This window comes from Schistocerca americana, chromosome 5 (genome assembly GCF_021461395.2).
Source record: "Schistocerca americana isolate TAMUIC-IGC-003095 chromosome 5, iqSchAmer2.1, whole genome shotgun sequence".
In the NCBI taxonomy this organism is placed as follows: Eukaryota; Metazoa; Arthropoda; class Insecta; order Orthoptera; family Acrididae; genus Schistocerca; species Schistocerca americana.
In genome coordinates this window covers 241,192,458-241,264,546 of record NC_060123.1, presented here as the reverse complement: position 1 = coordinate 241,264,546, position 72,089 = coordinate 241,192,458, and positions in this window count along the sequence as shown.

Here is a 72,089-nt window from a genome sequence, read left to right as displayed (position 1 = left end):
TTGACCACGCGCTTTATTTGTCTGCTTCGTACATATTTTCACTTCCTGTTACACAAAGAGAAAACAACAACAACAGTACACGTAATTGTTGCAGTTCCTGCATCAGTCTTTGAATGAACAACCTGACCACTGCAAACAGTCATATCGATCACCCAATAGGCCATTACTTTTGAGTCGAGTTATGTCCTACTCTGTATAATGTACACTGATGAGCTAAAACATTACGATGACTGTAAGAACGCAGAGTCTCGTGGCGTTAGCATTCCATAACAAATTCTCAGGTTTGCAACCGCGACAAGTGATTAAAATTACACAATCTTTTGCTCAAGGACACCTTGGCCATAGTCAAGTGTTGTGACTGCAAGTGGGCTGCTGGTGCGGCGTTATATGCACCAGCTGCCAGCTGTGACGTCACTAGTGGTCGCAGCTTCGCCATATTTGGGCATACGTTGACTCGGTGTTGACCAAGACGGATGGCGTTGCATTGGGAAGCCTGTTACCTCCAGATGTTGCAAATCACTTCATGAAGAATTCTGGGGATATTGCCTTAGACACGGTGTCGGTACGTTAACGAAACGTTAGGCATTTGGCTCCACGGACCCGAGAAACTTGACGAGTTCTTGGAACACCTGAGTGGAGTTAACAGTAACATCCAGTTCACGATGCAGGTAGAAAGAGACAATATATTGCTCTTCCTCGACGTTTCGTCCACCTCAAACGGAATGGATATCTTGATCACAGCACCTATAGAAAACCTACTCCAACCGAACTGCACTTGCACATCAACCATCACTCAGCACAGAAGCGCACGTGTTACAAACATCGGTGCATCATGCAAGAATGATAACAGACGCTGGAAACGAGCTGAGCCATCTACGCAAGGTCTTCAGAGGCAACGGCTATTGATTCCATCAAATAAATGATTTCAAGCAGGAATCAGAATAAGACCACCAACGAGAGCAGTGGCTCCGTGTCGGGCGAGATAAGCCGGCTGCTGAAAAGAGACAGAATCGAATCAATCTTCAGCCTTCCGACAAAAATCCTTCAATTACTAAGACCAGTTAAGGCCGTGGAAGGACTCAGAACATCTGTTGTACACCAGATACCTTACAGTGTGGCCAGACTTGCGTCGTACAAACATTACACACTGTGGAACAACGCAGAAGCATGAGAGTTTGTATTGTCCACGCTATCCCCAGAAATCCGCTTCAGCTCAGCGTGCTTTTAGAAAACGGTCACGGGGTAAAATCTGACGAAACCTCTGTCTTAGCTTGCACTAACGACTTCTGGACTGTGTAATTAAAGAAGCCATTGAAATAAAGACCACCGATAACACACTAAATAGAAACATTGGTCTGCAGCTCAGTGCGGAATGGTATCCAGCGATCGCGAGGTTCAAAAAATGTGTGTGAAATCTGATGGGACTTAACTGCTAAGGTCATCAGTCCCTAAGCTTACATACTACTTAAACTAAATTATCCTAAGGACAGACACACACACCCATGCCCGAGGGAGGACTCGAACCTCCGCCGGGACCAGCCGCACAGTCCATGACTGCAGCGCCCAAGACCGCTCGGCTAATCCCGCGCGGCATCGCGCGATTAAAATGGGCACATCGAACACCGAGTCAACGTATACCAACATATGACGTTGTCACGAGCTCCATCACTTCAAAGCCGCCAGCTAGTATGTATAAAGGAGTATCAGCAGCCCACTGACGGTCACACGGCTTGTCAGTGACTAAGGAATGCTTGGCCGAAAGCCTGTGTAATTTTAATCACTTGACGCGGCTGGAAACTAGAGAACTTTGTATCCATTATGACGAATGTCCACCGCGTGACTACATACCGCCTAGTGGCGTTGCGAGCTCTTGACGTGGTAAAGATAGTGTGTAAGTGGAGCGTGCACAAATGGTGGATCATTTCACCAGACTGTGCGCCTTTTCTAGGACAAGGCGCAAGAATCGGCAAACCCGCTCAGCAGTCAACTGGGGCAGCAGGACACTCTTGCTGCGAGCGTGATTTTGAAAATAAAAACCTGATACAGCAAGCCAGAGGTCAAATCACCAAACAAGGAACAAATCGCTATACTTAGACGCAAGGATTGCAGGAAAAACACCACATTGCTTGGCCTGCACATCTTCACTCTATGTGAGGCTGTCATTTAGAATGCGACTTCGAGTGGGGACTCATTCTAACGACGATGCGGGCCACAAATGAGAAAATCCACTGACGAAAGATATTCTGACAAGGGGCTAATTGTAACAGCTTGGTGGCTGGGGAGAAGCATATCGGAAACGGCGAAGCTGGTCGACCTTCCACGCGGTACTGTCGTGAGCAAAATGGTTGAAAGACGGTGAAACCTTTAGTTGGTGACAATGTGTTGGACGTCCAAGCCTCATCGCAGAACGTGGAGGCCGGATGCTTGCCCGCTCTGTAAATCAGGATGGGGCTATGTGTGGTAGATCTGATGGCGGCGTATAATGCTGGCGCAGAAACAATGTTTCGGAGCATACCGTTCAGCGAAAATGGTTATACATGGGTCTCTGCAGCAGACGACTGCTGCCTGTCCCCAAGTTGACCCAACTACGAGTTCATCGTTAATTGCGATACCAGTGGGCACAGAAGCAACGAGTTTGGACCACGGATCAATAGTAACACGCCGTCTGATCGCATGAATTACGTTCCTTGTTACGCAAGATCGATGGTTGTGTCTGAATATGCCGTCATCCACGTGAGCGCCTGCTAGAAACGCACTGAGGCACAGACACATGGGGTAAGGGTAGTAATATGCTATATGGGGACACTCACCTGGGCTTCCATGGAACCTTTGGTAGTAACGGAAGGGAGCATGACAGCTGTGGATTATTTGGACATTATTGCAGATCCCCTGCATCCCTTGGTCACGCATCAAAGTAGTCAGGCATTGCCCGAGCCACAGCAGTATCAATATGAGCCAGCCATTAGGCATAAGGATTTCGACACGGTTTGCAGGTTACCAAAAGTGGAACATCAACACCTCTGTGTGTAAGTGCGAGCGAGCTCAGAAGAAAAGTGTAAGACAAGTTCAGATCAACTTTCCTCTGTTACTCTAGTAACTTACGTAAGAAGCACTAGGCAGGGCGCAACAATGTCTAGCAGGCGTGTGACGAAGCAGTTTGGACATAGAAACAAATTAATTAAGCCAATACAGCAAAGCTGAAGGGCACTGACAACTTGTAATGAGCGAGTCCAATTCGGTCGCTACCAATGAAACCGCACATCAAAGCCACTTCTCGAAGCCATATGTTCTCCTCCCAGCTGGCCTAGAGTCAGTTGATCAACAGAATTGATGGGGGTTTCGTCATTTGCACTCAATTCCCTGATTAGTATACTGTAAGGTCTTGTGTAAGATTTTTCCAGTATTGGTCATACTCTTGCTGCTTGATGTGGTGACCAACAATCTGTTGCCATGGATGACTGTAAACGAGCATCCCCTACTGGAGTCGCCAACAACAGATAGTCGACGAGTCTACCAACACCGTTCCAGTTCAGGGTACCAACTGGTCTGAAACTTCAGCATCATTCAAGTCACAGTCTACCAAACTGCTGGCCCATTATCACTGTTCAATATCACATCATTACAACAGACGTTGTGGTCCATCTTGTATGTCAACATACTCAGTCACCAGAAAGCGACAGACTGCTCTGAAGACGGCGTGTGAGACACGCACACACGTGTGCCTTGTTCACAGCCTCATCTGTAGCAGACCAACCGACGGGAAGCTCCTTCTGAAGCAAAGGGTGAGCAACCCGCCACACTCCGAGTCACAACCCTACGCTTAGAGCTGGTGCAGCGATCATCGGTAGCCCTGAATCTGCCTCTGGATTCAGCAGATTCCACTCCGGCTTATGAAGCCACCAGCCGTCGTTGAAGACACTGCGACAAGACGTATCATCCGGAATAAAAAAAGTAATATGTAACCTTGTTTTATTGCGACTAACCATGCCAAATAGTTTCCTCAGCCTCCATCCTGACCAAACAGTAGGGAATTTCCGCCCAAAGGTAGGCAACCCCTACACGTTCATGCTCGATGCCCTACGTATCAGCGATGGGCTCTTCCAAGAGAAAGCCAAATCATGACACAGTGGTTAGCATCTTGGATTCATAATCGTGAGAATGACGTTACAAATCCATGTCCAGCCATCCTGATTTAGATTTTCCGTGATTTTCCTAAATCACTCAAGCAAATGCTGGAATGGTTCCTTTTAAAGGCACGACCATTTCCTTCCCCATTCTTGAATCATTCTGAGCTTGTGCTCTAACGACCTCGACGCCGACGGGACGCTACACTATAATCTTTCTTTTTCACAGTGGTTTAAGGAGCATGCTAGTGAATTCATGATGCCATATATTAAATTTCATATCTAAACTTCACCAGATGCCTACAACCAACAGATTGTGTTTTTCGCTTTACAGCACGGAACCTACTTGTCTCTTAATGAAATATTTTATCCAATCGCTTCTATCTCCCTTTCCCTCCCCTGTCTCTCCACTATAGAGTGTGTGTGTGTGTGTGTGTGTGTGTGTGTGTGTGTGTGTGTGTGTGTGTGTGTGTGTGTTGTGCGTGTGCTTGTGTTTTCTCCTTCCATCACCGTACTCTGTTGAAGCTTTTTCTCCATCACTGTCATAAGGTATATTTTTACGCTAAATCACATATGAGGACACAACCACCATGCACAGCCGACCAGCAAGACTGAGCGAACGAGGTCCTTTAAACAGGGCATTCAGTGTAGAAAGCTGATGTTGACGACAAATCCACTACTGGCCATTAAAATTGCTACACAAAGAAGAAATACAGATGATAAACGGGTATTCATTGGACAAATATATTATACTAGAACCGACATGTGGTTGCATTTTCAAGCAATTTGGGTGCATAGATCCTGAGAAATCAGTACCCAGAACAACCACCTCTGGCCGTAATAACGGCCTTGATACGCCTGGACATTGAGTCAAACAGAGCTTGGATGGCGTGCCCATGCAGCTTCAACACGATACCATAGTTCATCAAGAGTAGTGACTGGCTTATTGTGACGAGCCAGTTGTTCGGCCACCATTGACCAGACGTTTTCAGTTGGTGAGAGATCTGGAGAAAGTGCTGGCCAGGGCAGCAGTCGAACATTTTCTGTATCCAGAAAGGCCCATACAGGACCTGCAACATGCGGTCGTGCATTATCCTGCTGAAATGTAGGGTTTCGCAGGGATCGAATGAAGGGTAGAGCCACGGGTCGTAACACATCTGAAATGTATCGTCCACTGTTCAAAGTGCCGTCAATGCGAACAATAGGTGACCGAGACGTGTAACCAATGGCATCCCGTACCATCACGCCGGGTGATACGCCAGTATGGCGATGACGAATACACGCTTCCAATGTGCCTTCATCGCGATGTCACCAAACACGGATGCGAGAATCATTATGCTGTAAACAGAACCTGGAAACATCCGAAAAAAATGACGTTTTGCCATTCGTGCACCCAGGTTCGTCGTTGAGTACACCATCGCAGCCGCTCCTGTCTGTAATAATAATGAGCGTATGGCATCGGTGGCCGGCAGACCCCTCCCGGGGCTCTGAGCACTTTGGGACTTAACTTCTGAGGTCATCAGTTCCCTAGAACTTAGAACTACTTACACCTAACTAACCTAAGGACATCACACACATCCATGCCCGAGGCAGGATTCGAACCTGCGACTGTAGCGGTCTCGTGGTTCCGGACTGTAGCGTCTAGAACCGCTTGGCCACTCCGTCTGGCCCCGGGGCGGTTCGGCCGCCGCTAAACAAATTCTTTAACGCCACTACTGCGACTTGCGAGTGAATGAGGATGAAAGACACACAACATCCAGTCAACCCGAGGCAGAGAAAATCCCTGACCCTGCCGGGGACACCGTGCGCGGGAAGCGAGAACGCTACCGCAAGACCACGAGCTGTGATGCAGCGACAAGGGTAACCGCAGCCATGGTCTCCGAGCTGATAGCCCATGCTGCTGCAAACGTCGTCGAACTGTTCGTGCAGATGGTTGTTGCCTTGCAAACGTCCACATCTGTTGACTCAGGGATCGAGGCGTGGCTGCACGATCCGTTACAGCCATGCAGATAAGATGCATGTCATCTCGACTGCTAGTGATACGAGGCCGTTGGGATCCAGCACGGCGTGTCGTATTACCCTCCTGAACCAACCGATTCCATATTCGTCTAACAGTCATTGGATCTCGACCAACGCGAGCAGCAATGTCGCGATACGACAAATCGCAATCGCGGTAGGCTACAATCTGACCTTTATCAAAGTCGGACACGTAATGGTACGCATTTCTCCTTCTTACACGAGGCATCACAACATCGTTTCACCAGGAAACGAGCCGGCCGGGGTGGCCGAGCGGTTCTAGGCGCTACAGTCTGGAACCGCGCGACCGCTATGGTCGCAGGTTCGAATCCTGCCTCGGTCATGGATGTGTGTGGTGTCCTTAGGTTAGTTTGGTTTAAGTAGTTCTAAGTTCTAGGGGAGTGATGACCTCAGAAGTTAAGTCCCATAGTGCTCAGAGCCATATGTGTGAACCAGGCAACGCCGGTCAAATGCTGTTTGTGTATGAGAAATCGGTTGGAAACTTTTCTCATGTCAGCACGTTGTAGGTGTCGCCACCGGCGCCAACCTTGAGTGAATGCTCTGAAAAGCTAATCATTTTCATATCACAGCATCTTATTACTGCCGGTTAAATTTCGTGTCTGTAGCACGTTATCTTCGTGTTCTAGCAATTTTAATGGCCAGTAGTGTATTTACTTAGTCCATATTTGGGGACCATTGGAAATATCAATAAAACAATGAAATTCTTTCTCGCGAACTATAAGCTTTTGTAACAGATCTTTGGCGTGATGACTTAGTGTAAATTTGCATAACCGATGACCATTTTTTTTTGCTCAATAGCTGGGGAATTACTGATTCAGCGAGATCAGAGATATCTTCAACCACATTTGCGAGGAAACTGATGGCATTATGACTACATTACATATCGCTATTGTTGATTCACTCTTCATAAACGTTCAGGGTTCAAAAAACCAATGAACAGATGAATCAAACAATATAAAATCATTTTGCCTGCAGAGTAACTGGATGCAGCAAAATAATTTCGCGTCGGACGAGGTTTCTGATAGAGCCTTGCATGCAAGACCAACAGGAAAACCACAGCTCGACGGGCAGTTCTTTTGTGGATCGTTCCTTCACCTTTTACGGAACAATGTAAACAATAGATAGTGAAAGAAACTGCAGAACCAACAAGGTTATTCCGAGTTCTAAACATATTTTCAAATCACTAATGATGTTTTTTGGAAATAAAAACCAAAAGCTAATGGCGTGAAGTGCACGTCACGGATGTAATTTGCCCATCAGGCGAGGATAACTACAGAAAAGCATAACAAAAGAGGAGGCACTGAGGGAAACAAGCAGTAACTGATATCGAGGCAGAGAGAAAATATACCGGAAATCATCTGCGGACTCTACATCTACATGGTCACTTTGCAACTCACAATTAACTGCCTGACAGTGTGGTTATTGGACTACTTCCAAGCGAACAGCAAGCGGCAAAAACTAACACTCAATTTTTTCCGTGCGAGCTCTGTTTTCTCTTATTTTATTATAACGATAATTCCTGCCTACGTAGGTGGACGCCAACAAAATATTTTCACACTGGAAGGAGGAAGCCGGTGATTGAAATTTCATGAGAAGACCCTGTTGAAATAAAAAACGCCCTTGTTCTAATGATTGCGGGGCAAAGTCAGGACATGCGGGGACCAAGCAGCAATCGGTATTGTAATTGTCAACTGTCGAAGCTGCGTTGGTAAAGTACCAGAACTTCAAGCGCTGATAGAAAGCACCGAAGCTGAAATCGTTATAGGCACAGAAAGCTGGCTTAAGCCAGAGATAAATTCTGCCGAAATTTTTACAAAGGTACAGACGGTGTTTAGAAAGGATAGATTGCATGCAACCGGTGGTGGAGTGTTCGTCGCTGTTAGTAGTAGTTTATCCTGTAGTGCAGTAGAAGTGGATAGTTCCTGTGAATTATTACGGGTGGAGGTTACACTCAACAACCGAACTAGGTTAATAATTGGCTCCTTTTACCGACCTCCCGACTCAGCAGCATTAGTGGCAGAACAACTGAGAGAAAATTTGGAATACATTTCACATAAATTTTCTCAGCATGTTATAGTCTTAGGTGGAGATTTCAATTTACCAGATATAGACTGGGACACTCAGATGTTTAGGACGGGTGGTAGGGACAGAGCATCGAGTGACATTATACTGGGTGCACTATCCGAAAATTACCTCGAGCAATTAAACAGAGAACCGACTCGTGGAGATAACATCTTGGACCTACTGATAACAAACAGACCCGAACTTTTCGACTCTTTATGTACAGAACAGGGAATCAGTGATCATAAGGCCGTTGCAGCATCCCTGAATATGGAAGTTAATAGGAATATAAAAAAAGGGAGGAAGGTTTATCTGTTTAGCAAGAGTAATAGAAGGCAGATTTCAGACTACCTAACAGTTCAAAACGAAAATTTCTGTTCCGACACTGACAATGTTGAGTGTTTATGGAAAAAGTTCAAGGCAATCGTAAAATGCGTTTTAGACAGGTACGTGCCGAGTAAAACTGTGAGGGACGGGAAAAACCCACCGTGGTACAACAACAAAGTTAGGAAACTACTGCGAAAGCAAAGAGAGCTCCACTCCAAGTTTAAACGCAGCCAAAACCTCTCAGACAAACAGAAGCTAAACGATGTCAAAGTTAGCGTAAGGAGGGCTATGCGTGAAGCGTTCAGTGAATTCGAAAGTATGATTCTATGTACCGACTTGACAGAAAATCCTAGGAAGTTCTGGTCTTACGTTAAATCAGTAAGTGGCTCGAAACAGCATATCCAGACACTACAGGATGATGATGGCATTGAAACAGAGGATGACACGCGTAAAGCTGAAATACTAAACACCTTTTTCCAAAGCTGTTTCACAGAGGAAGACCGCACTGCAGTTCCTTCTCTAAATCCTCGCACAAACGAAAAAATGGCTGACATCGAAATAAGTGTCCAAGGAACAGAAAACCAACTGGAATCACTCAATAGAGGAAAGTCCACTGGACCTGACGGGATACCAATTCGATTCTACACGGAGTACGCGAAAGAACTTGCCCCCCTTCTGACAGCCGTGTACCGCAAGTCTCTAGAGGAACGGAGGATTCCAAATGATTGGAAAAGAGCACAGATAGTCCCAGTCTTCAAGAAGGGTCGTCGAGCAGATGTGCAAAACTATAGACCTATATCTCTGACGTCGATCTGTTGTAGAATTTTAGAACATGTTTTTTGCTCGCGTATCATGTCGTTTTTGGAGACCCAGAATCTACTATGTAGGAATCAACATGGATTCCGGAAACAGCGATCGTGTGAGACCCAACTCGCTTTATTTGTTCATGAGACCCAGAAAATATTAGATACAGGCTCCCAGGTAGATGCTATTTTTCTTGACTTCCGGAAGGCGTTCGATACAGTTCCGCACTGTCGCCTGATAAACAAAGTAAGAGCCTACGGAATATGGGACCAGCTGTGTGGCTGGATTGAAGCGTTTTTAGCAAACAGAACGCAGCATGTTGTTATCAATGGAGAGACGTCTACAGACGTTAAGGTAACCTCTGGCGTGCCACAGGGGAGTGTTATGGGACCATTGCTTTTCACAATATATATAAATGACCTAGTAGATAGTGTCGGAAGTTCCATGCGGCTTTTCGCGGATGATGCTGTAGTATACAGAGAAGTTGCAGCATTAGAAAATTGTAGCGAAATGCAGGAAGATCTGCAGCGGATAGGCACTTGGTGCAGGGAGTGGCAACTGACCCTTAACATAGGCAAATGTAATGTATTGCGAATACATAGAAAGAAGGATCCTTTATTTTATGATTATATGATAGCGGAACAAACACTTCTGTAAAATATCTGGGAGTATGCGTGCGGAACGATCTGAAGCGGAACGATCATATAAAATTAATGGTTGGTAAGGCGGGTACCAGGTTGAGATTCATTGGGAGAGTCCTTAGAAAATGTAGTCCATCAACAAAGGAGGTGGCTTACAAAACACTCGTTCGACCTATACTTGAGTATTGCTCATCAGTGTGGGATCCGTACCAGATCGGGTTGACGGAGGAGATAGAGAAGATCCAAAGAAGAGCGGCGCGTTTCGTCACAGGGTTATTTGGTAACCGTGATAGCGTTACGGAGATGTTTAACAAACTCAAGTGGCAGACTCTGCAAGAGAGGCGCTCTGCATCGCGGTGTAGCTTGCTCGCCAGGTTTCGAGAGGGTGCGTTTCTGGATGAGGTATCGAATATATTGCTTCCCCCTACTTATACCTCCCGAGGAGATCACGAATGTAAAATTAGAGAGATTAGAGCGCGCACGGAGGCTTTCAGACAGTCGTTCTTCCCGCGAACCATACGCGACTGGAACAGGAAAGGGAGGTAATGACACTGGCACGTAAAGTGCCCTCCGCCACACACCGTTGGGTGGCTTGCGGAGTATAAATGTAGATGTAGATGTATTCGCGTACCATAATCATATCCGTGGCACTCTCTCCCCTGTTTCGCAATAATACAAACCGAGCGGCCCTTCTTTGAACTTCTTCGATAAAAGAGAAACATAAAGCCTTCATTTTTTCACATATACACAGAAAGAAATAACACCCAAATTGCACTTTCTGTACACGATCTACTCTTGAAGTAAACTCAAAGTTTTGATGAAAGAAGTTGTCTACTGAGATATGTCAATATACTCAATAATCTTATAAAGAACACCTTGAAAAACTGAGATAATCTGTTTATAATGTAATTTTACAGACAGACATTTTAATATGTGTAGAACTAGGTGTATGACATTGTACTACAGCATGAGATTAAAAAAGCGACATGGCGCGTGTCGAAAAATGATTATTAGCGCAGCCACGTTATAGCGATTAGAGCAATCACCATTGATCTGTGATTATAACCCGTTTTTGTTTTGTTTTCAGGTTTCTGTGCATCATTATCTCACGTTTTTGTTTGTTAGAGGGCTGGTGCATAAGTTCGTAGAGTTTTTCCATAAGTTAAACAAACACAAGAGACACACGTAACAATGATAGTAGTCGTCAACAACATGTTCTTCATTATTTACCACACCGAGCGAGGTGGCGCAGTGGTTAGCACACTGGACTCCCATTCGGGAGGACGACGGTTCAATCCTGCGTCTGGCCATCCTGATTCAGGTTTTCCGTGATTTCCCTAAATCGCTTCAGGCAAATGCCGGGATGGTTCCTTTGAAAGGACACGGCCGACTTCCTTCCACATCCTTCCCTAATCCGATGACACCGATGACCTCGCAGTTTGGTCTCTTTCCCCAAATCAACCCAACTCATTTACAACAATCTGCCAACGGTGGGACATCACCAAGTTTTGATGCGAAGAACTCGTCGAGCGATGTTCGGAGCGCATTTTCAAAATGGTTCAAATGGCTCTGAGCACTATGGGACTTAACTCCTGAGGTCATCAGTCCCCTAGAACTCAGAACTAGTTAAACCTAACTAACCTAAGGACATGACACACATCCATTCCCGTGCAGGATTCGAACCTGCAACCGTAGCGGTCGGGCGGTACCGGACTGTAGCGCCTAGAACCGCTCGGCCACTCCTGCCGGCAGCGATGTTTGCACATGGGAGAATTTGCAGTACACCACACCACGTGCATAACATTATCTTCTGTGGGTGCGCGCAGGTCTTTGTACAGGGAGTTTTTGCTTTGTTTTGGCTTAACGATTGCATCCTTTTCCTTACGTTAGCATCAAGAAACTGTTTATCGTCACCAGTAATGATACAGGACAGGAATTATCGATGTTCATAATGGTTCAAATGGCTCTGAGCACTATGGGACTTAACATCTGAGGTAATCAGTCCCCTAGACTTAGAACTACTTAAACCTAACTAACCTACGAACATCACACACATCCATGCCCGAGGCAGGATTCGCACCTGCGACCGTAGTAGCAGCGCGGTTCCGGACTGAAGCGCCTAGAACCACTCGGTCACAGCGGCCGGCTAACTATCGATGTCGTTCACCAGCTAACTGATGACGAGCAGGCACAGGTGCACGTATGGGTACCCGCTGATTTATGATTCTGACTTACAGGAAGCGGTATCCATAATCCCGAGTTTTGAACCTACCCCATTGCATGCAGATCTCACGCGATGACGAAATGTTCACAGTTCGTCACATTTACCAGTTATTGAGTACACTGACGCGGATCTTTGTGGATTAATGCGTTTAAAAGATCGTCTTCAAACCCCGAAGGTCTTTCTGAATGAGGGGAGCCACTACTGTCAAAACGATCGTACTTGAAACGAGAAAATCATATTCTTGCCTCGCTCTTTCAGTGGCATTATCCCCATACACGGCAGAAATGTTTCTGGCTACCTCCGCTGCTGTCGCCTCGCTATTGATTTCAAACAAAGGAATGTGTAGGAAATGATCCGATTTGAGACCTTAACTTTTGCCAGCGAATTGAATGTTCAGATAACTTACGGGTTTACTGCCGGGTGACGTCGTCGACCACCGCCGATATTTCGACAAAGTCGCACCCTGCCATTCTCATGGCACAACTGCAAGGAGGAACCAATGTGCAAGGGAATTTAATACCTCGTTTCACAGAGAAGAAACAAGGAAGATACCACCCACAGAACAAGTAACCGCAGAGTCAACACGCAACCAAAGATAACCAACATCAGAAATATCGATAGTGACTATTAATCAGCAGGTGAGGTACCACTAATCCTGTCCCTCTGTTTTTTTATGAGAGACAGAGCCGGATTCCAAGCAGCATTTAAACAAAATCCACAGAGATGGTGGATTTTGGTTAAATGCTGCTTGGAGTCCGGCTCTGTCTCTCATCAAAAAACAGAGGGACGGAATTAGTGCTACCTCACTATCGATATTTCTGATGCTGGTTATCTTTGGTTGTGTGTTGACTCTGCGGTTACTTGTTCTGTGGGTGGTATCTTCCTTGTTTCTCCTCTGTGAACCGAGGCATTAAATTCCCTTGTACATTGCTTACTCCTTGCAGTTGTGCCTTGAGAATGGCAGGGTGTACTCCTGTCGAAATATCGGCGATGGTCGACGTCACCCGGCAGCAAAACCGTAAGTTATTTGAACAATGTTCCGATTTCCCACTTGGCATTCCATTTTCTAGTGTCCACAGCTCGTCAGTATCACCAAACAACAAAATGACAATATGTAAAATCAAAGAGCAACAGTGAACTAAGAATAGAAAATAACAATCGAAAGTAGACACACAGCGACCGGAATACCAAATGCAAAACAAAAAGGATACGAACTTATGCTCCAACCTAATACAAATAAAAGAAAGAGTAATCCCTGCATTAGTCAATACCTGAAAAGAGCTATACAAAAAATACGAATAATATTGAGTATCTAAGATGAATAAAATAATAACTGCATTACTGGAACAAAAAATCACGTAATGGTACGCATGTTTTAGCCCAGCTAATACTGTCTTTATACTCATAATATGGAAAAAGATGGAGCAGTGAACCAAATTTCGTCAATAAATTCCAGAAGAGGTAATTGAAGTTATCTACACTTGGCAAGGACCTTTTATCGGAATCTCCTGGAAAGCAGGTAATAAAGAGATGTGTGAGAGTAAACTAATTTGCAGTAAAGTTTCCTGAATGTAATTAAAAATAGTTCTTATGTCAAATGTCGGTTTCAACCGGCTTTCCACCTTTCTGTCTGTCTCTATGTCCATGGGGTGCGCTACTGGCCAGAGCTTGGTTACGGTTCACAGAACTGGGAGCCGCGTAGCACTGCAGAGGAATCCGCGTAAAATCGCATCGCGAGTTGCGCGGGCGCAAACAAAGAATGCGGGCTAAATAGATTCGGTGATTAACCGCGGGCGGGCGCCGGAGCGCCGTGTTTACCTCGGCCGTGGGGCGCCCTGGCCGTGACGTTTTAATCAATCACCGGCTGGAAACGAAGGCTGGCGGCTTGCCTCCAGCGAAAGCCGCCGCGGCCGCGTTGCCGTCTTCCGCGATACTCGTGATCGCGAATCGATAGCGCCGCTGCCGGCCTCTCCCGTGCGAGTTCGGCCGGCTTTCTTTTATTTACCGGCTACGGAAAACTTCTTCCCCGAAGCGGTGGGCTTCTGCGGAAGCTGGCCGGAGATTAGCGCCGCGCCTCGGCAGCCCTCTGTGCGCGACGCACCGTGGAGTGTGTGTGGCCAGTTCGGATACCGGTAACTGATAGTCTCACTCGGGCGTACACCAGCAAGCCGCGTCCGAGTGACGACTGGTCAACCAGCGATTTCACCGTACGCTGACAATGGATCAGCAAAAGCTTTGGCACACATAATTAATCAGTCAAAGACAATGTCAATGTCTTATGACAATTGTTGATTGCTGATAATAGGAATGGCTGATCAGTACGGAGATTATTGCGAACCAGTTGCCGAAAATGTGTGATTTATTGATCTCCGCATATCTCGGGACTACATCATTCAGCTATAAAATTCTATAAAATAAGGAAACACGGATCTTTTTTTTTCGCAATGTGGGGCACTCAACTGCGCGGTCATCAGCGCCCATACAAAGTCCCAATTTTTACTCAGTCCAATTTTTAACTCAGTCCAACCTTGCAAATGTCACGAATGAGGATGATGATGATGATGAAATGATGAGGACAACACAAACATCCAGTCCCAGGGCAGAGAAAATCTCCAACTCGGACGGGAATCGAATCTAGGACCCCGTGATCCAGAGGCAGCAATGCTGTACGTTGGAAAAACTGAGCCATTGTGCCCCTGTAGCCGTCGATAATTGAGAAAGTTTTTCCGCTGCAGGATTTTGTGCACAAACTGACCTCTCGAATATGTCCCATAAATGTTCGGTGGGATTCAGGTCGGGAGATGTAAGTGGCCAAATCATTCCTCGAATTGTCCAGATCGTTCTTCAAACCAATCCCGAACAATTGTGGCCCCGTGACACGGCCCGCTGTCAACCGTAAAAATACCGCAAATAGAATAAAATGTTCTCGGGTTTCCAACCGCATCAACTGCTTAAAACTACACGAGCTTTCGGGCAAGCACTCCTTGGCCATTGTCATGTGATATGACTGCCAGTGGGCGGTTGGTACGCCCTTATTTACGCTAGCTGCCGGCTGTGACGTCACTGGTGCCCTTGAAATTGCCATATATGGGCATGTTTTGAGTCGGCGTTCGATGTGCTGTAAAGTAGGCTGTTTAGGTTGTTATATTGGTAACGCCACGTAGCGCTCTGTATGAAAATCACTGGCTGTGCTGTGAGCAGTCTGTGGCTGGTTAGCATTGTTGTAATATTCGCTATTGTAGTGTTCCGTGGAAAAACAGCCCACACCATTACGGCTCCGCTAACGCCTTGCACAGTGCCTTGTTGATCACGCTCTAACTCTACCCATCAGCTCTTACCAAATGAAATCCGTACACACCTGAACAAGCAATGGTTTTCCAGTCGTCTAGGATCCAAACGATATGGTTACAAGGCCAGGACCTGTGTTGCAGGCGATATCGTGCTGTTCGCAAAGGCACTCGCGTCGGTCGTCTGCTGCTATAGCCCATAACGCAAACTTTCGCCGCACTATCCTAACGGATACGCTCATCGCACGTCTCGAATTGATTTATGCGGTTATTTCACTCAGTGTAGCCTGTCTGTTTGCACTGACAACTCTACGCAAACACCGCTGCTCTCGCTCGTTAAGCGAAGGCCGTCGGCCACTGCTTTGTCCGTGCTGAGAGGTAACGCCTGAAATTTGGTAATCTCGGCACTCTCTTGACACTGTGGATCTTAGAATATTAAATTACCTAACGATTTCCAAAATGGAATGTCTCATGCGTCTAGCTCCACCTACCATTCCGCGTTGAAAGTTTGCTTATTTCCGTCGTGCGACAATAATCACTTCGGAAACGTTTTCATCTGAATCACAAGAGCACAAATGACAGCTCCGCCAAAGCAATGGCCTTTTAAACCTCGTGTACGCTATACTTCGTGCAGCGGAAAATGGTATAACAGGTGTAGGATTCGTTATGAATAGGAAGGTAGGGCAGAGGGTGTGTTACTGTGAACAGTTAAGTGACCGGGTTGTTCTAATCAGAATCGACAGCAGACCAACACCGACAACGATAGTTCAGGTATACATGCCGACGTCGCAAGCTGAAGATGAACAGATAGAGAAAGTGTATGAGGATATTGAGAGGGTAATGCAGTATGTAAAGGGGGACGAAAATCTAATAGTCATGGACGACTGGAATGCAGTTGTAGGGGAAGGAGTAGAAGAAAAGGTTACTGGAGAATATGGGCTTGGGACAAGGAATGAAAGAGGAGAAAGACTAATTGAATTCTGTAACAAGTTTCAGCTAGTAATAGCGAATACCCTGTTCAAGAATCACAAGAGGAGGAGGTATACTTGGAAAAGGCCGGGAGATACGGGAAGATTTCAATTAGATTACATCATGGTCAGACAGAGATTCCGAAATCAGATACTGGATTGTAAGGCGTACCCAGGAGCAGATATAGACTCAGATCGCAATATAGTAGTGATGAAGAGTAGGCTGAAGTTCAAGACATTAGTCAGGAAGAATCAATACGCAAGGAAGTGGGATACGGAAGTATTAAGGAATGACGAGATACGTTTGAAGCTCTCTAACGCCTTAGATACTGTGGTGTCACCGCCAGACACCACACTTGCTAGGTGGTAGCTTAAATCGGCCGCCGTCCATTTAGTACATGTCGGACCCGCGTGTCGCCACTGTGTGATCGCAGACCGAGCGCCACCACAAGGCAGGTCTCGAGATACGGACGAGCACTCGCCCCAGTTGTACGACGACATTGCTAGCGACTATACGCACGAAGCCTTTCCTCTCATTTGCCGAGAGACAGTTAGAATAGCCTTCAGCTAAGTCCATAGCTACGACCTAGCAAGGCGCCATTAGCCTTACATAGTTTGATAGTTATCGTATAAATGTCTCAAGAAGAACGTTGTAAACCAACAAAGAATAAAGTTAAGTATTCGAGGAGCTGCATACTTTTCTTATTAGAATCAATAGTTATCCTGTTCCAGACTTCACGCCAGTCGGCGTGTGTGTACGCGTGCCTTTCTTTCGGCTACCCGTCACTGTGGACTGGCTGCATTGTCAGTCCACATCAGATACAGCAATAAGGAATAGCGCAGTAGGCAGTACAGTTGAAGAGGAATGGACATCTCTAAAAAGGGCCACCACAAAAGTTGGGAAGGAAAACATAGTTACAAAGAAGGTAGCTGCGAAGAAACCATGGGTAACAGAAGAAATACCTCAGTTGAGTGATGAAAGGAGGAAGTACAAACATGTTCCGGGAAAATCAGGAATACAGAAATACAAGTCGCTGAGGAATGAAATAAATAGGAAGTGCAGGGAAGCTAAGACGAAATGGCTGCAGGAAAAATGTGAAGACATCGAAAAGGATATGATTGTCGGAAGGACAGACTCAGCATACAGGAAAGTCAAAGCAACCTTTGGTGACATTAAAAGCAACGGTGGTAACATTAAGAGTGCAACGGGAATTTCACTGTTAAATGCAGAGGAGAGAGCAGATAGGTGGAAAGAATACATTGAAAGCCTCTATGAGGGTGAAGATTTGTCTGATGTGATAGAAGAAGAAACAGGAGTCGATTTAGAAGAGATAGGGGATCCAGTATTAGAATCGGAATTTAAAAGAGCTTTGGAGGACTTACGGTCAAATAAGGCAGAAGGGATAGATAACATTCCATCAGAATTTCTAAAATCATTGGGGGAAGTGGCAACAAAACGACTATTCACGTTGGTGTGTAGAATATATGAGTCTGGCGATATACCATCTGACTTTCGGAAAAGCATCATCCACACAATTCCGAAGACGGCAAGAGCTGACAAATGCGAGCATTATCGCACAATCAGCTTAACAGCTCATGCATCGAAGCTGCTCACAAGAATAATATACCGAAGAATGGAAAAGAAAATTGAGAATGCGCTAGGTGACAATCAGTTTGGCTTTAGGAAAAGTAAAGGAACGAGAGAGGCAATTCTGACGTTACGGCTAATAATGGAAGCAAGGCTAAAGAAAAATCAAGACACTTTCATAGGATTTGTCGACCTGGAAAAAGCGTTCGACAATATAAAATGGTGCAAGCTGTTCGAGATTCTGAAAAAAGTAGGGGTAAGCTATAGGGAGAGACGGGTCATATACAATATGTACAACAACCAAGAGGGAATAATAAGAGTGGACGATCAAGAACGAAGTGCTCGTATTAAGAAGGGTGTAAGACAAGGCTGTAGCCTTTCGCCCCTACTCTTCAATCTGTACATCGAGGAAGCAATGATGGAAACAAAAGAAAGGTTCAGGAGTGGAATTAAAATACAAGGTGAAAGGATATCAATGATACGATTCGCTGATGACATTGCTATCCTGAGTGAAAGTGAAGACGAATTAAATGATCTGCTGAACGGAATGAACAGTCTAATGAGTACACAGTATGGTTTGAGAGTAAATCGGAGAAAGACGAAGGTAATGAGAAGTAGTAGAAATGAGAATAGCGAGAAACTTAACATCAGGATTGATGGTCACGAAGTCAATGAAGTTTAGGAATTCTGCTACCTAGGCAGTAAAATATCCAATGACGGACGGAGCAAGGAGGACATCAAAAGCAGACTCGCTATGCCAAAAAAGGCATTTCTGGCCAAGAGAAGTCTACTAATATCAAATACCGGCCTTAATTTGAGGAAGAAATTTCTGAGGATGTACGTCTGGAGTACAGCATTGTATGGTAGTGAAACATAGACTCTGAGAAAACCGGAACAGAAGAGAGTCGAAGCATTTGAGATGTGGTGCTATAGACGAATGTTGAAAATTAGGTGGACTGATAAGGTAAGGAATGAGGAGGTTCTACGCAGAATCGGAGAGGAAAGGAATATGTGGAAAACACTGATAAGGAGAAGGGACAGGATGATAGGACATCTGCTAAGACATGAGCGAGCTGCAGAGGGCAAAAACTGTAGAGGAAGACAGAGATTGGAATACGTCAAGCAGATAATTGAGGACGTAGGTTGCAAGTGCTACTCTGAGATGAAGAGGTTAGCACAGGAAAGGAATTCGTGGCGGGCCGCATCAAACCAGTCAGTAGACTGATGACAAAAAAAAAAAAAAAAAAAAAAAAAAAAAAAAAAAAAAAAAAAAAAAAGAACGCTACACTATAGCCATCTGCATATGTCCATATCCCTATTACATGACTTTTGTCACCTTAGAATAATGTAACTCATCTATATTTCCGTGTATTATTGCACACTATCAAAAATAATAAGCAAGCAGCAAACATGCACTGTCAGGCGTATTGAGATTCTTCCTTGTGCATCTCATGGTGGCGCATGAAACTTTCAGAAAACTCGCTTTATTAACTGAGGTCAACTGACCTCACTTACTAAAGATTGTACTATCTTGTTAAGTACGTATAAGAGCCACCAACGTTTCTTTTTAGCGTTTATATGTCAAGTCATAGCAAATCCTAAAGAAAGATATCTTGCACCTATTTCGCAATGTTTGCATTTATTCTTGCACCTATTTCGCAATGTTAGCATTCGTTTAGAATGACCAACAGGATAAATTAAAATTTAACATCTGCTAAGGAGGATAGATTGATGGCTCTGTTTCACAATAACTCCCATAAAGTGGGCCCAGAAATGTGTCTTGGACACTTACTGCTTTTCAGTTAAGACTTTGACACATTCCTCTCTTAAAAAGCAAGATATCATTATTTCTTCTAAATTTGACACTAAACGATCTTTTTCTTCTAAATGCAATACCTTCAAGCTGTCTGCGATGCTTCTTAATGAATGCTGCTTATTCTCACGGTAATTTGATACCGCCGATGAACCACTCTCTTGAAGGATGGTCGTCTTAAAGCTCTAATTTCGTTGTGGAGCATGTGTGCTCAAACTGCCTCTTCTGCAGCTAGTGAAACAGCAATGCCCAATGTTAAATCTGGTCATTGTACACACTCACAACGTATAAGACGGACACAGCAAAGCACAATTTGATAGTACACCAGGTTATCTTTGTCTCACTTAACCAGGAAAGCTATGGGGGAAGTTAAGGGTCTTTTAACGGAAGTCAGATCTGCTTTTAATTTATTTATTTTTTCTTTTGAAGTGGAACTAGATTAGTCAAAGAGTTATTTGCCTTTAACGGAATCTTTAGTTTTACTTTTTTCGAAAGAGAGATTAATTACATTCACTCTATTGTGGGCAGAATCTCATTTTGCTGTTAAATTGAGCAAATGTCAAACAAACGTTGGCAACAGAACAGACACTCAATCTGTTGTTAGAAAAATCTGATTTTGCTCTTAAAATGAGCGAATACTAAACAAAACTTTGTGAAATAAATAAATTAATTGACCTTCGAAATAGTTTAGCCAAATGGATGAGATTAACAACGTGGGAGGGCGCTACTGAAGGAAAGCTGTATGTAAACAATCTGTGCAGCAAGCTGATCCAAGATTAAAGAAACTAAATCCAAACTGGAGTTAAGTCGGCAACATATACTGCACATTCAAACAACTGAAAAGCGAACGGTTGGGCGAGTTCTTGCGAAGTAAGGATGCGTCAGTCAAGTGGGGCAAGTCTCCGCCACGTCGACAGCTCTGCAAGCAGAGCTCCCTTCGGCCCTCCAAGGGACCCCCTCGGTGACAACAGCCTCTACTTGTGTGTTCAATCTAGGTGGTCCTAGCCGAGCACAAAAAGAAAAATCCTTTGGAGACGCACTGCCAAGCCACCAGACTGCAATGAAGCATTCTCTGTATTCCCTAACAATGGAAACATTTCCTTCAGCTTCGATCGATGGCGCCGGCAGAGGGTGTGGCAAAACAAGTGATGTTTCCCCACACAAACACTCGGATACGTCTCGACCCAAAAAAAATGGAAGAGAGACTCTCTTTGAAGTTCCGAGGCTTGGAAGTTTCTAAGAGAAGACGATCGAATATCTCCTCCAAATTAGCATCCTGTCTTAGAGTGTCACAAACAAGCACTCTCTCTCTCTCATTCACTATAGTCTTCCTCTCTCTAGTCTTACCTGGTAATTTTCCATTCGAGTTTTCTAGGAGGGGAAGTCACGATTTCTGTTTTTCTCCATCCTATTGGACGGACACTAAATATTAACGTGGAGGGGAGATAAAAAAGCTCTCCAATTGGTGCGGCGATTGCTCTTGCTACGCCATTGGCCAGCGAAGGAAAATACGTCTCTCTTAGGCAAGAGCCAAAGCGGAACTGATACAGTACGCGGAAATGAGTATTCGAGTTTCATTTTCGGGAGAGGAGGGACTTCGAAATCGGGCGCGAGGGCCGCAGGTGGAAGACATTGATGTGAGGAGCCTCTGGATGACCACAGCTGGACTTCAGACTACGCTGGTCCAGATTGGCGGCGACGCTGAGCTCTGACGCGACCTCGTCTATTTGATGGTAAGCATTGCTCTGACGGTTGAGTGAAAAGTTTAATTAGGCTTTACGCACCCAGATACGCGAATTTTCTATTAGATAAATTACAGTAATTTAGTTCACAAATTGATTGTACATTATTTTCGCAAATCTTGATGCTTTTCCCACTTACACTGCTGACACAGTCGTCTAATGCGTGGTTTAGACTCCCTTTTAATGCATGATCAACCGTCTTGTAGTCATGACATGATGAATTCTGCAGTTGTTTTTGGAATTAGCTGATTATACGAACTTAGAGTGCCAACTGTTGGAGAGGAAGGCATTTACGTTTCCTCTACCTCTTCCTCTTTTCCTTGGTCCACACACACGAGAACTGTACTAGTAATATTGACGGCCTTCTAATGATCTGTTATTTGATGCTCTATTGCAAGTAGATAAATGTTAATTAAACTGTCTTGATACTTTGCGACCTGAAAATAACATTACACGAATATCTGTCATGTAGATTACGAGTTTCCTTCCCATAATAATTTCATTTCCTTTATATTCAATTAGTAGTGCATACAGGTGCCGATATGCAATTTTAGTGGTATTTGAATGTCTAGTCGCTTCCTTGCACAATTGAGATCTAAGTAATACATTCATCTACACCTCCAGTGTCATCCCTTGCCCCTTACACCCAACCTTACATTATGAACTATGAGCCGTGTTTCGGTGTCGTGAAGATGAGTGTGATTAGTGATAGTACAGTGTTGTGTTCTGTTCGTGTTGTTGTGGGTGAAGGGGAGGGAGAGGTGAACTCCGGCGCCGGCACATAGCCTGCTCCTATGAAATAGCTCTAAGGTGGCCGGAGAGCGTAACGTGCCCGTCCGACGAACGGGTCACCATCAACAGCGTTACATGCTGTCATTTCATGAAACATTGCGTAGAGGTTTGCAATTTGATCAGGATGCTGCCGTAAAGACTGGAGATCATGTTCCTCACGCCTCTATCTCCCCATCCCGTGTCGCCCAAGTACTAGCAGTGAAAATTTTACGCCACCAGGATTCAATCTAGCGTACCTACAAGACGTGTGGCACCACAGAAGCGTGTATTTAGAAAAGTCGGATAGGGAGAGGTGTATAAACAATAAGACTTTTTTTTTTACTGCCAGTTATCCTAAAAACTTCTTACAATATTTTTCTTAGGTATAGTTCATTTAAATAATATTTTGCGGCAACCTCATTTTTATTAAATCTACAAAATTACGAATTTCTGTAGAAAAAACGGACAAGTGACAGTAGGACTCGCGATCTGAAGGTTTCGTATAAACGTAATTACGCATATAGACGATAATAATAATAATAATAATAATAATAATAATCTTTATAAATAAAAATGCAAATTTTGGTTTATACACAATCTCCGAAATTTCTTGACCGATTGCTTTGAAATTTTGACATAACATTACACTCTAAGACAGTCGTGTTTTTAGATGCCGATCACCTTAATATATGATTTATAGATAACGTTTCCCTATTATTAAATTAATAAAAATTTTTGTATTACACATATTCAAAATAGCTATATAAAAACACATGCGTATTCAAATGCAACATGGTATCAAAATTTCAATGCATTCGTTTAAAAAATCTTGGAGATTTGCGATTAGGAAAACCTACAGTTTCTACATAAATACGAACGTATACGTTCGTTTCTTTAAAATCTGAAATCTCCGAAAGTTCTTCATGGATTCCTTTAAAATTCTGACACAGCGTTGCATTCGAATGCATGTTCGTTTCTCCAAAATTTCAAATCTCCGAAATTTCTTCATGGACTGCTTTGAAATTTTAGCACAGCGTTGCATTCGAATACTCGAGTGGTTTTATAAACGTACTGGAACGCCATCTGGTGTACATACATATAACAAAAGGGGAAAAGTTAAAAAAAATAAATGTTGGTTTGTTCAGAATCGTTAAACGTCGGAAGTTCTTGACCGATTACTTTGAAATTTTGACATAATGTTGACTTCAAATACGGGCGTGTTTTTATGTACCTAATCGTTTAATGTATGATCTATAATATACGTATATGTAAGTGTTTGAGATTTTTCTAACAATATTTCCCTATTATTCAATTTATATAAATTTACTTATTACATAAATTAAAAAAACACAGGTAAATAAAAACACGCGCTTATACCAATGGAAGAGATTTGCAACTAGGACATTGTTACCAAAAATCACAAAATGTACCTTTCCGATTTAGTTCAAATTTTTACGCGTTACCCTGACAAACGTTTAGACGCATATTGACTACCTGCTTTTTAACATATAAATACATTTATATAAAATATACAATAGTGAACCGTTGTGAGCAAACAGAAAAGTTGCATTTATGACTCACTGGTTTTTGATTAGAATACTAGTACAGAATCTGAATTCGTATTCCAATAGACACTGACTCAGGGTCAGAGAGAGGGGGAAGAAGAGATGGTCAGAGGGGTGGAAGGAAATGGGCATAGAGGGGGGAAGGGGTAGTGGACAGAGAGAGAGAGAGAGAGAGAGAGAGAGAGAGAGAGAGCAGGAAGAGATGGAGGGAGAGAATGGGGGAAGATGAAGATGGACAGGAAACGGGGGAGGAGCAATGGACAAAGGGAGCGGGGAGGAGGAGGAGGAGATGGACAAAGAAGGAGGGAGTGGAAGATGGACAGAGACAGGGGATAGAAAGAGATCAGGACGTATATTTCTCATACGTATTAGAAACGTGTGCTTTCTCTTTTCTTACTTTTCCATTTAAGCAGACCACCATACCAAAGCGTTGTCGGATACAGCTAGTAATAATATTACAAATAATAATAATAATAATAATAATAATAACTTAGTGTGGCTCAATGATTTGATGCAGGTCTTTCTAATGGACGCCATTTCGATGACTTCCGTGTCGCTACCCTACCCCAGTTATCCAACAGGGGGAAGGGATCTACAGTTTAATGTGGAATCCGAAACAGGTGTTATTTCTAGCAACTCTTTACATCGTTGAGAGATGTAGGCTATGTCCGTGGTCCGACGGAGATTCGATGCTGTAGCCTCCTGCACGATAGGCACGCGCTTTACCCTTAGTCCACCATGCCCGATACATATTTATTTAGATAGGTCATCTACAACTTTTGATGACTGGTTTCGCAAGTATCAAAATATGTGACATTCATGGTCGTATTTTTCGAGTACATTGACTTAGAAGCTTAAACTTCTTACATCGTCAAGCGACCGTAAATCTTAGTATCTGCTATAAATTTCAACTTGATACCTCTACCTGTTCCTGAGAAAAAAGTGTCTTTCCAAACTGCCGTGTCCTTTGATTGCATACATTTAGAAGCTCAAAATTTTTGCACCGACAAGGGACAGTAAATGTCAGAATTTGAAATATTATTTGATCTGTATGTACATGATACTCAGCAAGCCACTTAACGATGTGTCCCGAGTGGTACGTCTGTTATCACTGCCTGATCCTTCCCGTTTCCTGTTCCACGCGCAGATGGCGCTTGGGAAATATGGTTGTCGGTAAGCCTCTGTATTAGCTCTAATTTCTCGAATTCCCTTGTGAATTTCAGGGGATGTATGTGGTAAGAATTAATGTGTTGTCGGACTCTTCCCGAAAAATTCTCCCCCGAAGTTTCGATAATAAACCTCTCCGTGACGCACAACGCCTCTCTTGTAACGTCTGCCACTGGAGTTTGTTGAGCGTCTCTGTAACGCTCTCGCGCCGAATAAACGACCCTGGCACGGAAAGCGCAGCTCTTCGTTGGATCTTCTCTAACTCTTCCGTCATCTTACCTGGTAAGGATTCCACAATGATAAACAATACTGAGGTATCGGCGGAACAAGAGCCACTTCCTCCGTAGATGAGATACATTTCCTTAAGATTCTTCCTATGGATCTTACGAGGGGACGTTCTGGGAGGTGCATCGAGTTATGAGCTCCCACTTTGGCTTCTTATAGTGTGGGTAGGCACCTATCACACCCTAAAATTGTAGGTGCCAATGCGGCCGTACTTTTGAAATATTGCTTGTTAAAGTTTGGGCAGCTCTTTATATACAGAAAAGTTTCACTATTGTGGCAAGTGAGCGAGTAGCCGAGTGGTAAGCGAGCGAGACTCCCGTCCAGGCGACCCTCGTTCGAGACCCGTCTATGCTACTTCTGTTTTCGAGACGCTAGATCCATCGCAAAAAGAAGTATTCCATAACGTCAATGGAGTGACATTTCCTGTGGACTTGGGAAAATACAGATGCGATTGCGACGAAAATGAATGTGCATTCGTGCAATGTTCGTGGTGTCGAAAGTACAAATGTTTTGATTGTTTTTACAACAAGCATCATCCGTCGGAATGTACTCGTCAAAATATAGGAAATATCGATTAACTTTCCATTAAATGAAACATATTTTTAATCCCTCATTCGCTGTTTTTCTTTTTGATATTCCCTACGCCAACGGAACAAAATTAAAAATACAACGAAAATAAATTGAAGAATAATAAAATATTTCAAGAAATTACATTTCGGTTAATTTCCTGTAAAAATAAAGAAAACGCATAAGATTGAAACAAAATGTGACATTCAATTTGTAATTTTATTTATGGAGGCTTGTAATTCTTTCTATCAATTCCTTGCGGAGTGTTCATCATTAATTACACTGGGTGATCAAAAAGTTACTATAAATTTGAAAATTGAATAAATCACGGAATAATGTGGATAGAGAGGTACAAATTGACACACATGCTTGGAATGACATGGGGTTTTATTAGAACCACAAAAATGCGAAAGTTCAAAAAATGTCCGACAGATGCCGCTTCATCTGATCGGAATAGCAATAATTAGCATAACAAAGTACGACAAAGCAAAGATGATGTTCTTTACAGGAAATGCTCAATATGTCCACCATCATTGCTCAACAATAGCTGTAGTCGAGGAATAATGTTGTGAACAGCACTGTAAAGCATGTCCGGAGTTATGGTGAGGCATTGCCGTCGGATGTTGTCTTTCAGCATCCCTAGAGAGGTCGGTCGATCACGATACACTTGCGACTTCAGGTAAACCCAAAGCCAATAATCGCACGGACTGAGGTCTGGGGACCTGGGAGGCCAAGCATGACGAAAGTGGCGGCTGAGCACACGATCATCACCAAACGACGCACGCAAGAGATCTTTCACGCGTCTAGCAATATGGGGTGGAGCGCCATCCTGCATAAACATCGTACGTTCCAGCAGGTGTTTATCAGCTGGCCTGGGGATGATACGATTCTGTAACATATCGGCGTACCTCTCACCCGTCACGGTAGCAGTCACTGACGTTTTGCTGTCCAGCGCCATCTGTCGGACATTTTGTGAACTTTTTTTTCTAATAAAACCCCATGTCATTCCAAGCATGTGTGTCAATTTTTAGCTCTCTGTCTGCCGGCCGGAGTGGCCGTGCGGTTCTGGGCGCTACCTCTGGAGCCGGGCGACCGCTAGGGTCGCAGGTTCGAATCCTGCCTCGGCCATGGATGTGTGTGACGTCCTTAGGTTAGTTAGGCTTAATTAGTTCTAAGTTCTAGGCGACTGATGACCTCAGAAGCTAAGTCGCATAGTGCTCAGAGCCATTTTACCTCTCTGTCTACATTATTCCGTGGTTGGTTTGTTAAGTTTTCAAATTTATACTGACTTTTTGATCACCTGGTATATTAAACAGGCATTTGAAAAGAAAAGGATACAAAAGTAGCATAGACGGATCTCGAACCAGGGTCGCTTGGACGGGAGTCTAGCTCGCTTGCCACCTGGCTATTCGCTCACTTGCCACGATAGTGAAACTTTTCTGTATATGATGAGCTGCCCAAACTTTAACAAGCAATATTTCAAAAGTACGGCCGCATTGGCACCTACAATTTTAGGGTTCTAATGGCTCTGAGCACTATGGGACTTAACATCTATGGTCATCAGTCCCCTAGAACTTAGAACTACTTAAACCTAACTAACCTGAGAACAGCACACAACACCCAGTCATCACAAGGCAGAGAAAATCCCTGATCCCGCCGGGAATCGAACCCTGGAACCCGGGCGCGGGGAGCGAGAACGCTGTCGCACGACCACGAGCTGCGGACTACAATTTTAGGGTGTGATAGATGCCTACCTACACTGTAAGCAGGCGAAGTGGGAGCTCATAACTCGATGCACCTTCCAGAAGGTCCCCTCGTTAGCCTCGCATCTGCTATTCTTACTTGGTACCTCTACCCTACCCGTTTGACCTGTACTGCGAAACCTTGCATTTTTGCTAAATTTTACGACATTAGGTGATGAGTGAGTTTGCGAGTGTCGAAAAACGGTCGTATCTTTTGATTACATTGACTTAGAAGATTAAATATTTTACACAGGTAAGGGGCCAGAGACCTAAGTATGTGATATAAATTCCAAATTGATAAGTCAATCCGTTCCTGAGAAAAGAGGTGTCAACAGTCAGACAGCCAGACAGACAGATAGATAGACGGCCAAGAAAGTGATCCTATTAGCGTTTTATTTTTACCATTTGAGGTACAGAAGAAGTGCGAGAAGGCAGTTTTACGGGGGAGGGGGGAGGATGGGAATAAAGGACGCAGCTTTTGGGAGATTTGCCACGAGCGCAGAGTGGCTGGGTCACATCGGTAGGGCTCCGCTCCCCGCTGCACACATAGTTGCGAGCTCTCGCGGTAGCGGCGGTGGTGTAGGGAGGCAGGCAGGGAACCAGACAGGGACGGCAGCGCGGTGACGCCCGAGGCGTGCGCGCATGGCCGCAGACAGTTCGTTTTCCATGTTGCCGGCAGCACCTCGTGCCGACGACGGCTCGCTGGATGCCGCAATATGTGACCTGCATCCCCGCCTCGCTAACTCTCGTCTGTGGAAAACCGGGTGTGTCTGGTACAGTGGCGCTGGCGCAACCGCCCTGTTCCCAAGCTAACGCACCGTCGCATCGCGGTTGTGCTTAAACACTGCTTTCTTTGCCAACGACCGTGTCATATTCTGATACAACGTCGAACCATCCATCGACGCGGTGGTTCACGGTTAGGCGTCACGTTCACCAACCTTTCTTTTCCCCCACCGTCAGAGCAACGAGATACCATGTCGCATTTTGGAAATTCGCCACAAATCTGCATCTTCACGGACTCTGATTGTCACACAGTCAGCTTTGTACAATTTGCCATCCCGTGGACGACGACGCTACAATATGACTTGTGGTATCACCAGTGGCGTCTAGAAACTCGGTCGACAGTTGGTTGCCTGCTACCTCCGCATTCCGCCCGATTCGACTGCCCCATGGACTTTTACCCATCTTCAGGACACTCATTCCCCCCCCCGCCCCCCCACCAAAAATGAAGTTATTGTGTGGGTCAAGGGATGGACGATAACTTACCTGTGTATTGATGGCGATAAATCACTCCTTGACTTGTGGAGGTACTAACAAATCGCCCACAACGAAGTCGAGCACCGACCGCGTTACTGTGATGAACCTTTTGCATCTCTTACTTATATGTTTTCGTTTTCTTTAAAGGCAAAGAGAAAAGTTGAAGTGGTAGCCCAACGTGCCTACCGTCATGTATTTTTGACTTTCAGATGTTAAAAAACATAAGATGTTTTTCCTGTTCCTCGGTCCTAGAGCGTAATCATAGGCTGCCATTTTGGGCGACGTGAATAAGTGAAAAGTATGTATTTTCTATGTGCATTGAACAGAAGAATATAGTATTATTTTACTAACGGAAAGATTATATGAGTTATTATTTCAAGTAGCAATGTAATAAGAAGAACTGAAGTCCACCTGTGTACTTCGAAAAAGTTACGAAGACAGGATTAATGCAACATGGACACGGTCAAGATTTTGTAGTTGGATACAGCGATCTGACATAATATTATTAATTGCTAAGCATAAATATAGCACAAGACAAAGACTATTTCATTTATGTGGAACTAATATGAAAGGATTCTTTACCCGTTTACAGGCATAGTCCAGCCTATTGTGCTTGTCAGAGTGATGAAAAATTAATCTCATCAATTCAATATATCAAAAAATATTTATTATTGTTATTAATATTTTTTTATTGTATTACATTACCTCCTTAAGTCATTCCTTCTCAGCTGGATGGTGCCACACGCGGTCGGCACTAACTCGCCCCCAGGTTAACGTCTGGTAGCCTCCCCCCCCCCCCCCTCCCCCGCCACGATCTACATTTCTATATCGTACCCCTAGAGGGTTAGGCACACGGACACGCAGTTATTTCCTCTATGCCCCACATCAGACCACTCTGGGCATTCCCACAATTATATTGCCCTCCTCCTTGACTTCCGGCCTCCTTTAGTGCATTTCTGCCCGGTGGTGGTGCAAGGGACACCATGGGCAGGCCTCCTATGTTGGCTCCTCCCCTCTCTGCCACAATTCTCCGTCCGCCGAACAGCAGGATGCCTGCAAGTCTTACTTCGCCACTACCCCTTCTTCTGTTTTTGTCTTAGCTTTCTTTCAGTTTTTATCGTTTACGGATGCACGTATATTTATTGTACACACATCTTGTTAATTAAGACTCCTATATACTCCTTGCCTCCCCCCGCCCCCCTCCTCACCCTAATAAAGGCGTCTTGTAGCTAGTGGACTCGAGTATAACGTCTAACGTTGGTTCTGCCAGAAGGGCGACCTTTACATTGTATTTATGCTTGTATGAATAAAGATGTTTTGTTTAACCTGCTTTCTGTTTTAAAAAAAAATGTAGATTCACCGTTTCACGTCAGATTATTGGAATGAAGCACCATCGGGCGTTGCCAGTACTTGGATCGGCGACCGTCCACGTATACCGTCCGCAGTGACAAAAATTTTTCCTTTGTCATTACAGCAGTGGAGGCAGGAAGGGTGGTAGTGTAAAATCTCTGATCACCAGCCGTTACGCCAATGTCTTGCATTGAATTCCAAACCTCTCCACGGTGTCTCATGAAGTTGAAGTGAGGGCATGCGAAACTGTTGATGGCCATCCGTTAGTCGGATGGGGAAGTTAAACTCGGCGGCCACCTTGGTGCTCTTCGCCAGGAGTAGGTCACGTGACTGCATCGGCTTTCACTGTGTCCCTTCTTTTATCACCTCTAACACGAACGTCACACTACACTACACGCATACACCCATTATAGCTATCGCATTGGTCATTAAAATACGCCGAGAACAGTAATGATACTATAACAATTATTGAGGTACTCAGTAGGTTCACACACCATTATTCCATAAGAAACTGCTAAAATTTTGAGAACCGCCTCTCAACTTTGATACGCCTTGACATGATCACAGGTCTCGTACCAACATCATCATCTCTGCACTTACGGAACAAGTACGTGTATTCTCCACTCTTGTAAAGACTGCAATAATTCTTTCTATTGTGTTGTTCTGAATCTTTCTTCTTCCACTGCATTCAAACAGCTAATAGTTAGAAGAAGTAACTCTGACACTGGCGAAAGAATAAATTCAACAGAAGACCCCAATACTTTGGCCCGAAAATTAAATCTTCGTGAAAGTTGTTCTGAGCTTTTTAGAATTAAGCGCCTATGAAATGACTTGATCCAGGAAAGAAAAAAAAAATCCATTAGGTTTAAAAGTGAAAAATAGCTACTTGCGGAGATTATTTATTTTAAATGACCATATACAAACGGCTATACGCAAATAAGATTTTCAGAGAGCTATAGACAAACTTCGAAACATTGCCAGAAATATAATATGTATATTTGTGAAACAAAAAAGAATGTCTAATCGCAGTCGACTATTCTGTATGGTAGTCTTAGACTCTTCTCCAAAGCAATAAAGTCAGAAGAAATAGCACACAAACCAGAGTTTTACATTTCTAGAGTTATGTATGTTTGATGTACAGAAGGATGACTGAAAATGTAAGTAAAAATGGCACATTGAAAAACTGGTACTTGATGTACAAACACACCAGACCTAAATGGAAGCAGTTTATTATTAAAATTTCAGAGAATAAGTTGCCACCTGGGGGCAGGCAATTAGGAAGAGCAAATCGTCAATAGACTGAACAGTTACGTTGCTCCACAATTGTCACATATCAAGAGTAAATGATGATAAAGTTACTCGTGCCATTAGAAGCTCTAGTACTCGTAGAACACAAACAAACCAGATCATAAAAGACACTTTGGCCTCTCCACCTGAAAAGGAATGGGCTAAAGATTTCGTTCTCTGTCCGCTTTTCGAAGTTGCAGATGCCACAATGTTTCTGCAGTCTGAGAAGGTTTTCGGTGCAACTGTCGAGTCGGAAGAAACTGTCAAAACGATCAATTAGATCATCGTACCGGCGTATATCGATGACTTCTTTGATAACTGACTCCATACATATAATGTGGAGGGCAAGATTCCACGTATTCGTACTCTACGGGGTGAGCGGTATCGGTGTATTGTTTAGCAACAGCAGATTTTCTGAATTGCAAAACAGATTTACGCTGTCGATGTTAGCCGGATCGTCTCCCAATATCGTGTGCTGCTTTTTAAACGGTTTAGCTTAATTCCAAACAAATACTTCCTGTTTGTGAAAGCAAAGCAGAGGATTTAAGTATCTCTGAGTTGTTCTATGAAGTTACCAGAGAACTGTGGGATGTCAATGACTTGCTGCCTCTATATTTGGGCACAGTCTTCTGGAAATCTTCAGGTGTCTTTTGGCGACTGCAAGCCGTGCTATTATTTAAGGAGAGCTGGAGGTGCCTATGCTGCTCTTGTTAAAATCACTAAGTTTGAGGAACATTTATGAATAAACTAACAAATAGAAAAATTTGAATTTTTTTTACATATAGAGTGGATTAGTATTGCAGTTATGACAGAGGGATTTTGGAGTATCTTTTCTAGTTTCCTTCCAATTATTTTTTTTATTAATGACTAAAATTTTTTTACAAATAATTGCTTTATAATTAAACTGAAATGAAACTACTGAACATATTTCCAGATGGCTGTGTTACAATGTACGTATGACCACTAGGAGTGCTGTATAAAAATTTCATCTCTCTAGCTTGAGTGGATTTTGAGAAAATGTTCCTTACATTCGAAACATTCTAATTTACGGGAAATGGCTATCAAAGTTTCTCAATACATTCCTGCACTATAGGATGGATTATCAGTGTCTTCTTCTTCATCCTCCAAAAGCTTCCTCTTCTGTCTTCTTTTCTGGCCTGTTGTTCCATCATACTTCATATGCCTTTCTCTTCTTTCTGCTCCTCTTATCCTTTCTCTGTCAATATTTCTTAGTGCTCGTACAGTGTTCACCCCAGCTGTAAATCCTAATGCCTTCAGAACTTCACACTTCACACTGTTCCCTTGGTTGCAGGTTGCTATTGCATCATAAATGCCAAAGTGCAGTGTTTTTATGCTTACAAACACCCTTTTAGGAATCACTTTCCAAATCAAATTGTTTATGCTCTCATTAGGATTCTGCGTCTTTCCGTGTAGACATTTGTGTAACAATTCTGGCTGTGCTAAGTCAGGAAAAATTGCTTTTATTGCATTTATCACAGCTGCTGGCAAACCATGTTTGTGATCATAGTCCTTTTTTGCATTATATTTGCACCAGGAATCTTTTGGGCACAGGCTGTGTTGAGGGTATTCATTGGAAGAGGCAGTATGAAGGAACAGTGCCCACACTGCTTTTGGAATATCACTAACATTACTAGTATTTTGCCTTATAGCATACCCATAGTATCTCTGTAGACGTTCAATCACCTCTTCAGCAAGCCTGCCTCTCCCTCCTATTGTCTTTCCATCACTGAGCTTACTTGAACCCAAAGTTTGTTTGAGCCTACGAAGCCGTGCACCCATACGCTTTTGCACATGCCCAATGCATTCCAACTTTTCAACTACAAATTCATTTCCATATGGTTTCAGTTCCTCTATAGTTTTGAAACCTTTGGAGTCACCATCCCCAAGGTAGTATTTGTACCTAACGTTGTATCTGGGAACTGAACGTTCAAAAATTTGTTTAACTCCATCCACTTCCATTGCTCCACTTGATCCACTAAAATTTGCCTCACAGGTTCCACTGTGCTCTCCTTCGATTTTATTTTTGCACCTACAATGTTTTGATAATATTGCAACATCTATCACTTTTGCACTATCACCAAAAATAGCAGTTACAGCCCCATTCAGGGATTTATGATCCCTCTTTTGCCAGGAACCATCTAGTGCCACTACCAAATCCCTAGAACCACCGTTAATTTCTACAGATTCCACCACTGCTTCCTTCATGGTTTTCAAAGCCACATCTTCAACAGAGGATCCTACCAGTTCACAGTAGTACCCAAATTTGCTTGGAGGCGATGGTAAGTTCATAATACCACAAAACAGTTTACCAGCAGCAGACCCTTTTCCAATGGATCGAAGAGCATACACAAGTCGAACATTCACATCAAACACTCTAGATCGTCCATTTTCACCAAAGAGACTGGAATGTGAATTGTAGAAAGCCACTTGATACTTGCAACATGCACAGATTATCTTCATCTCACAAGCTAAACCAAAGTGCTTTGTTATCTCCAGTCCCACTCCTACACTTGAACACATTTTGCACAGAACGCTTTCTTTCAGCACAGAAGATAATAATCCAATATTCAGTACTTCGTTAATATCATCACTGTCACTAACATATTCACGAAATCAGTCACTTCCACCAGTCAGCTTCTTGCTAGAAGATGTCACAGGGCTATGGCCGGCCATGTGTTGCTTAGCAGAAGAACGCACTGTTTCAGCTATTGCAGTATCGCAACTTGGTATTAGTGTTAATTTTCTTTTCCCTACGTTCTTCCTCTTCTTATGTATACGGTTACTAAAACGTGGCATCGTAACCAGAGCAACGCTTTACACAAGAAGTATAATACTACCAACAACAGGCGCAACACTGAACTAATTCGAAACGGTAAACAGCAAAGAGACGATGTTCCGCGCTCTTAGTGCTTCATTTGTCACAGAAAACAATGTAGCCAACCCTTGCAAACTCGCTGTATGCGTAACATAAGGCGCTGTATGCGTAACAGGCCGAGAAAATCCCAAGCAGTTCGCCAGGAAGTCTCGAGAGGGTGTTAGATGCATTCAAAGTTCACATTAAAGAGGAATGCTCCAATTAATTTTCGGTAGCAAAAAAAAAATCGTAATTTTTTGGATTTGACCACCTCCAGCTCCCCTTAAGACTCCACTGGCGCATGCGTGCTGTTCAAATAACTGTGCATTATGGGACTTAACATCGGAGGTCATCAGTCCCCTAGAACTTAGAACTACTTAAACCTATCTAACCTAAGGACATCACACACAGCCATGCCCGAGGCAGGATTCGAACCTGCGACCTTGGCGGTCGCGCGGTTCCAGACTGTAGCGCCTAGAACCGCTCGGCCACTCCGGCCAGCTGCGTGCTGTAGTGTCAGTCGGTGTGCAAACGTTACCTGGGAGCGGGCGCTTCTGCTTCAAGTCTGTGAGTTGCTCCGAGAGCTCTCAGAGGTGAAAATTCGCCTTATCAGCGTCGTTAAGTCTCTTCCAGTGTACTTCAGAGTTCTGGTTTTATAATAACACGCCTTCTGTATTATTAATGGTAATACCAGACTCACATTATCATGTTGATGGGATACGAATTTAACTGTCTTACGCCTCCTCGACCTGGTTATTTCGTCTCACGTAATCACAGGATAGCTGCATCTAACTTCTCCATTTCGAGTTATCCGTCCCTTTATTTCTAAACTTGTGGCAACGAAGCTGTATTTGAGCTTCCTATTGTACTTGTTCCTGTAGCTGCCCTTACTTGTTTGTAAGGAGTCTCCCCAAGCAGTTGCCAGAATATGTCCTGTGCGGGGAAATTACTTCTGTGCGTGGCGATTCAGGAGACGATTCTGCCTCAAAAGAAAGACGTTGAAAACGATTTTCGTCCTCATATCACAAAAGTATCAGCATTTAAGCTATAAGAACTGTGCGGAGTCAAGCGTGTCGTGTGGTGCGTTACAAGGACGACTACCGACGAAATAAGATATTGAGTTAAAGCTAGCATTCCAGAAGTTATACTGACCAAATACTGATAGCAAAAAAATGTGTGTGAAATATTATGGGACTTAACTGCTAAGGTCATCAGTCCCTAAGCTTACACACCACTGAACATAAATTATCCTAAGGACAAACACACACCCATGCCCGAGGGAGGACTCGAACCTCCGCCGGGACCAGCCGCACAGTCCATGACTGCAGCGCCACAGACCGCTCGGCTAATCCCGCGCGGTGAATTAATAGAAGTCACGTCGATGTTTCCTCCATACCCTGAGCCAGAAAGCGACCAACAGGGTATTAGTAACGACAAGGATGTAAATACAAATCGTCTTGCATAAGGATATACAATGGTAAACATTCCTTTTTGTGTAATATCATTTGTGGGTTTGAGAAACTGTGCAAGCAACTACTCGTTTATGTAGATGCCCGTTTGCTGAGAAGTTGCTCATTATGTAAACTCTACTCACAATGGGAAAGATATGGGCGATGACGTCAGCTTTACCGAAAACAGGGTTGTATAACGCAGCAACAATTTTCAGGGCATCCTGAACGCGAAAATTGGTGTACGTTTGCTAATTATTTTCTCCCTTTATGTGTGTCATTCAGATATATCTCTATTCTGGGAGTAATAAACACGTAGTGCCACATGCTTAAAACATTTATTGCCTATGTTAAGAGGAGCCGTGAGTTAATCAGATGTAAGCTATAGAAAAATCAGTCATCCGATTTCCATTCAGTACGTAGAATTTCACTTTATTAAGTTACATATTTATTTTCGGTTATACTACATCAGTATTCGTGGAACGGTGTAACAATAAGTGAAGTGCTACGGAACGATATTTATAGAGCGCCTCATTTTTAATTTGTTCTCCAGCTGCGGTTTCATCAGTGGTCAAGTGATGCATCCTATGAAAGATTAGGGTGAACTAGACCTATTTCTTCCTCGGGATATTCTAGTCTATCGATACATCACGGTTATAACAAGATTTTATATGTAAATAAGCGACACGCAGGAAAATGGTTTAATCTCTAAGTACTTCAACAATCGGATGTTTTTAAAACTGTTTGTAGCAAGTCGGAAGTGTATCAGCCAGGCTCGTGCCTAATAAAGCAATGGGCTGAGCTGAGTATTCTTCGATTATGTGAAAGTTTTATAGTATTGAGGTCATGTTGGAAGTAACAGGCAGTTAAATTAGACCTTATATGAAGAGAAGGTGCAAATAATATAGCAATTTATATTATTTAGAGTGTCAGACTGGTCCACTTTGACAGTGATCCAAAGCGATAGCAGTCCCTCCCCGACCGTCGCAGAGAGCAAGAGAACGTTACTATTCTCATCGGAATATCCCAAGTTTTTCTCAAGTGCCAGATATGGCGCAGTGTACCTATTGTATCAGGTGTGCACTTCAGTGTTTAACTATCTTCTAGTTGTGTGTTATTACGGCAAGGCGAACGTTAACGCTGTAGGCATTACAAAATAACTGTTTTAATCGCGATTCTCCTGAAAGTGACATTTAAATGATAATGAGAACGGAAATGGTGTTTACGTGGATTGATCCAGTTCTTTACTTCAGTAAATATAGATTGCTTCTCCAATCATGAATTCATGAATAATATGTGTTGTTTGAGTTCGGAGCAGCTTCAATATTGCCTCTCTGTCATTGACTGCAGATTACTCGCTGCACCGACACAACACGCAAAAGAGAATTTATGACCAACCGTTATTTTATCTAGTTACAGCTTACGTAATCAACGTGTGGAACTTGTTATTTTCTCGACCAATGTTTGTATTTTCTATTCTGATGACGATATTATCGTTCAGTTTGGAGAATGTTGGGTTCATGTCTCATGCACGCATAATACTCCCATTTTCTTACAGCATGAAAAAGTTTTAGTTTGATTTTGTTCATGTTCAGCATATCACACACTGCACTGAACTGACGATAGTCAAGGGGTAGCGATATGCACATATACAGTTGGCAGTAGTATTGAATATACGAGGTATAAAATGGCAGTGCATTAGCGGAGCTGTCGTTTGTACTCAAGTGATTCATGTGAAAAGATTTCCGACGTGATTGTGGCCGCACGACGCGAAATAACAGTCATCGAACGCGGAGTGGTAGTTGGAGCTAGATGCATGGGGCATTTCTTTTCGGAAATCGTTAGGAAATTCAATATTCCGAGACTCACAGTGTCAAGAGTGTAGAGAATATCGAATTGTAGGCTTTACGTCTCATCACGGACTACGCAGTAGCCAATTTCAGTTAATGACTGAGGGCAGCGACAATTGCGTGAAGTATACTTATATGAATATGGTGTCTGTTCTTTCGGCCATATCCATAAAAGTATATATTTCTAGCAATACCGGCCATGACTTTCTTCATCTGTGCAGATGCACTCATATTCCCCGAACTCTTACGGGATTCGGTACGAATGTCTTCCACGAGTAATGATTGTGTTGGGGTGGGACACTACGAGTGTAGTGTGTGAACATACAAGGTGAAAATGTGGGTCTCGCGGGAAGCGTGCGTTAGATAGTCTCTGCAGTCGCACTATACTCTGTACCCTCGGTGGTTCAGATGGATAGAGCGTCTGCCAAGTAAGCAGGAGATCCCGGGTTCGAGTCCCGGTAGGGGTACAAATTTTCACCTGTCCCCATTTATCAATGGGGAGGTATATCAACGCCCGTGAACAGCTGAAGGTATTAATATAATTCTAATTGCGTAAAGTTGTCAGCGCTAACAGACAAGCAACAGTCCGTGAAATAACCGTAGAAATGAATGTGGGACGTTCGACGAACGTATCGTTAGCACAGTGCGGCGAAATCTGGCGTTAATGGGCTGTGGCAGCAGAGGACCTATGCGAGTGCCTTTGCTATTAGCCCGACATCGCCTGCAGCATATCGATTGCATCCTAGATGACTGGAAAACCGTGGCCTGATCAGATGAGTCCCAACTGCTGTTGGTAAGAGCTGATGGTAGGGTTCGAGTGTGACGTAGACCCAAAGTAGGGATAGACCCAAGTTGTCACCAAGGCAGTTTGGAAGCTGGTGGTGGTTCCACAATGGTGTTGGCTGTGTTTACATACAATGGGCTGCTTCCTCTGATCCAGCTGAACCGATCACTGACTGGAAATGGTTATGTTCAGCTACTTGCAGCCATTAGTGGACGTTATGTTCCCAAACAACGATGGAAGTCTTACGGATGACAACGAGACTTGTCACCAGGCCACAATTGTTCGAAATTCGTTTTAAGAACATTCTGGACAGTTCGAGCGAATGATTTGGCCACCCATCTAACATTTATGGGACATAATGGAGAAGTCGGTTCGTTCACAACATCCAGCACCTGCAGGACTTTCGAAGTTGTGGATGTCTATTGAGGCAGAATGGCTCAATATTTCTGCGTGGGACTACCAACGACTTGTTGAGGTCATTAACGCCGAACTTCTGCACTGTTCCGGGTAAAAGAAGATCCGACACGATATTAGGAGATACTCCATGACTAAGTTTATAAGTGAGCTTAAATAGTATGCGGATTTTGTGAATGAAATAACCGAAGGCTGTGAACAGCAGTCCACGAGTTGGGATTGAAGACAGGTGTTCTGGGTAGGAAAGGGGAGGTGGGCTGCGCGAACAGTTACTACAACATTAAAAAGAGGAGAACGTCTTACAACCGTTGCCGTTTTTTAACGTGAGCCTAGAGAACTAATACTTTCTCATGCAGGTTTTACTACGAAGTTCATCAGGTAATCTTGGTCCATCAGTATGAGCAAATGATTATGGAGCGGCCTAACCGTTTGCTATAATAATAAATTAATAAATAAACTGAATGGTTCTATACAGTTCTGTAGCTGTAAACTGCGCGAAATGCGTTGTAATGAGAGTTGACCAGAGCTGTGTTTTTGTATATTTTGTTTATTGTTACTAGTTTAAAGCATGGTTCATTCTCTGGCGATACGCAATAAGATCGCAAATTCCGTCCCTCAAATATGATGTACGTATCTTTTATTACATTTGTGCACAAATATAACAAAAAATGTGGGGGAATGTGTCCTAAAATGACAGTCTGGTAAAACGACATTCCTCGTATTTCTTGTTAATGCCACAAGAGAGAGCACTTCATGACACAAGTTTATGTTCTTGTGTTAGAGACACTGTTTACACCAGAATTGGTGATGCCGTTTGCTTAGACACGTGTTATGTGAAGTAACCGTACACATTTAGTTTTCGAAGCTGTGACGAATGTTCTTCTGTGGCGTACTACGCCAGGATCATACGATTTATAATATTTTTTACAAAGAAAAATGAGTAAATACTTCCTTAGCAAAAATTTTAAGCATATTTCTGGAGTGTAGTTCCACGTGGTAAGGAGTAGTGTCCATGTACACGGAAGTTTGTAGCAGCTTTCTGTATCAAATGACGGGTATATAATTTTACCAACAACCACAGTTTATGTTCCACGTCTTTCCATCCGTTACTGTTATTTTTACTATTATTATTGCTGAAATAATGGTTGGAAATTATATGAGAATCAGGAAATGCCACTCATGGGATTCAGAGAGCATGCAGAAGACTATTAACGTGGTTCATAACAAACTACTGGTCTGGCAGCATGCCTCAAAAATGTTTGGTATTCCTCAAACCACTTTAAGGAGGAGACTACAAGGTAAGAATAAAGAAGTTGTAGGGGTTGATAAAAGTTTAGGTGGTTCCAGCAGACGCTTCCAACAGGGCTATAAAATGAGCTAGTACGACACATTGAAGACCTCGAATTCAGACTATTTTGAACAGTTTTTAATGTTTCTGAGCAACAGTCATACACTATTTTTTAAAGGAACACGCCACCATTTGACTGTTTTCTTATTTATTTGCGTACAACTCACGTTCCGGCCTTTTATGCCATTTTAAAGTATTTGATTTCATGTCTTTAACATATATTGCAGGAAACTTGACATGTTGTCAAACTGGCCAGCTTTGAGCTTGACAACATGTTAAGTGTCCTGCAATATACGTAAAAGACATTCTTTACGGTATGCCCTTTTAGGACACCTTCCCCTACGTCACGTTTAAATAATAGCATTGCGTACCAATTGAAAATCGTAGCAATAATTAAAAATCTACAAAGAAGCGGCTGTAGTGGACTATCTTTAAAATAAATACATTGCTGCTATAACCGTGTCTACGTCGTAGTGAGACGAGCCTCTCCGGACGTGTTTCATAAATGCTTCTACTGCTGATCGATAATAAATGGGAAACTAGAGTCTGTATCAGGGTAAAATTCAATAAGAAGGATTAATGGATCTATATACTTCTGTATTTAAGTGTTAACTTGCTGTGGTTCAATTGCATCCGTGGGTTTTTCAACTGCTTGTTTCATATAAACACATCGTATGTAATTCTGTGACGTCCGCGACAACTGGCTGTGGACGCACCTACTGGGCGTTGAAATTCGTGTTCGGCCCGTTCCATTCACACAAGCGGTGTCCTTCGGGGACCGTACATCGCTAGATTCGAGGATTCCACCATCTTCACGTCATAAATGAATAAACATTCTCGAAAGATTCTGAGTAAAGTTTAGTCGATAATAGATATTCGGGAAGTTAACAACTTTAGCAGACATCCGAAATCTACATGTCATCTAATGGAAGAATGCTGATGTGTACCGTTTGATCTAATGCACTAGGTTATTATAACTTTAGATGGCAGCGGTGCTGGTGTTGCCTAACCTGAAAGAGCAGCAGCTGGAGCGAACGTCCGTTTTTTTTTTTTTAAGAACGTGTAAACTAGATTTGTGTAATTTTGCTGCAAGATCCTTTTATTAACTTTTTTTGACAATGTATAACGCTACTAAAACATTTTTTTTTTGTCGGTATTTCGGGCTTCCTTCATACGAAGGAATGCGCTCTGAAAGGCTGCCATAAGCGTTTTTGCTCATTTTATACCGTTTTTGATGTTGTAAGACATGAGGTTGTGTTTTACGCAGCATTTATAAATATTTAACGTTGTTCAAATTTGTGTAGAAAAATATGTGAAAGCTATTTGGAATATATTGTTAATTCTTCAGGCCCGCATCTCGTGGTCGTGCGGTAGCGTTCTCGCTTCCCACGCCCGGGTTCCCGGGTTCGATTCCCGGCGGGGTCAGGGATTTTCTCTGCCTCGTGATGGCTGGGTGTTGTGTGCTGTCCTTAGGTTAGTTAGGTTTAAGTAGTTCTAAGTTCTAGGGGACTTATGACCACAGCAGTTGAGTCCCATAGTGCTCAGAGCCAAATAATTCTTCAGGTGCAGAATTTTATGGTGAGTATAATGCTATATATCTTTAGAATTATGCATGTAACATGTGGGCAATTATGCCATACTTCGTCGGTCGTGTGCCATCTTGTAAGTTGATACAGAAGACGATCTTGTACCAGTGAACGTTTCATACTGGCAAATGAACTGAGTTTCTTTAGTGTCTAAACAATTTTACCTGTAAAACGGAGATTCGCATCAGTTTTAAACAGATTCTGTTTCAAAATGTATTTTTTATAATACTTCCCATTAATTTGATTTCGCTTTTTTTCGCTAGTTTTTGATAATACTTCCGATTAATTTGATTTCACTTTTTTCACTAGTTTTTCATAATACTTTCGATTAATTGGATTTCACTTACTGATTATTGTTATGGAGTAGACCATTAAATACAATACTGACAATATGTTCTCGATTGTAATGCTTTTAAATTTCAGTCAGATACATGTTCCAGTTTTGAAAAACTTAATTTTCCGGGGTAGCTTATGTAATTACGGAAAAAGATTGCGCATGACTTCCGCCTGGAATGATCTCTGTTCCATTAGTCGCTGCTGACCCAAAAGTTACGTTTTGTTGCGCAGGCCGAATGTACAAAGTCATTATGAAGGTGGCAGTTGAAGTGGTAAGTGCACAGCCCCCAGTCATTCCGAAACCGATCCGCACGCCGGACTGCCTTTCCAGTGCGCGGGTCCCCAGGCCGTATTTCTGGCCTACCCAGACAATCATTAATGACGCTACATACTGGCAGCACGACGGCCTCATTAGTGAACGAAGTAAGCAGACACTGCCCAGGATTGCCGCGAACAAAAAGCACGCACAGCAGAACGAACAACAGCCTAAGGCTGCAGCGCTGGGTGGGAGGCGTTCTCCTGTACAGACAACGCTATGCTGGCCAGCGGAGGAAACACCAAAGCGAGCCCCTCACACCTGGAACCACGACTGAACCTCCCGGAATTCTAAGACAACACAAGAAAAGCTGAAAAAAAGAGCGCGCTACTAAAGATTCCATGAAATAATTCGCAGCAAATGGCACTTTATATGCCGGCCAGGGTGGCCGAGCGGTTCTAGACGCTACAGTCTGGAACCGCGCGACCGCTACGGTCGCAGGTTCGAATCCTGCCTTGGGCATGGGTGTGTGTCGTGTCCTTAGGTTAGTTAGGTTTAAGTAGTTCTAAGTTCTAGGGGACTGATGACCTTAGAAGTTAAGTCCCATAGTGCTCAGAGCCATTTGAACCATTTTTTTTGGCACTTTATTTATTCGACGTTCCTTTTATGTTTATTTCCATAATAATGACAACGACCGTGAATGAGATCGAAATTTATGGCGTATGTACGATGAACTATTTTATGTTAACCACATGGTTCAGCAGAAATAAGGAAGTTTACATAACAACGGCACAGCAAGTTCAGACTTGTTAGGTCTATGAGTTAGGTAATGGCTCTTTCCTAAAGTTAAAGTTACGAACTTACTTGCCAATCTACTTCATCTGAAAAGAGTAAACTAGTTTGTCTTTTCGCTATAAAGATCACTGGAGACGGAGCACTTAGCTGATTTCGATGAGGAATCAATACAAAAGCGGTGGCACCTCTGAAGGAATCATATCGATATTTATAATGGTTAATTTAGGGAGGCAAAGGAAAAAAAAATCAGTAAACTAGTTTCTCCTGGGTGGGGATCACAACTTCAGTGAATATATTTCCACAAGGATGTTTGGTAAACATAAATAGTTTATTTTCTTTTGGTCAGTTTAGAGCTTCAGCTCATTTACACGTGCATCTATAAAACGTCACATCCAAAGAAATGGGAGCCACAATTATTGTGTTATATACAATAATAATATAATATTGTACAAACTGCACTTCTTACATTTTTGTGTGATGTCATGTTACAGGTGCAATTATAATTCACCAAAAACTTGAAACAGACCAACAGAGTTAAATAAAATATTTATTGTAACCAAACAGTCTAGTAGAAGTAAATTTTTGAATAAATCAATACAAACTGACAGAAATCTCAATCCCGGTTATGCTTCCAGTGCGATTTGCTTGTTATACATACGTAATTCGGTTAGAAATATTGCACGCCCGTTAGGCAAGTTATTGGTCGTTGGAAAATTCCGGAATTTGTTTTAGCTCCATAAAACTTGCATTCTGTAAATTATAACATTTTTGATTACGCTTGATAGTGACTGTTTTCAGTAGTACTATCAAGTGAAGCAACAAATTACTTTATCCAGCTCCATTCATTATGTAATACTTCCCACTACGTGTTTCTGGAGATTACATTTACACCAACTGGTGGATTTATGTCTATTAATAAGGCATAGATGTATTGCATGTACTACCTTTGGGCGACCCGTGGCGCTGCTTTTCAGTGGTCACAGGCTGCTGTTTTAGTTCAGTTTACAGAAAGTTTATGTGTGCTGTAAATACGACTGAAAAAGCAACCTGTTCATCGCAAAACAATGCCATAGGTTACCAAAAACTGGTACATTATTAATTGATATTAATGCAGCAGATGTTAGAGGTATAATCACTCGAAACGTGGACTGGAAAATATTATAAAGGTGACTGGTTACAGTAATTGGTAGTTTCAACTGAAAATTATATTCGGCTGACGATTCAGTCGCTAATTGACAGGGAGGTTCTCAGTAGCAGCTATTATATATAATCAGTTGTGCGTATAATTTAACTTTTGCATGTCGAATTTGTATCCTTTTTTATTTTATCTATTAGAAGTGGTTGATGGAAGCCTGACATTGTAAGAAAAAACGGGTTTGTTCATACAACAGCTTTTTCTTCTGCCGGTCACGATTTTCTTTTTCATTTATATTTTGATCGACGCGTTTCGGGGAATTATTTCCATTTTGATGTTTTCGACATGTGACGTGGTGCATTGTTCTGTTACCTTTACTACTGTATACAAACGTTCGCAATTTTGTAACTAACAATGTACCTTTACACAGAGATAATGGCGAATTTGTAAAAAACTTCCACTTACGGTTTTCGTTTAGTCCAGTTATGGAGAAACTCACACACATTATACATCAGTCGCACAATTTAAAGTTCACAGTATACGTTGAAAGCATCAAGCCTAAAAATAAAAAAAAGTCACAAAGATATTTTTACATGTAGTCAACAGAGATAACACTATCGATCGTCCTTTCGTGGATAGGATATTATTATTACGTAAACTGAATAACTATTTGATTATATATTATTTACGAAGGACTTATTTTTAAATATTTTATTTCCTTAATTAAGCACACTCTCGAAGCATCTGAAGAAATTCACTGGGTCACTTTGCAATTTCTTATTTAATATTTGTCTTAATAATTTTTGTGATACGAACGTATCTCAAGTGCTTCCATTTTATGACTTTTATTTAGTCGACGGAGTACTTTGACATTTCGCTCTACATTTGTAAATGTGTGTCATATATTGTGCATGCGTGTGGTTATTGGTGATGATGTGTGTATAGACTCCTAACGTGCTCTGTGGGCTTGGCATGTCAACTTGACTGTTTGTCCTATTTAGTACATGGAACATCCCTGGCATGTTGTTTTCTATACTCTAGGATCTGATATAGGTAATTATCGTACTTGATATTATGTAGGTTTACATATAAGTTTCTGTTGTAGCTCGTAGATGTAGATAATATAATTTTTACCTTGTAGTGTTTGAAGGTATTGGTAATCCTGCGATATTCTTCTGCAGTGTGGTTTGTATATGGATATTACTTTACTTTACGTAATACTGAGTGAACCACTGAATTAGTCGAGCCAATGCCAACTGCAATATGTTTCATTATGTTTCTTTCCAGATACATGTTTTCTTGGTTCGAAGATGTGTTATTTCCCCTCTGTAGCGTTGACGTATTGCTGCTTATCTTTCCGATCGTTTTAGTGACATAAGGTTGTATGGACTGTGGCGTTTGTGACTGTATTTTTGCTAAAAATTTTGAATGTGCATCTGTTGGTCTATCATGTGATATTTACAGCCACAAAATTGATACTATCGTCTTGCCCATGTTCCACTATAATTTTAATAAACAGAATTTTAACATTGTAAAGACCGAAGGAAAAACACACAGATCGTATAGCGTGAGATAGTAAGTTTCAGTTTATTTAGAAACTTTTTAGTGTACACCGTAGCAAGAAACGAATGAATGGTGTAGAAGAATTATTCTGTATATGTTTTGTGAGACATGAATGGTGATTCACAAGATTATCTGTGTGACACCGGCTAATTGTGATGCTTGTACCGTGAGCTTAGGTTATACGATGATGGCATCTGAATGACCGGTAATCTTTCTCGAATACATATTCTATATATTTAGCCAACAGCGTTGCGCGAGACCAACGTATCTGTAGCCTTTCTTCCAGAGACACTCATTTAAGTTCCCCGAGTATCTGTGATAGTTTTTCGTATGAGCCACAACAGCCTGTTACGATACTAACAGCTCGACTCTTCAATTAGTTCGGCGTGTATCGACATAGTCATGCCTACTCGATGAGGACTCTAAATTCTAGATGTGATCACAGTTGCGTTTTTGTACGATTTCCTTCAGATATGCACTACAGTCTCCCCAGAACGCTTCCAGTAAATGAATGTCTTCCATCCCCGTTGCATGATGCTGTTTCCGCGGTCGAACTATCTAATACCGATTATTGGGATAACCCCTAAATTCAAGGTGGTTATAATGAAGCTTTCGCTATTTGAGCCAATGTAGACGGAAAACTATTTATCGTATGCGTACCCAACATTACAGGAATGATATTTAGGCTATCCGCTACAGGATTTGCGTTATTAATAGTGACAGAGGCATGACTTGTCGTTGGGCGCCGTTACCAGTGCGGCAACATAGGGTGGAAACACAAACATCAGTGTGCATTGCAGCTGCAGGCAGTCAACATGAGTCTGGACAAGGTGAGCAAGGCTTCACTCTTAAAGCATATTATCAAAACAACAACATAGGCGCAGCTGCTCTTCACGAATATCGACACAAAGGAACACGGAGAGGTCGTCTTTCTGCACCTGGGTTGAAAAACATGATTATGGAGTTCGAATTAACTGGCTGTCTGGTAATTGGTCCAGAGAGAAGCCGACTGCCAATTTCGCCACAAACTGTTGAAGAAGTCACTGTTGCCACGGCTTAGAAAGCTGGACGCAATGTGGTCTTCAAGCAGTGCACGAGCTGTCAAGGCAGCTGAACATTCCAGTGTTCACAGCTGGAAAAGCTCTGCGAACAATTGTGAAATCGTGTATCTAGTGCAGTTCCAGGCTGCCGTGGATATAGAGGGTCGTCACATCGAGCAAAGTTTTGTAACTTGGAACGTAAACACGGTAAGATATTATCACCGATTCATGTGCAAAATTAAATTGTTTTTCTTTCAATGGTTTGTTCACTATTTCTCTTCAGCATATCGTTGAAATAAAGGGTTATTACAAATGATTGAAGCGATTTCACAGCTCTACAATAACTTTATTATTTGAGATATTTTCACAATGCTTTGCACACACATATAAAAACTCAAAAAGTGTTTTTTTAGGCATTCACAAACGTTCGATATGTGCCCCTTTAGTGATTCGGCAGACATCATGCCGATGATCAAGTTCCTCCCACACTCGGCGCAGCATGTCCCCATCAATGAGTTCGAAAGCATCGTTGATGCGAGCTCGCAGTTCTGGCACGTTTCTTGGTAGAGGAGGTTTAAACACTGAATCTTTCACATAACCCCACAGAAAGAAATCTCATGGGGTTAAGTCGGGAGAGCGTGGAGGCCATGACATGAATTGCCGATCATGATCTCCACCACGACCGATCCATCGGTTTTCCAGTCTCCTGTTTAATAAATGCCGAACATCATGATGGAAGTGCGGTGGAGCACCATCCTGTTGAAAGATGAAGTCGGCGCTGTCGGTCTCCAGTTGTGGCATGAGCCAATTTTCCAGCATGTCCAGATACACGTGTCCTGTAACGTTTTTTTCGCAGAAGAAAAAGGGGCCGTAAACTTTAAACCGTGAGATTGCACAAAACACGTTAACTTTTGGTGAATTGCGAATTTGCTGCACGAATGCGTGAGGATTCTCTACCGCCCAAATTCGCACATTGTGTCTGTTCACTTCACCATTAAGAAAAAATGTTGCTTCATCACTGAAAACAAGTTTCGCACTGAACGCATCCTCTTCCAAGAGCTGTTGCAACCGCGCCGAAAATTCATAGCGTTTGACTTTGTCATCGGGTGTCAGGGCTTGTAGCAATTGTAAACGGTAAGGCTTCTGCTTTAGCCTTTTCCGTAAGATTTTCCAAACCGTCGGCTGTGGTGCGTTTAGCTCCCTGCTTGTTTTATTCGTCGACTTCCGCGGACTACGCGTGAAACTTGCCCGCATGCGTTCCACCGTTTTATCGCTCGCTGCAGGCCGACCCGTTTATTTCCCCTTACAGAGGCATCCAGAAGCTTTAAACTGCGCATTCCATCGCCGAATGGAGTTAGCAGTTGGTGGATCTTTGTTGAACTTTGTCCTGAAGTGTCGTTGCACTGTTATGACTGACTGATGTGAGTGCATTTCAAGCAGGACGTACGCTTTCTCGGCTCCTGTCGCCATTTTGTCTGACTGCGCTCTCGAACGCTCTGGCGGCAGAAACCTCAAGTGCGGCTTCAGCCGAACAAAACTTTATGAGTTTTTCTACGTATCTGTAGTGTGTCGTGACCATATGTCAATGAATGGAGCTACAGTGAATTTATGAAATCGCTTCAATCATTTGTAATAGCCCTGTATTTCCACAAAGTTTCACTGACCTATAGACCTTTTCATGGGATCCTCTCAAATAGGAAAGTTTAATTGTAACCAGCCTATACTTGTACGATGTGATGTACGCCACTAACCTTATAATCGGCTGCTGTCTAGGTCTTTCTCTTTTTATAGGCATTTTCTTACGTTTATTCCAGAGGTTGAGAACACCACTAGAGTTGTAAATTTCGTTTGTTTCGGGCTCTCGTAACCCCTTCCTCAGGTGTCTCACTGGAAACAGCAAGAGACGATAGATAATTTTCGCCCGCAGCAAGACACATAAAAACAAATTTCTTAAACATTTTTAGAAACTTTTAAAAACATTTCGAAACCGCCGGTCGGGCTAAGTGCTATGAAACCTATGTAAATGCGACAGTTACACCAGATAGTACTACGGGCGGCTGCCTGGGTAGGGAAATATACAAATAGTACCACGAAACGTGCACTGTGCTGTGGCCCCCGAGCGCCGCGGTGGAAGTGCACTAGGCGCGGTCTGCTACCTATGAGCGCAGAACAGGGAGTAGCTGATGCGAATGAGGAAGCAAATTAGTAAACCAGGTTGGCAAAAGTGCTGCCATCTGTTGACGGAGAGAAGAACGCAGGGCCATTATCCCGGCCGTTCACAATTTGAATTAATGCTTTACATTTAAAATGTAAAATAGTGAGGTCCGCAAGATTCACCAAGTTCATTTTACGTAGCTGTAAAATTGTCCTCCCTTAATAAAAGTTAACGTGTTTTTCATTTTATCCAATGACTATGGTACATTGTAGTACTTTGGCATTATCTGTGCCCTCACTAATTAAAATGGTTCAAATACACTCCTGGAAATGGAAAAAAGAACACATTGACACCGGTGTGTCAGACCCACCATACTTGCTCCGGACACTGCGAGAGGGCTGTACAAGCAATGTTCACACGCACGGCACAGCGGACACACCAGGAACCGCGGTGTTGGCCGTCGAATGGCGCTAGCTGCGCAGCATTTGTGCACCGCCGCCGTCAGTGTCAGCCAGTTTGCCGTGGCATACGGAGCTCCATCGCAGTCTTTAACACTGGTAGCATGCCGCGACAGCGTGGACGTGAACCGTATGTGCAGTTGACGGACTTTGAGCGAGGGCGTATAGTGGGCATGCGGGAGGCCGGGTGGACGTACCGCCGAATTGCTCAACACGTGGGGCGTGAGGTCTCCACAGTACATCGATGTTGTCGCCAGTGGTCGGCGGAAGGTGCACGTGCCCGTCGACCTGGGACCGGACCGCAGCGACGCACGGATGCACGCCCAGACCGTACGATCCTACGCAGTGCCGTAGGGGACCGCACCGCCACTTCCCAGCAAATTAGGGACACTGTTGCTCCTGGGGTATCGGCGAGGACCATTCGCAACCGTCTCCATGAAGCTGGGCTACGGTCCCGCACACCGTTAGGCCGTCTTCCGCTCACGCCCCAACATCGTGCAGCCCGCCTCCAGTGGTGTCGCGACAGGTGTGAATGGAGGGACGAATGGAGACGTGTCGTCTTCAGCGATGAGAGTCGCTTCTGCCTTGGTGCCAATGATGGTCGTATGCGTGTTTGGCGCCGTGCAGGTGAGCGCCACAATCAGGACTGCATACGACCGAGGCACACAGGGCCAATACCCGGCATCGTGGTGTGTGGAGCGATCTCCTACACTGGCCGTACACCGCTGGTGATCGTCGGGGGACACTGAATAGTGCACGGTACATCCAAACCGTCATCGAACCCATCGTTCTACCATTCCTAGACCGGCAAGGGAACTTGCTGTTCCAACAGGACAATGCACGTCCGCATGTATCCCGTGCCACCCAACGTGCTCTAGAAGGTGTAAGTCAACTACCCTGGCCAGCAAGATCTCCGGATCTGTCCCCCCATTGAGCATGTTTGGGACTGGATGAAGCGTCGTCTCACGCGGTCTGCACGTCCAGCACGAACGCTGGTCCAACTGAGACGCCAGGTGGAAATGGCATGGCAAGCCGTTCCACAGGACTACATCCAGCATCTCTACGATCGTCTCCATGGGAGAATAGCAGCCTGCATTGCTGCGAAAGGTGGATATACACTGTACTAGTGCCAACATTGTGCATGCTCTGTTGCCTGTGGCTATGTGCCTGTGGTTCTGTCAGTGTGATCATGTGATGTATCTGACCCCAGGAATGTGTCAATAAAGTTTCCCCTTCCTGGGACAATGAATTCACGGTGTTCTTATTTCAATTTCCAGGAGTGTAGCTCTAAGCAAATGGGACTTAGCATCTGAAGTCATCAGTCCCCTAGACGTAGAACTACTTGAACCTAACGAACCTAAGGACATCACGCACATCCAAGCCCGAGGCAGCATTCGAACCTGTGATCGTTGCAGCAGAACAGCTCGGCCACAGCGGCCGGCCACTAATTAACAATGTACCTGTATTTCATGATGTAAAATGCGTCTCAGGTCCTATCTCATGTAAGCCTCGATTAGATGTCGACTGTTGGTAAGCAGGTTTTATATTGACCCCACTTTTAAAGTGTCCTTTTAGTGTTATTGCTGTATTAAATGGCATATTACTTTCTGACAGTATAGACTGTAAAGTTTCGCTAATTTCCCTGTTGATCAGTAACGAGAGCTTGAAAATAGGAGTGGCACATGTGTATGTTTTTTTAACTGATGACTGTGGTGCGTTGTTCCACGTTGCCACTTACGTATTCCCACTAAATTTAATATGTGGCCGGCCGTTGTGGCCGAGCGGTTCTAGGCGCTTCAGTCTGGAAACGCGCGACCGCTACCGTCGTAGGTTCGAATTCTGCCTCGGGCATGGATGTGTGTCGTGTCCTTAGGTTAGTTAGGTTTAAGTAGTTCTAAGTTCTAGGGGACTGATGACCTCAGATGTTAAGTCCCTTAGTGCTCAGAGCTACTTTTTAATACTTGTTTGCCACTCATGTAAAAGGAATGTTTCATTGTGCTTTACGGGAAAACATTGGAAATTTGTGGTAAGGTCATGGGACCAAACTGAGAAAGTCATCGGTCCCTAAGCTTACACACTATTTAATTTAACTTGAACTAACTTACGCTAAGGACGACACAACACACCCAAGCCCGTGGGAGGACTCGAACAACCGACGGGGGAGGGGGGAGGGGGAGCCGCGCCGCGCGTACCGCGACAAGACGCCTGATACCGCGCGGCTGTGCTTTACGGTTTATATAACAATTTTATATCGCAGCTTCCGCTCAGTTTTGCCTCAGTTCTGTTCCGACCTTTTCAGTACGCTCCTTAACTACGCATAATGCAGGCAGTGGCCCGTATTAGTGTCTGGTGTCACTTTCGAATTGACATAGATTTCACGGCACCTAGTCCGACCGACGGTTTCGAAATGTTTTTAAACGTTTTTAAAACACTTTTATGAAAGTTTTTGTTTTTATGTGTATTGCGGCGTGTGAAAATTATCTCCCGTCTCTTACTATTTCCAGTGCAACACCTGAGGATGGGCTTATGAGAGCGCGAAATCAATCGTTTAATAATAAAAGGATTTACAACTGAAGCGATATTTTCAACCTCTGGTATAATGCTCAGATGTGGATGTTCTTCCAACAGGATTGCTTACGTTTATTAATTTTTAAGGAAAGTTGCCGCTCATAACACCAAATGGAAAGTTTGTCCCGGTATTTCTGAAGGTATTTTCGACTGTCCAACTGCAGGCAACGGAGGTGCCAGCGAACAATCATATAAAGCTGCTGGTTCTATCTGACAAACCGCATATGATCAGGGCGTTTCAGAAACATTCACCCTATTTCACAAGACTACATCTTCTGCATGAATGAAGACAGAAACGTGTGAAGGCAGAAATGTGTGAAGGCAGAATGGATAAGACAGAATTCTAGCTGACGCACCGGAACTGTAAGTTTATCTTGGTTCACTGGGAGCAACATGTATGTGCAACAATGAGCTGCCTCATAGATGGACCTGCTGTAAGGAGCGTACCGATCTCAAATTTCGCCAATGGCCTGCGAGGTCGCCTGGCCTCAAGATATGAGGTTTATTTGTCGGGTTCTGTGAAGGGCTACGTTTAATGGTGCGCCTTCCCTTTGTAATGGTACTTGAATTACGTAACCATTACGGCAGCTCACCTGAACCTCTCGATACCAGTAATATTCTACTGTGTTTCTGTAAAGTAGTTGACATATTTCTGAGACGACATTCAGATTTGATTTCATTAATGTAGAGATACTTTGATGCATCGATATGTTTATGTTGCAATGATGTTATTCTTATGTGTATTCATTCTTTTGTCACTATGATCTTTGACGTACTTGTAACTCTTGATTTTTGAGCGCGTAAGCAGTTGTTAGAGAGTCGGACCTTGAGAAGGTCAAGTTTTGGACGTCATGTTGGAAAGACGCATGTTGTGGTCAGCTTATAAAATGTGAACTTTAACATGAGGAAGATGTTTTCAAGTATGTTTTGTATTGTGAAGTGATGTTTTGTGTGTTACGTTATATTGCAACAAAAGCAATAAAAAGGAAGTGTAACTTAAATTCGGAGCGCTGATTATTTTTTTACATCACCATTGTGCTAACTTTGAAAGGTTTAATCTCCAAGAATGGTTTGTGAAGCGCATCTACAAGACTTTTGAATATAGCAGAATAAAACCTAGGCCTTTTTGCATCCGAGCTTGGAATCATCACCACCTAGATTTTCGACGATTCAGCCATGGTTTTACAACGAGACCAGCATGGGAAACACGAAAAGATGAGTGCCTAGTTTATTCATTATTACCTGAAATGACTTTATTAACTGTGACACCTGCCACATAATAACTTAGTTGTTGCCCGAAAATGCAGTATTTAGCAGCGTGAGCAACACCACAATCATTATTAAATTTTGACCTTTGTTGTGGTAGGGTTGTTAGACCTTCCAGCAGCTTTAAGGTGAAATGCGACGCCGCATAGCAACGTCAGTGAATGCAGTAACTTCAAAATGCTCGCAATAGTTGTGGGACGCGTTTGACTTCAGACTTTTGTCAAGCGTGCAAAAGCGGCACGTTAAACGTTCGTAATAGGTAGTATAACATCAAAAAAGTACTTCAGTTTTGTGTATGCATGTGTGTAAAAGATGTTGTTGTTGTTGTTGCTGTTGTTGTGGTCTTCAGTCCTGAGACTGGTTTGATGCAGCTCTCCATGCTACTCTATCCTGTGCAAGCTTCTTCATCTCCCAGTACCTACCGCAACCTACATCCTTCTGAATGTGCTTAGTGTATTCATCTCTTGGTCTCCCTCTACGATTTTTACCCTCTACGCTGCCCTCCAATACTAAATTGGTGATCCCTTAATGCCTCAACACATATCCTACCAAGAGATCCCTTCACTAGTCAAGTTGTGCCACAAGCTCCTATTCTCCCCAATTCTATTCAATACCTCCTCATTAGTTATGTGATCTACCCATCTAATCTTCACCATTCTTCTGTAGCACCACATTTCGAAAGCTTCAATTCTCTTCTTGTCCAAACTATTTATCGTCCATGTTTCACTTCCATACATGGCTACACTCCATACAAATACTTTCAGAAACGACTTCCTGACACTTAAATCTATACTCGATGTTAACAAATTTCTCTTCTTCAGCAACGCTTTCCTTGCCATTGCTAGTCTAGATTTTATATCCTCTTTACTTCGACCATCATCAGTTATTTTGCTCCCCAAATAGCAAAACTCCTTTACTAATTTAAGTGTTTCATTTCATAATCTAATTCCCTCAGCATCACCCGATTAAATTCTACTACATTCCATTATCCTCGTTTTGCTTTTATTGATGTTCATCTTATATCCTCCTTTCAAGACACTATCCATTCCGTTCAGCTGCTGTTCCAAGTCCTTTGCTGTCTCTGACGGAATTACAATGTCGTCGGCGAACCTCAAAGTTTTTATTTCTTCTCCATGGATTTTCATACCTACTCCGAATTTTTCTTTTGTTTCCTTTACTGCTTGCGCAATATACAGATTGAATAACATTGGGGGGAGACTACAGCCCTGTCTCACTCCCTTCCCAACCACTGCTTCCCTTTCATGTCCCGCGACTCTTATAACTGCCATCTGGTTTCTGCACAAATTGTAAATAGCCTTTCGCTCCCTGTATTTTACTCCTGCCACCTTCAGAATTTGAAAGAGAGTATTCCAGTCAACATTGTCAAAAGCTTTCTCTAAGTCCACAAACGCTAGCAACGTAGGTTTGCCTTTCCTTAATCTAGCTTCTAAGATAAGTCGTAGGGTCAGTATTGCCTCACGTGTTCCGATATTTCTACGGAATCCAAAGTGATCTTCCCTGAGGTCGGCTTCTACTAGTTTTTCCATTTGTCTGTAAAGAATTCGCGTTAGTATTTTCCAGCTGTGACTTATTAAACTGATAGTTCGGTAATTTTCACATCTGTCAACACTTGCTTTCTTTGGGATTGGAATTACTATATTCTTCTTGAAGTCTGAGGGTATTTCGCCTGTCTCATACGTCTTGCTCACCAGATGGTAGAGTTTTGTCAGGACTGGCTCTCCAAAGGCTGTCAGTAGTTCTAATGCAATGTTGTCTACTCCCAGGGCCTTGTTTCGACTCAGGTATTTCAGTGCTCTGTCAAAGTCTTCACGCAGTATCGTATCTCCCATTTCATCTTCATCTACATCCTCTTCCATTTCCATAATATTGTACCCAAGAACATAGCCCTTGTATAGACCCTCCATATACTCCTTCCACCTTTCTGCTTTCCCTTCTTTGCTTAGAACTGGGTTTCCATCTGAGCTCTTGATATTCATACAAGTAGTTCTATTTTCTCCAATGGTCTCTTTGATTTCTCTGTCGGCAGTATCTATCTTACCCCTAGTGATATATGCCTCTCCATCCTCACATTTGTCCTCTAGCCATAGCCATCCCTGCTTAGCCATTTTGCACTTCCTGTCGATCTCATTTTTGAGACGTTTGTATCCCTTTTTGCCTGCTTCATTTACTGCATTTTTATATTTTCTCCTTTCATCAATTAAATTGAATATATCTTCTGTTACCCAAGGATTTCTACTAACCCTCGTCTTTTTACCTACTTGATTCTCTGCTGCCTTCACTACTTCATTCCTCAAAGCTACCCATTATTGGCTCTGAGCACTATGGGACTTCACATCTACGGTCATCAGTCCCCTAGAACATAGAACTACTTAAAACTGACTAACCTAAGGACATCACACAACACCCATTCATCAGAGAAAATCCCTGACTCCGCCGGGAATCGAACCCGGGAACCCGGGCGTGGCAAGTGAGAACGCTACCGCACGACCACGAGCTGCGGACACTACCCATTCTCCTTTTACTGTATTTCTTCCCCCCTTCGTGTCAATATTTCCCTTATGCTCTCCCTGAAACTCTGAACAACCTCTGATTTAGTCAGTTTACCCAGGTCCCATCTCCTTAAATACCCACCTTTTTGCAGTTTTTTCAGTTTTAATCTATAGGTCATAACCAATAGATTGTGGTCAGAGTCCACATCTGCCCTTGTAAATGTCTTGCAATTTAAAACCTGGTTCCTAAATCTCTGTCTTACCATTATATAATCTATCTGAAACCTGTCAGTGTAAAAGGTATACTCTTCCAAATGGGGGGGGGGGGGGGGGGGGGGACGTCTTTGGAAATAAAAACTTGGCAGACGTATGCGTAAATTAAAATTTTCTAAAGAGTTTCTCTGTTCGTTCATGTAGACTGTGGAGGATATAGGTTTTTACATAATTTCTAGCTGACAAACTGGCATTGCCCGGGTATTCATTTTGACAATTTCCTATTAGAAATTAAAACTAAAAATAACCTGTATTTATAGTTTATGCAAATGTGTAAGTATGGTATCCAAATTAAGAAAAATGGTCGCAGTTACTGTACGCTGGCCAGCGTGCTTCTCGTGACTGAAACGCGATTTTGTAAATGTCTCTATGGCAACGCCTCTACATATACGGCTATCATTCTCGCCTATAGGAGTTTGGGCTTCGCAGTTGAAGGCTGTCAAAAGCACTTCCGGCGTCACGAATTTCCATAATACGACTTGACTGCACGAGTGTCTTAGAAGTAAAGAATAAACTGATTAAAACTTGATGCGTGATGCGGCAATTTTTACACGCACCTCAGTGTTTTTGACGTCTCTTGAACTATGTATCGCACATTCAGTAGCTCATGTGGATACTGTCTGCGAAGGCGAATAGAGTTGGTAGAAAGGAAGTAATAAATTCAAACGCCGCGCTCATTGCGGCAGTTTTTCACGTATCTCGGTGTCTATGACGTCACATCTAGTGAACTATATGTGATACCATGATATGCTTGTGTAAGTGCAATTAGCGGAATATGTGGATACTGTCTGCGAAATTGGTTAAGAATACAGTTAACAGCACACAAGTAATGCATTTAAACGTCAGCAATGATATGGCAATTTTTCAGACATCTCATTGTCTATGACGTCACATTTTCTGAATTGGGTAGGTTGCCCCCACAGCGACTGCTGCCTTATCGTAAACGATATACAGGGTGATTCAAAAAGAATGCCACAACTTTAAAAATGTGTATTTAATGAAAGAAACATAATATAACCTTCTGTTATACATCATTACAAAGAGTATTTAAAAAGGTTTTTTTTCACTCAAAAACAAGTTCAAAGATGTTCAATATGGCCCCCTCCAGACACACGAGCAATATCAACCCGATACTCCAACTCGTTCCACAGTCTCTGTAGCATATCAGGCGTAACAGTTTGGATAGCTGGTGTTATTTCTCGTTTCAAATCATCAATGGTGGCTGGGAGAGGTGGCCGAAACACCATATCCTTAACATACCCCCATAAGAAAAAATCGCAGGGGGTCAGATCAGGGCTTCTTGGAGGCCAGTGATGACGTGCTCTGTCACGGGCTGCCTGGCGGCCGATCCATCGCCTCGGGTAGTTGACGTTCAGGTAGTTACGGACAGATAAGTGCCAATGTGGTGGCGCTCCATCCTGCTGAAATATGAATTGTTGTGCTTCTTGTTCGAGCTGAGGGAATAGCCAATTCTCTAACATCTCCAGATACTGTAGTCCAGTTACAGTAGCACCTTCGAAGAAAAAGGGACCAAAAACTTTATTGGCTGAAATGGCGAACAAATGTGCAACTAAATGAAACTTTATAGCTCCCTTAATTCGCCGACAGATAGTGCTTAGCTCTGCCTTTTGTCATTGCAGAGTTTTAAATTCCTAAAGTTGTGGTATTCTTTGCTAATGTGTTAACCAAGTTTCGCTGGAGTGTACATTCAGGATAGACGGAGAAAGAGCAGAGAAATTAGTTAAATGCGTTGGCTGAGATGCCTCTATTACCTGTAGAGCCAACATGGCCGAATCAAAAAATAGGCAGACTGCAGAAGAGTGCGTGTTGCCAGGGTGGGAGAAGTTAGCACAGATGAATCGGCACATTGCTTCCGCGTGCAAGGTCTCACGTGATTTCCCTCCACGCTCCGATTGGTCAGGAACTGCAGGTAGTAATCGCAAAGTGTTCGTCCATCAGCTATCTACTGTACCAGCCGAACAGTACCAAGGTAAGTCTTCCAATTGCGAAAATTTTGAGTAAACTTTCTGGGATTCCTTTCAGACAATGCTCACCCGCACTGACAACAGCAAGCTGTTTTCCACGTGAGTGGCTTTTTTCCTGGATCATGCTGATGTTCTTTTTTACAGAAGCTTAAACCATTTCAATAATGTATATCAAGGAAGGGATCGTATTTGCATGTACTGCATTGGCAAAGGCAACCAGAATCAATAATCGTCGAAGAAAGGAAGAGTAGTGGTCAACGTCCGGTTAACAACAAGAAACAGAGCTTAAGTTCGGATTAAGAAACAATCATCATCACTTCTTTCCAGGGATTAGGAGTTGTATCACCTGTTCCGGTCTCTACCACACACCCATCCATCTCTTGAGGTCGTCTCCCTTGTTCTTTCTTTCCAGCTGGCCATTCATTAATTATCTTTTCTGGCAATCTGTTTTCTATTATTCTATCTATATGATGCTTCCATTTCATTCTATCCTCTTCTTCTATCTTGTCATTACACGAAAATATTATAAAATCTTATCTTACCGTTTCATTCCTTGTTTTATCCATTTTTAAAAGCCTTTCACATGCCTCATGAACTTAATCTCTGCCCCCTTTATATGTGATTTCTTTCTTTTTTTTGCTTTTTTGTTTGTTTGTTACTGTCCATGACTGGGAACCATATACGAGAGCAGGTACAGCTTTAATTTTACAGAATTTCATTTGTTTTTCGTTTTTCGATTTTCTTCCCGAAGTACTTCCGATTGTTCTGCAAATAGCTTCATATTTATTAACCTTTTTCTCAATGTCTTTGTCATACTTAAAACTAATATCATATCCTAAGTAACTGAAATGGGATACTTGTGCTAAAATGTTCTCATTTTTTATTATTTACCGGATTTTTCCTTTGAAAGTCACTGTATTTTTATTATTTGAAGAAATAGTTAAGTTGCAGTATATCGCATTTTGAATCAATCTATATACTGATCATTGTAAATTAGCTTCTGTTTCCGGCATAATTATCTGGTGATCAGCATATAACATCGCACTTAATGGAAAGCTAGAGACTATTTTAACTTATAAGAGTATTTGACCTTTCCACTTCCTAAACAGATCATCAATATAGAAATTAAATAAAGCAATGATAGACTGCACCCTTGTCGAACGCCTGGATTTATTAAAATTTCATTTGTTATTTTCTAATCTGAATTAACAACTATTTTGGTACTGCATGTGGTTGTGGTAGTAATAAGATATTTAGGAAAATCTTTTCTTTCCAATATTTTCCTCAAAAGGGGTCTTCTTACCTTATCAAAGGTTTTCTTACAATCAATAAATGCTAAATTCGTTTCCAAGCCAAATTACTAACGTTTTGTCTCATTTTAAATTAATTGTCATTACACGAAAGTTCCTTTATGAAGCCCGATTGTTCTCCTGAGGTTACTGCATCAGCAGTAATTTGTAGTCTTTGATTAAGAATTTTCCCATAAATTTTATATCCTGCATTTAGTAGACTTATTCCTCTATAATTTCCTGTGCCTTCTTATCCGTTTTTAAAGGAACCATCCTGCCCTTTGTCTTAAGCGATTTAATGAAATCGCGGAAACCAACATCAGGATGGTCGGACTGGCATCCGAACCATCGTCCTCCCGAAGGCCAGCCCATTGTGCTTCTATTGCGCCACCTCGCTCTGTAAGAATATTCGGGGGTAAGAACTGCCAGAGCAGCCTCACGGAGATTACTAAAATTAATCTGCGTCTCATAGTCAAGCCAGACGTACATGAAGACCGCAGTTGGAAGTCGCGAGGCCGTGAAGGACTGCCTCCAGCTTTCGCTTTCGCCGATAGTTTTGCACCGGGTGTGGAGTGGGTGATCGCAGCCCGGGCCCGGAAGCAGGATGCAGTAGCGCCGACGACTCGACGCTTCGCCTTTTCCGGTCCCGCCATCCGGTCAGCGGGGCCAGCTTCTAGGGTGGCGGATGCCCTACGGAGGTCTGCAGCGTAGCTACCTCAGCTACGAGAAAGCTACTCCTACGTCAACTTTCTATTCAGTTCAGCTATTGAGAACACCGTAAGTCTGCACTGCGAGACTCTCTAAACAATCTGAGGTACACAACATACGCAACTACATCGACGGAAAAAAATCTGAACACCAAGGAGTGGTGCGTCATAAACGAAAGTTGGCAGGCGTGCTTCTATACCAGAAAAATGACGTCTATTCAAATTTCGCATCAGTCGCTTAACAGTGGCGCTAGTAACGCCACTATGCGAATGCAAATCAGGTATGCTTTAAATACACGCTGTAACGGTCGTGAGCGTTAGTTACCACTGAGACTGGAAGCGGTGAGTTGATGGTAATCGAGACTGCGTTTAAGGCAACAAAGACGCCATTATCAACACCTCAGTCGGTTTGAACGAGATTGTGTAACAGGGTTCGAAAAACTGGAAATTCCTTCTGTGATAATGCGGAAAGACTTGACAGGAACGTAGCCAGTGTACATGATTGCTGGCGGCAGTGATCACCAGAATGTACGATCGCAAGATGAGGGGGCTCCGGACGGCCTCGTGGCATTACCGAGAGGGAAGATAACGGTGTTCGGCGTATGGCTCTGGCGCATCGCGCAACTTCTGCAACGCAACAATTTGTATAGCAGTTGGCACCAATGTGAAATCTTAAAAATCGGCTACTTCAAGGACAGCTCCGGGTCAGACGCCATGTAGCACGCATTTCACTGACCCCAAACCACCGCCTTTTGCATCTTCAATGGTGTCAAGCGAGAGTTCATTCGAGGGCAGGGTGGGGGTCTGTTACGTTTTCTGATGAAAGCTGGCTCGATGCCAGTGATGACCATGTTTTGGTTAGAAGAAGGCCAGTTGAGGGCGTGTAACCAACTGTCTGCGTACTATACGCACTGGAGCTACACGTGGAGTTATGGTGTGGCATGCGATTTCGCATGACGGCAACAGCACTCTTATGATTATCCCCCGCTCCTTGACTGCAAAGCCGCGCGGGGTAGCCGTGCAGTCTCAAACGCCTTGCAACAGTTCGCGCGGCTCGCCTCGTCAGATGTTCGAGGGGGAGGAGATTAGTGTTTAACGTCCCGTCGACAACGAGATCATTAGAGACGGAGCGCAAGCTCGGGTTAGGGAAGGACGGGGAAGGAAATCGGCCGTGCCCTTTCAAAGGAACCATCCCGGCATTTGCCTGAAAGGATTTAGGGAAATCACGGAAAACCTAAATCAGGATGGCCGGAGACGGGATTGAACCGTCGTCCTCCCGAATGCGAGTCCATTGTGCTAACCACTGCGCCACCTCGCTCGGTAGATGTTCGAGTCCTCCCTCGAGCATGGATGTGTATGTTGTCATTTGCGTAAATTAGTTTAAGTTCGATTAAGTAGTGTGTAAGCCTAGGGAACGATGACCTCAGCAGTTTGGTCCCATAGGAACTTACAACAAATTTCCTCACTGCAAAATTGTACGTCAAACGTGATTGGAAGTGTTGTGCTGTCAATTATGAACAGCATTCCACGGGCGTATTCCAACAGGATAAAGCTCGCTCACATACAATCTTTGTAACTATACACGTTACAAAGAACATACTGATGCCTTCAGACGTAACCACTTTGACAACTCTGCAATAGTTAACCACATTTACCCTATCAAACACAGACTAAGAGACATCCGTGACAGCTTAATTGTACTCCATACAAAAGACAATGCTAAGAAACATGATCTGCTACAGCAGTTATAAATAACATTACATAAAGGAAAAGCTTCTAAAAACTTGTTGAATGAACAGAGTTTAGCAGATACAGTTTTGTCAATAATTTTCAAAATTTATTTTTTCCTACAGAAACAAGTGTTTAATAACGTAACCATTTCATAAAATATAGACACTTTTATCACATTCACAGATATTTGTGTTATTAAATATATTTATGTAAATAATAATGTAACGCCTTGTAAATAACATCTGTGTACTTGTAAAAATGCAGCATATTTACGATCGAAACTCTTTGACTTGTTTTGAATTGTTTCGAAAATGTGCTGTGTCAAAATGTTTCTGCAAATGTGTTGTTTAATAGAAAGCGTGTACTTCTACATAGACATTCTGCAGAACCATACATGTACTACTAGAAACAGTAAGCTACTTTTCGATTTATCATTGGTTTATAAACTTATGTTTCATAATGTGGCATTATGTACTGTAACATCGTGATCTTGTCAGGCACAGAACTAAACGAAATGTAAAGTTGATGTAGATTATCAAAGCACCTGAAGGGCTCGAAATGCATCGTGCATTTTAGTACAATCACGATTTGAGGCTGAAGGCGGTTGTTCTTTATTATTACGAACATTAAATTCTGATATTGTGATTTTTTCCGTCATTGTGTTTCTTGAGTAAACAGCTAATTTGAACTTTCTGTCGGAAAGTGCAACAAACCTATTTATTAGTTATCCTGTTCCATATTGGCGATACTGCACGAATTTTTCGAATGTTATTTGGCTGTTTGCTAATTTTTATTATTACAAGTATCATGCGATTTTTATTTCTATACCCAAATTAAAAACTTCATCAAACGCCTTCAGACTTCTTCTTGTCTGATTGACAAAGAACAAGGAATATCTTCTTGCGAAGATACTATTAAGATACATTCAGTCGAACATCGCCCATTTTCGGCACCGATATAATTTGCGTCCAAATAATTTTGAAGGAAGAGAAATTTATCAAAATTTCAATGAGCTTTGTTTTTCCTTAGAAACTCTAAAGATTCCTTGTGCACACGGGAAAACTGCATTCATTCGATGTAGTTGATGCCGTTTTGACCTACGTTTCCCGTGTCTACGAGAAGAATATCATCTTGCAACTTGTAATGTCGAACGCACATCCGACAATTAATCGCACGTTATTCTGACATACTGAAGCTTATTCTATTACTGAATAAAGTAATTTACATCTTCATTTATCGCTGATCGACTTGGGCGTAGCCAGCCTGTCCCTCGTCCTTGAAACCTGTGCCTTGCAGGTCGAAGCGTCCGGGAGCAAAGCAGTTCGCAGTACCTTGCCCAACTGCGGGTATAGGTGATTTCCGAAATCACAAGGCACGTACATTTTCAGGAAAACTTTATATGTTTGGCCGTTTACTTGTTGATAATGATAAATATAGTATTTGTTCTGATAGCAAAATTTGCAAACAGCCAAATAACATTAGAAATTCAATAAAAGTTCACGCAAATGAACCTTTCTTTTCATCATAATACTTATCAAGTGTAATATGCACTAAATAATATGACTAGCGTTTAAAAGAATAAAAAAAAGCTGGACTGGACCCAGCGGTTACGGAGCTTGAACGCTAACCACATGAGCGCCACCATCTCGTGCCCAAGGTTGCAACGCTCCAGTACATGACTGAAGCAGAAAACTTATCTTGCGATTTTTACGAAATCGTCTAAGTAGTACAACTGACTACTTGGACATTATGCTGTCCTAATGGGCTGATTTGAACGTTGTGCCCCCCCCCCCCCCATTCCCCCCTTGTAAGCTGACTCACGCTGCTGTGACTGGTGGGGGGTGGGAACGACCGTAAAGGCATTTTTCAATTAAGGTCGCTCCCATGAGCCACCGCGGCGAGTTGCAACTTTGTTTGCGCGGACGGTACTAACTTTCAGGTAGGATCACATATACGTTACTTACGAGTACAATGTGCTTTTGCAAACTGAAACGTGACTTCAGTGTAGAAAGTGATGCAAAACGAGAACAATTATTGGACCGTCGCAGCAGCTAGGAGGAATACAGTCTGTCCCAATGAAGACTATGGAAACTGAACAAACTTGCAATATCTAGTTAATAATGTCCGTAACGTACATAATCTTTTAGTGATTTGTATGCTTTGATGCCTGCAGATCAACTGCAGTGATTCAAAACGCATCGCAAATAAATTAATGTTAGAAGATTATGGGCCAGAACACCACCGACAAGATTTTCAGAGAATAACTGAAAAAGCCTGTAACATGCAATCACTAAAACAAAGAGAAATGTGGAAGTACTGTCATATGGTTGCCGTCGCTACGGAAACAGCTCAACACAGTGCTGTCATGCTGCCATTCTACTACATTCAGTGAACCCACATGCAAGGCGAATGTCGGTCAACTCTTTGATAGGAAAACCTATCGGTACTATTGTTTATCACTGTTAACGTACAACTAACATTGCCGGAAAACAAACCACAGACAGAAGAGAGCAATGCTGAATGCAAATTTGAGAGTGAAGAGTTAAGAGTGTATTACTATTGTCAACAGAAAGTACCTTGAGTGAATCAAGCAAGTTTGTTTCCAAACAAGACGCACAGTGCGTGATGTCGACATTTCGACTATTGTGTAGATATTTTCTGTCCAGTACAGACAAAAATGTATGCAGTGTGGCTATAATTAAACTTTCACTACCTGAGAGGGCCCAATGAAAAAAAAAAAAAAAAAAAAAAAAAAAAAAGTGATTGGAGGACAATGAAACTTCGTGGAAACATTTGTAAGGACACGCGGAAGAAAAATACTTACAAATCATTGAAAGCAACCCATTTTCATCTCCACACGGGGTAATTGGTTAATTGTGTGCTATGTTTACGTTACAACTCCCAAACATTGCTCAGAATAACAACCATCTGGATTCACGACAGCATGGAACCACACTAAAGATTGCTCCATTGGTGCCTAGATATCTCAGGTGGGATGTTGATTATCTCCCTCGCTGCGCTCATGTTCAACCTCCAACGTGTGCCCATTGATAAACTCTGTCCTCCAAGCAACCCCACAACTATAAATGGAAATGAGCGTTTGGCGTCATTGGGCTGGAGGCCATTTACGGGGCAGGTCCGGCCGCCTTGGTAAGGGTCTTATTACATTCTACGCCACTTTGGGCGACCTGCGCGCTGGATGGTGATGAAATGATGATGAAGACAACACAACACCCAGTCCCCGAGCGGAGAAAATCCCCGACCCAGCCGGGAATCGAACCCGGGCCCCTTAGGACGGCAGTCCGTCACGCTGACCATTCAGCTATCGGGGCGGACACAGCTAGAAACCACATGGTGGTCTTGGTGGGAACGTAGTCTGGAACGATCGGCCTATGATTTGGTTTTCTCCAAATGAGTTACGGAACAACCAAGTGACATCACCAGAAATGTCAGGTGGGGCTCCATCGCGCATCGGAACAGCTGAGTGCAAAGCACTTCTCTCCCGTAAAGCAAAGTAGATGACAGTAACTTGTGCTGTTAACGCTGAATGTCCTTGGTCCATTGGATCAGAGTTCCTCAAAGAAAAAAGAGGATTTCTCCGCATTCCTTTAATGCGTCGATATTAGCGAAGAGCAGCGACACTACTGCTGTTGTTGTTTTGATAAAACAGTTTTACGAGTAACGACCTGCAGATCCGTGCTGACTGTCTGCAGCTGTAATGCACCCTCGTGGTTGTGTTCCAAGCCTACGTCGCCGTACCACTACCGGCGCCTAACGGCAAGTCATGGCACTATTGTTACTAACACCGCAAGTCCTGCAACATACAGTCTGAACATCATTCTTATAAATTTGGGTGCCTACACTGTAAAGAGGTTTCCGTCTACAATGGTTCACGCAGCTGAAGTTTAATAATAACCACCCTGCATGAGCCTAAGGAATCAAACAAAGTGCAGTTTCTCTGTCATGAACCTCTTTAGACTTTGGGGCTTTCGCAGTAATTGACTCATAAAATGTCCCTGGACAAGCCTCCGAAATTTTATTAATGGATTTCGGGTTCAGTCTATTTACATACAGTATCTTTATTTCCAATTACAGTACCGCTCCTTAACAGGTCGGATTAAGACAGAAAATAAAAAAATGCAGAATTTTTAGCCAACCGTTGCAATCAGTAGTAGTTTATTACGGATGTTTTGAGGTATTTGACATGGGAATGATGAGAAGGAAGTTAATTTTATCAGACATTAATGGAAATTTAGAGAAGTAGATCATATATCTTCTGTAAACGCATCTAGAACAGGGTAATGAGATTATGGTTCATATGGACGCACCCAGACAGCTGTTTATCTGCAGAATCCATTAGAAAGTTGATCGTGAAAGGGACCGATGACGAAATGAAGTAATCTCCACTACTGACTCTACAGTACATTTCAAGATCTAGGTTTAGAAAATGGTTCAAATGGCTATGAGCACTATGGGACTTAAGATCTGAGGTCATCAGTCCCCTAGAACTCACAACTACTTAAACCTAACTAACCTAACGACATCACACACATGCATGCCCGAGGCAGGATTCGAACCTGCGACCGTAGTGGTCCCGCGGTTCCAGACTGAAGCGCCTAGAAACGCCCGCCCACCGCGGCCGGCCTAGATTTAGTTTCATCTAGAAAGCCTACAGGGATCTTATTACTGAATTAATGTCGTTTTCTTCTAACACTCTACTTCAGAACGCAGTTACCTTAAGAATCTTCCATGAATGTAAATTACGGAAAATAAAGGAAAAATATTTTTAGTTTATGTTAACTTCGTATTGCAGTATAACATCATATGGCCAAAATTTGAGACCAGTGTAATATCAGATTTACTGTAGTCATTTGCAATTTTATCTTAAACAGGCAATTTCGATACCGAGAGATGTAGCAGCATGTCGTAGTATAATGTCCTCCTTAGACGGTGAAATGTTTTCTCTGATTCAACATAAAAGTCATTAACCTGGATATAATGGAATATTATTTAATAATAGGATTCACTAAGATTTAACTAGATGATGATGATGATGATGATTGGTTTGTAGGGCGCTCAACTGCGCGGTCATCAGCACCTGTGCATAGTCCCAATCTATACACAGTCCAATCTAGTAACATCCATGAATGATCATGAGATGATGAGGACAACACGAACACCCTGTCCCTGGGCAGAGAAAATTCCCCAACCCGGCCGAAAATCGAACCCGGGACCCAGTGATCTAGAGGTAGCAATGCTAGCCACTAAACAATTTAACTAAACTCACTGTCGCCGAATTCACGAAGCCTAAAAAAATTCAGTGTTTCGCTCCAAGTCATTTACAACTGAACGTATGTGAAGAATAGCTTTCACAATAGGTAGTGTATATATAAATGTATTTGCAGAAAATCTGATTCGTCTCCAACTGCGTATCTATGACCGTGGAAATGGGCTATATACTTGTAGCAACACACAATATAAACTGCTTAAGATGATGTCATAGATTATCGTGTTATGAATGAGAGTCTTCATCCAAAATTTTACGTTAATCTGAACGTTATTGATACATAAACCAGGTAGCATCGTTGACATTATGAGGTATCAGCAGTGCCACCGACAAACAGAAACGATACACCATCTCAAATAGCCACGTTACTGGAAATCTGCAACTTTACTATTGCGGCGCGTTCGCTTTTCACAGCACTTGAATACGTTCCGTATTCGTTTGTGAGAAGTTGTTTGTTTTCCATTACCAGATATTCTGTGTTTATGCTTTAACTACTGGTATGGAGTTTTTAGTCCAATATCTCTCATATCCAGTAACTCCTTTCGTAGAAGGCTTTCTAATATTATTGTCTTGGTAAATATACGTAGGGAGAGGAGATCTTCTGGAACACGCAGAGGCGGCTTTGTGCAGTTCATAGCATTGTGGATCCGTGACACACGGACAACGCAGGTATTAAATAATCACTTGGAAGCGAAAACCGTAGCTTTCCGTTTCCGCTATTAGAATATCCTACGTAAAGAACGCCAGTTTACACAACTGCGAAATGCCAGGATTGTGTGAGAGTCGTCAGACAAGGTCATTTGACACTAATTTTTCGAATATTGAGAGCGAATAGTTATGCAGAGTTATCGTAATACTTCCTTGCACCTGCGCTGCACAATTTTCCACAGTTTTATCGCACCTGGTTTCAACAGAATAATGTGCAGTGGCATATTGCAAGACGATTACTGGATTTTCTTCATAATGGATATCGCAGGTGCTATCAGCTAATGAAGACGACAAACTCTGTGAATATCACTCCACCTTCACGAATCAAAAACCAGTTTCAGTCTCAGCCCATTTTCAAGTGAAACGTGCAACAAGTTTGCATAGGTGACGCAGGTATCTTTCGAAACGATCCACTTGTTATGGTACTGGCGTGGAGCAGGTTTGAGCCTCTCGCCCTGAGTACAAGCAGCATGATAAGCTGCGGAGACACTCGGAAATTACCCACGGTATTTCACCTGAACATGTGCTGTGCCCGAAAACAAGTTAATAGTTCAAATGGCTCTGAGCACTATGGGACTTAACATCTTATGTCATCAGTCCCCTAGAACTTAGAACTACTTAAACCGAACTAACCTAAGGACATCACACACATCCATGCCCGAGGCAGGATTCGAACCTGCGACCGTAGCAGTCCCGCGGTTCCGGACTGCAGCGCCTAGAACCGCACGGCCACCGCGGCCGGCAAAACAAGTTAAGGAAACAAATAAATAATTTACGCAGTTGAGGTGAAACACAGAGATTTCGCAGAGAATACTAGATAAATTAAAAGAACGAGTTAACGGCGAAATCTGCCTTATCCTAGTCGTCATGTAAAAAGAAATGGCGAATATCATCACTATTTAGGATGAATGCACATGCAAAGGATGTCGCATAATACGACAACACTTCACTTCAAATGTTATCTGTATCAGAGCTTGGGCTTGCACAGCCAGCGTCAAAACAAAATCCTATAGCATGTTAGGCGGTGTCGCTCCAAAAGACTAAAACAATTATAGAACCAATGTTTCGGCCGACTTCGCAGAGGCCTTATCCAGTGTGACTACACTTTTTGCCAACCAGCGGCTTCAGGAAACCCGGGTTCACCAGTATAAACAAACTGCCACAAGAGAACTGCCGTGTGGCATCGACTTCTTGCTGCAGGAGAAGCGCAGACAATAACCTTCCTTACCACCAGGTCTGTACCGGCATGTTGACGGCGAGCGGTTCTGTAACATACCCATCTTTGATTCCATCAGGTCCAGTGACATGTGGGTCGGCCTTGAGGCGTGCGGAGATAATCTGCGAAGTTGCGATGAACAGTTTATCCCGGGTGGTGCAGTGGTTAACGCTCCTGCCTAATAAGCAGGAGATACCGGTTTCGATTCCTGGTCCCGTACACATCTTTACTCGTCGCCGCTGATTCCTCGTAATGTCCTGACACGAGGAATTTGTGAAAAACTATTTTCAGGATTTTTCTTTATTAGTTCGGGTCAGTTAGTTTGATAACCGGAACGAGATTAAGTAAAATTATCTGTTCAGGTGACTTGCACTCATATTTGTAGAAGTACCACTCCTTTGCCATTTCAGTAATTAATTTCATGTCAGAGTAATATAAGAAGTGATTTTGTAAAGGTGGTCGTAATCGTTAATGAATCAGTGTTCCACAATACAGTTTTTGAATGCTAGTCCCGTTTCAGTCGTTCAGCCAGTCTAAAATCGACCTCCGTCTCCTCACGAAAATTTTGTTTGTGATTGTTTGTCGCCGCGTTGCACTGAGCGGAACACAGTTACCCAAAAGAAAAGGATAGTGTGCTGAGCATACCTGCACATCCTTCACTGCAATTACGCAATGCTTTTTTTCTTTAGCTGCATTTTTATTATCACCACTTTAGAGCAGTACAGAATTTCCACAGGTAAGTCATGAAAATTTATTAGGCCCAATTTAACAACAAAAACTTTCACAGTTAAGCTTTGTATGTCAAAATTATTATCAGGTTCAAATTAGGTAATGTTCAGTTAGGATTTCATTTCTTTTCAGACGTACTTATCGTTACAGTGCAGTTATATTCGTGTGTGTGTCATTTAATGTTTGGAATTTTATTTAGTCAGTCTTTGTACGTAACTTCACAGGACACATTTATAGAAGAATTTTGGACATTAATTCTTTCAAAATTCGATTTGTGATTTTATGTAGAATTTTTATTCTGTTAGTTTTGTATGCTGGAACTGCAAGTTATGCACTGCGACGATTATCATTGTAAGACTGACCATTGCAATAGAGAATTTCACAGAACAATTTCTTTAGTTTTCAGTTTTACGTCTTATAATCGTTTATGGTGAAAGTTAATTGCAATACACTTACACAGTTTAAGACATCTGGCTACTCTTTTTATCAGATAACTTTTGCTTAATCACACCATTTGCGCTGTACAGGTTCGCATTCAACATAGACATACACGAAAGATTAAGAACAGCAAATCAGTTCAGCTTATGCAACAACAAACAGAAGTTACAACTGTCATATACACTGATAAAAAAAAATGAAGCTACAACTGCCATATACACTGATGGAAAAAAAAATTACAACACCAGGAAGGAGTTGTGCGACAAACAGAAAGTTGGTTGTTGTGCTTCTACATCTGAAATTCGCGCTAGTCGTATAAATAGTAGCGCCACTATGAGGATGCAAATCAGGTTTGCTTTAAATACAGACTGTAACGGTGGTGAACGTTAGTTACGTTTGAGACTGGACGTGGTGAGTTGATGTTGGTAAGAATGCCTTTCAGCCAACAAAGACGCTATTATCAACACCTCACTGAGTTTTAACGAGGTCCTCTAATAGGGCTACGAGAAGATGGATGTTCCTTATGCCGTATTATAGAAAAGCTTGGCAGGAATGTAGCCTCTGTACATGATTGCTGGCAGCGGTGATCACGAGAATTCACGGTCGCAAGAAGACCGGGCTCCGCCACTACCGAGCAGGAAGACAATCGTGTTGAGGGTATGGCTCTGACGCGTCGTACTGTATCTGCAGCAGAACTGGAGCAGAAATATGCTCCACAGTGACACAAATAACTGTTACAAATGGTTAATAAAAGAATAGCTCCGACCCTGACGCCCTGTAGTGTGCATTCCACTGATTCCCGACCACCACCATTAGCGAGAGCTCATTGGAGGGCAGTGTGGAGGTCTGTTGTATTTTCTGATAAAAGCTGGTTCTGTCTCGGTGCCACTGATGGCCGTGTGTTAGTTAGGAGCAGGCCAGCAGAGGGCCTGTAACCAACCTGTCTGCGTTTAGACACACTGGACCTACACCTGCAGTTATGGTCTGGGGTTCGATTCCGTATGACAGCAGGAGCACTTTCGTGGTTATCCCACGCACCCTGACTGCGAATTTGTACGACAATCTGGTGATTCCAGCTGTTGTGCTGCCATTCGTGGACAGAATTCCAGAGGGTGTTTTCCTAGAGGATAACGCTCCCTCACATACCACTGTTGTAATGCAGTCTACTCTACAGAGTGTCGACTTGTCGTCTTGGCCTGCTTGAACACCAGATGTGTGGCCAATCGGGCACATATGGGACATCATAGGACGACAACTCTAGCTTTATCCACAACCAGCATTAACCTCCCTGCATTGCCCGATCAAGTGCAAGAAGCATGAAGCTCCATTCCACAAATTTGCATCCGCCACCCATACCACACAACTCATACACGTTTGCATGCTTGCATTCAACATTTTGGTGGTTACACCGATTATTAACGTACCAGCATTTCACATTTTCAATGCCTCACCTCGCACTTACATTAACCTGTGATCTTGCAACATTTATCACTTAAATATGTTACCTAGGAAAACGTATTTCCGAAATTTCATTACTTTACGTTATCTTTTGGTGCTGCGATATTTTCCGTCACGTGTAAAAGGCTCTCTTAAGGGGGGTAGGACGTCAAACGGGCCGATTTGGGGCAGGAGAGGCACCACAGGACATTTTAATTTCCACTGTCTATTCTTTTACAAATAGATTCATACAACTTTGTCAGCATGTCCAGGAAGGTTTCAGGATTCACACTCG